Below are 69,815 nucleotides of genomic sequence, written 5' to 3'. Positions count from 1 at the left end.
GGTCACGTGAATTAGAAACTGCTCAGAGACAGACCAGATGGGGACATTCCCCAGTAGACTCTGAGAGCAGCTTGCCACCCCTCTATCAGTCCTGAGCTGCTAAGTCAGCTACACAGGTGGATAACCGTGGCACAAGTGGAGAGATCTGTTCAGGCATATGGAGCCCCTGTTGTATTTATAGCACCATATGACAACTGTGGGATGCCTAACCCTACATGGAGTCTCACTGTTTTTACCCACAGTCGGAACAATGGGTTTCCTAGACTGGCCCCAGCTTCACATATGCTGTCCAGTTGTCAGACTCCACGTTCACATTTGGGTTTCTGAGATAGTAGGGCCCACTGATGCCTGGACAAGACTCTGTTGCCTGTAGGGCCAAGGATCTGGTATTGCATGTACCTTGTAGACCCTGGTGCCCCCTACAAACCCAAGCTCAGCAGAATTGTTAGCAATGGATGAATATGTCATTCCTGAATCACTTTTGGAATTGGGTTGGCAAGTATTTGCAGTCTAAGAAATAAGTTGAGACATTGCCTTGAATCTCTCTCTCCTCCGGTTCTGAGTTTCTGCACACAAGCATCACTGCCCACTGACACCCTACTCACATGCAGCCCAGATCAGGCACCATACCTTTTGCCTGCCTCTAGAACAGGGGTCTGTAAGCTATTTCTGTACAGGGTCAGAGTGAATATTTTAGACATTGTGGTCCATAGGTCTATATGGTCTCTTGCAGCTGCTCAACTCTGCCTTATAATGTGAAAATAGCCAGAAACAATATGTAAATTAATGGGCTTGGCTGTGTTCCTATATGAACACTGAAATTTGAATTTCATATAATTTCTACTTGTCATGAAATATTATTATTCTTTAAGTTTGTTTTGAACCATTAAAAAATGTAAAAACTATTCTTAGCTGATGGGCTATTCAAAATAGCCAGAGGGCCAGATCCCTCCAGTCATAGTTTGCTAATTCCCTATTCTAGAATGTCCTGTCCTGGGGCCCGGACTCCCAGAGTCACTGAGGCGGTCACGTCCTGTAGAAATGTGGGTGATAATAAAGTAACCAACCCTTCTGGTTTGCCCAGAACTGAGGGGTTTCCCAGGATGTGGGATTTTGGGTGCTAAAACCAGGACAGTTGGTCACCCTAGGTAGTAATCAATCACCCAAAGAGATGGTAGCAGGAAGCAGTTGGCCAGGGTTCCAGAATGGCCCCTTAGAGCCTGCCCCATGCACTGCCTTGTCCTGTGGTTTGTGGTGGGGCCTTGACCCACCCTGCTTGGCCTTCAGCAGTGAGACGCCCCCTCCTCCAAGCAAGAAGACTTCTGTGGTCTGGGCGCTCTCAAAAGGCAGGAAGTTGAATCATCAGCTCTGGTAACGTCTCCGTCATCCTGTGGGTCCAGGCCCAGGGGGACTGACTCCACACTTTGTTTGCTGCTTTTTCTGAAAACAAAGCTCCAAAGGGAGGATTCTATTGAGGTTTCTGAAGGAAAGAAAGCTTACATCAGGTAGGGAGGAGAGCTGGGTGGCAGGTCCATTGGGGCTCTCACTCAACTTTGGCCTGAGCTTGCTGTGTGACCTTCAGTTATTTTCTCACCCTTTCTGTTTCTGGGCTTTGGCTTCTACCACAGAAATGCTGATTCTTGAAATCCCCTTGAATTAGGAGTGTGGTGACCAAAGAGACAGCATCCTAGTTTTCTGGAAGAGTTATTCTAGCTTTATGACCAGGGATGCAGGATACTCAAACACACATCCTTGTCTTCCACTCACCTGGAAGCAGGACCTGACCAGCTTACCCTGGTTCAGATTGTGAGACTTTAGGAATGTGACAAGACTGGACTTAGGGGGCTGAAAGAGAGGGGCAAAGTAGCCCACCAGGCTCCTCTGTCCATGGACTTTCCCAGGAAGAATAATGGAGCATGTTGCCATTTCCTACTCCAGGGGATCTTCCTGACCCAGGGATTGAACCCACCATCTCTTGCATTAGCAGATAGATTCTTCACCCCTGTGCCACCTGGGGAGCCCTACAGGTAATGACAATGGTACTCTCTACTAACTGCTCTTTATTAATGCCAGCCCCTGGGTGATCTCATTTGATCCTCACAATGACCCTTCAAGATAAGGACTATCATTATTTCCATTTTATTTATTTATTATTCTTTCTGGCCGTACCACATGGCTTATGGGATCTTAGTTCCTTGACCAAGGATTGAACCCAGGCCTCTGGCAGTAGAGGTTCAGAGTCCTAACTACTGGGCCACCAGGGAAGTCCTCGTTATTTCCATTTTATAAGTGAATTAAATAAGCTACAAAGAGGTCAAGTACCTTGCCCATGTTCAAACAGCTACCAAATGGTGGAGTAGGCATTAACCACTTTGTTAGACTGAAGCTTTGAGGTTCAGGGGCTGTGTGCTGAACTCAGGAAGCCCACAGATGGCAGTGGGGAGGGATGAGCTTCCCAGAGGAGTCTAGGGTAGGGTGGGGGGCATAAGTGTTCTTCCTCCCTAATATTGCTCAAAGACCTGCAGAGAACGCTTAGAAGTCTGGGGTGTGCCGGGCTATAGGATCATGCTCCTGGAGGAGGGAGATGATACCCCACAGATTCTCCAGATGGTCTCCACGGGCCTGTAAGGAAACCCTGGAGGCAGGGTTTGCTGCAGAATGGGAGCAAAGAACAAAGATAGCTGCCCTTGCTCCAAAGGTACCCCCAGATGGTCTGTATACTCCTCCTGGCCTTATGCCTGAGGTACCATACTCAGGGCTCAGACCATGGGCTACAGGGCCCAGGCCATGCCTTGCTTGGTTTCCTTCTTTCTCTGCAAGAAAAGAGACAGTGGGAAATGGGCAGGTCTAACCAGGCTTAGAGAGGACCAAGCCCCAGATGGGCCAGTAGGGCCACTGACAGGATGTGCTTCCTGGAGTGGAGGCAGCCCCACCATAGGTGTCCTCAGTTACCCATCAGGTAGACAGTCCTGGGGAAAGACACAACCCAGCTGTCCTGGCCACTAACTGGACCCCCAACATGGGCTTAAGCTAGGCCTAGAGATTCCTTCTCTGATCAGCAATCAGGTTCCAGGCCAGCCTCAGCTAAACCCCTGAGCATACCTTACCCTTTTTGGGGCACCATGAAATTCTCTACAAAGCCCTTTATCTAAAAAGGATTTATTGATGCCCACTGTCCTCAGATGGTAAAGAATCCACCTGCAATGTACAAAACCTGGGTTAGATACCTGGGTTGGGAAGATCCCCTGGAAGAGGGCATGGCAACCCACTCCAGCATTCTTGCCTGGAGAAGTCCATGAACAGAGGAGCCTGGTGGGCTACAGTCCACAGGGTTGCAAAGAGTAGGACACAACTGTGCAACTAACACACACACACACACACACACATACACACTGTGTGAGCAGTGACTGGATTAGTAAGAGTGGGGATTTTAGAAGCTTCATTAGCTTAAGGACCTACTGGGGGCCAGGCCTGGACCGATGTCTTGGGGTGGAGGGAGGGGGTGTGGAATCTGGGTGCAGGGGCTGAGGCTACCCTCCTGACACTTGGACCTCTGCTCCCCGCTGCCTCTCCTGCCGCCTAGGCCTCAGCAGCCAAACTCTCCCTGCAGACATTTGACTTCTATTACCTGGCTATTTTAGGCAGCCCTGCTGAGCTAGACTTGATTATGGCAAAACTGAAATAGTTTCTTATTAGATGTGGCTGGCTTATCCTTCCAAGAGAATCTTTTTAGGACCCCTGGGATCTTGTGGTAAGAATGGCCCTCATCCTACCCTCCAGTCCTTCTGGCATGAACGGAATAGCAGCCCAGTCTCATCCATGGCCTCTGCACAGAATCTGAGTTTCATGGGCACATGTGGGGCTGAGGGCCAGGGGCAGCAACAGTACTTCTAGCCAGATCTTGGCTCTGCCCTCTTCCCTGCCCCCAGCTCCTCCCCCACAGAAGAAAGGGCAGAACAGGATTGGCCGGCTGAGGACACTGGGACTGTGCCTGAGGAGAGACAGTTCTGGCCCTCTCCAGCTTCCTGCGAGTGTCAGCCTGGGTGTGGAGCCTGGGAGGCCCTAGTCCTTCCCCGTCCAAAGGTCACTAACAGCCCAGGGGCTGCATGTGGAGGGGGCTGTTCTTCAGCCAGGGAGGTGCAGGACAAAGGAGGGCGGGCTGCAGAGACGAAAGAGGCTGAGCTTAGTGCACATCTCAGGTCCTGAGTGCATCTCTGCCTGGGCCGGCAGGGCCACAGGGCTTCCCTCTGGGTTTCCCCCACCCCCCAGCCTGGACAAAGCTCTGCAGAATAGCCCGTCTTCAGCTCTTCCTGCTCCTGGGTGGCAAGTCTCCTGTAGGACTTGAGTGGGATAACACCAGGCTGCCAGGCTCCAGAGGCCAAGTCATGCCCAGCTACTCCTATCAGACAGTCGCTACCCTGCAAGGCATCTGTCCCCATCAGGGATAAGTGCTGTCAGACTTGCCAGTTCGGGAATTTCTTACCCAGGGCAATCCATGAAGGAAATGGGGATTGGGTGAGAGAGCCCTTTGGAAGCGCCTAAACTTGCCTCAGGTAGCCAGGGCTCCATTGTTACCTTGGTCACTGGTGGGGCCAAGTGGGCTCCATGGGGATCCAAGTGGTGAGAGTGGGGGCCAACCTCAGGACTCCAAGGGAGCTCCTGGAAGGTGCAGTGTGTCCAGAGTAAGGGAGACCATGGCAACTGGGGCTGTCGGAGTGGAGTGTTTCTGCTCAGAGGAGCGGGGAGCCCTGTCTCTGGACAGTGAGGGATGGTGAGGAGAGAGCTTGGAAATGGCTGAGGGGCTGCTCTCCAGGCCTTCACCTGGGCACTGTGTTGTAGACTAAACAGCACACTGTTAGACCGTGCGACTCTCAGAGATCAGAGGAAGGCGCCGGCACTTCCAGGTCAGAGCCTGAGAGCACTTCCTGAAGACGTGGGTGTGCCAATACAGAAAGAAAAACTACTCAGACTGGGGGGCTGTGGGAGCAAGAGTCTGGAGGTGGGAACATATCAGACAGGTGTTAGGACCCATGAGAAGCCCAGGGAAATGTGTACAAAGGTTATGGGTGAGGAAATGGCAAACAGTGGAACACTCTGGCCCTGAGCTCCATGCCCTTCCAAGACTTTGCCCACTGTTAGGGGGTGAATTGTGTCCCCACAAAAAGATATACTGAAGCTGTAACCCACCCCGCTACCTGTTAACATGACCTTATTTGGAAATAAGGTCTCTGCAGAAATAGTTAAGATGACGTCATTAGGGTGGGCCCTAATCCAACACAATGTGGATGCTTGTAAGAAGAGGGAAATTCGGACAGAGACACAGGCAGACATGAAGAACACCTTGTGGAGACACACAGACACAGAAGGAAGACAGACTCGTGAAGATGAAGGCAGAGATGGCAGTTGTGCAGCCACAAACCAAGGAACAGAGAGCAGGAAGGAGGGAGCCCAGCCCTGCCAACACCTTGATTTCAAACTTCTAGCCTCCAGAACTGTGAGAGAACAGATTTCTGTTGTTTTAAGCCACAAGGTTTGTGGCACTTGGTTATGGCAGTCCCGGGAGACTAATGCACCAGGCTGATCCTGCTGCCTGGGTCACCTTTCCTTCCTGTCTAGACCCTTCCAGCTAGCCTGCTCACTGCCTTTGAGTGCTACCACCTGCTGCATGCTGCACAGTCTAATGTGACTTCCCCGAGTCACCTGATGCCGAGCCCTCGTCCAATAGACCTATAAAGTTTGATAGCCAGCCTACCTCCCAGACTAGACTGTTAGCTCCTTCAGGGCAGGGCTGGCAGCATGGGGCTTGGTACACAGTGGGTGCTCAGTCAGTGTGAGATAAATGGAGGGGTCATTGAGACTGGCACTTGCCATCTGTTCCTCCACAGCCTAGCCCAGCTCAGGTGGGCACAGAGCTGCCCAGAGAGGTTACAGCATCATCCGTGCAGACCGCTTTCAGCTCCTCCACTTTCCAGTTCCCTCCTGGTCCCACGTAAGTCTGAAGAACTTGGGGAAATTCCTAACCTTCTCTTTCAATCGGGCCACTGGCCCTAGGAGTTTGCCACAACGTAAAACTGCTCAGGTCCCTCCAACAAGGGGACTGTGTCTGTGGCTCGATGACTCATGCACACTGATCCATCCCGCAGCCTTGGGCGGGACCCAGGGCTGGGCATCATGCCAGCCGGCGCAGGCTAGGAGCTTGGACGTCCCGTTGCCCCAGCCCAGTCCCAGGAACGGAGTGTTCTCAAGGCTTCAGGACAAAAATTTGGAAGCAGGGAATCAACTCTCATTTGAACTGAGACCTGAGTGACAAAAAGGAGCCCAAAGAGGAAACAGTGAGTTCAAAGGCCCTGAGGTAGGAATGAGCTTGGCATGATGAGAGACTGAGCAGAAGGCAGTGGAGGCTGAAGCCTGGTGAAAGAGAGGTCAGTGAGAGGACATGTGATTAGATTGGGCCCACGTGGATAATCCAGGATAATCCCTCCATCTCAGGTTCTTAATTTAATCATATCTTCAAAGTCTCTATTGCTATATAAGTAACATGTTGCAGGTTCTGGGGAACACGACATAGCCATCTTTAGGGGGCATTATCCTACCTGACAGTTGTCTCTCTCAGCCTCCTGTCTTTTTCACTCTTTCACTTCACTTCTGTTTACCTTTCTACCTCCCTATGTGGATCTGGCCATGGATCTCTTGACCTGTCACCTAGCCACAATTTATCTCTCTTCCTACCCCCTAACCAGTATCAACAAGTTATTTATCAATCTATCATTCCTCCATGGCTTTAATCTTTCAATCTAATAATTTCATCACCCCTCAGCCATCAATCTAATAAACTAACTTTTAAACTCAATCTATCATTCAGTGCCCTCTGTCCGTTATGAATTATCAATCATCTAGCTCCATATTTGCATGTGTCACATATGTGGACATTCTTTCTCAATGCCTGCAAATAAATTCAATTAGTATTCGCTGAGTGCTTGTCATCTGCCCAATTTTACGTTGTATACCAGTGAGATAAAGGGCTGATGACAACCCTGTAGTTACATATGGATCTCTTTATCATCATCATCATCATCACTATCAATGCCATCATTGCCCAGTCCATGTACACTGTTCAGATCTGTTATCCACGTAGAGACCATTTTTATTTATTTATTTTTGGCTATGCTGGGTCTTTGTTGCTGCACGTGGGCTTTCTCTAGTTGTGACGAGGGAGGCTACTCTTTCCTGTGGTGCACGGGCTTCTCCTTGCAGTGGCTCCTCTTGTTTCAGAGCACAGGCTCTAGACTGTGGGCTCAGTAGTTGTGGCAAGAGGGTTTAGCTGCCCTGTGGCATCTGGGAGTTTTCCTGGCCAGGGATCGAATCCATGTCCCCAGCATTGTCAGGTGTATTCTTAACCACTGGATCACCACACAAGTCCCAGGGACCATTTTTATATGAACTTTCCAGATAAATCCAAGGTGCTCTAGTCTGACTTTTGCTCACTAGCCATCCTATGTTTGCATAAATAATGCAGACTCATTTTAACTTGATCTTAGATAAAGTGTGGGTAGAAAAGTATATCTGCTGGGCAAGCATCTTATGCATCAAATAACAAATCCTAAAATTATACGGAAATTGTTTTTAGGTTGTCTGTGCAAATAGCACAAAAGATGGGAACTCCAGAGATGTGGCATCAGGCATATGTGGGCACATGCAGACACAATGACACGACACACATATACACATCCATGTGGGTACACACAAACGTATACATGCACACACAAGCACATGTGTACCCTCTCTCTTCCCTCTCCCCGTGCACAGTGGCTCCTTCCTTCCCCCCAGACACACACAGGGCCAAAGCAGGCGCTTCTGCGCTGACTCATGTCCTGCCTCACCTTGTTTCCGGTCTAGGAATCTTACCTCCCTACCTGGGTTTTGAGGTCTTCTGGGGCAAGAATGGTGCCTGCTCTTCCTTGGGCCTACCCTTCAGTAGGTACTACTTAAGAGCTACCTACCCTTAAGAGCTGCTTGCCTCTCCTTGAACTCTGAAAGCAGTTGGGGGTCAGCGAGATAAGGAACTAGATGCCCAGTGGCAGAAGCTCTCCAGGGGAGTCCCTATTGCCAAACACAGTTTCCCCTGTACCCTAGGAAACTGCCTTTCCTGCCCTAGCTGGATGTCAGGGTGATGCAAGATTTCCTTCTTCCACAGAACTATCCTAGAGAAGCTGTGTTAGGTGGATAAGCAGCCTGGATGTGGCCTAGCTAGAGAGCAGTTCGACAAGAATACCCTTGTTTCTAAGCATCTCTGTTGCGCAGGCATCCAGCACCAATTCCTGTCCAAGCCTCTCCCCAGGGCCCTGGCAGGGGATCCAGCACATTTGGAAGCAACTTGCCACCTGTTAGAGCTGCAGGTCCTAGATGTCCAGCAGCTATAGTGCCCAAGGTCACCCCAGGCTCAGAAGTCTCTTTGTCTGCAGTCCTAAAGGCGGGATAGCTTATTCACTTGTGCCTGCAGGAGGCTCCCAAGGCAGCCACCTTGCACCCTGGAACGCTTCCTGGCAATGGGAGGCTGGTCAACACCATTCATGAATCCTTGACTGTGGTGTGGCATCTCAGAGCCAGTTGACCGTACTGCTTCTGACTCCACACTGAGCCTTGGTCCTATTTACATATTTGACACACACTCCCATGCAAATCCAGTGTATGTCCCTTCACATCTGTGGTATCCTCAGGGCTGGGACCTCGTGTAATACATCCTTATAGCCTGAAGCCAGGCCAGACCAACTGTAGGGACTATATACAGAACAGGTCTGCCCCTGCACACACCCGCGTCCCACAGGCCTAGAGCCCAAGCCCTGGCCTCAAGCACCGTCTCCTTCTCTCACCCAAGCTAGAACCCTCACTCAGTGGGTTTCATTAACTGTGTAGGGCCCAGCAGGTATTGAATTTACCCCTAAGGAGCCAGGTTGGACCAGGTCCCCTCAAGCCAGATGTGTTGGAAAGAAAACGTACTCTACCTGTCAGAGGAGGGGGTTCCTCCCAGAGGCCATGCTGCTCAGAAACATCTCTCTTCCCACCCTGGTTCCCAGGCACAGCCTGACTCATGCCCTAGTCTCAGCCGGCCAAAGGCCAAGTGGGGCTTCTCTGTGCCCTTCCTGGAGTTCAGCCTCCATGGGGGGGGAGCGTTCTGGAATAGACTTAGAATCCCAGGCTGGCCAGCTGGAGAAGTCCAAACAGGCTCCAGGCCACCCAGGAGTTAGCACGGGGGCTAGACCAGAGAGCAGACGTCTTGTCCCTGCCTGCCAGGACCATGCTCTAACCTTGGTTGGGCTGGGAGAATCCATCCTTCCACCCCACTGATGCTTCTGCTCTTGGAGAATTCTGAGCGCCTGTGGGGCAACCAGCATTGCCCAAATGCAAAGGGCTCCTTAAGACTCCCCTGACAACCACAGAGTTACCTCTTCCTCTCCAGCTCCACAGCCCTACCCCAGCCCCTGACCCCCTCCCCAACCTTACTCCTTTCACTCCAACATAGGCAACTGGTCATCACCATTCACTACATTTATTTCTATGAAGCTATCTATATCTGTGTATCTGTGTTCAGTTTAAAATGTAGACTTCTGTATGTATTTTTTTTTTTAAGTAAATGAGATCATACTGTACATGTTACCCTAAAACTTTCTTTTCACTTAACACTTTTCTTGGGGCTCTTTCTACATCAGACGCACAAAACCACACAATGTTTTTTCGTTTGCTGTCTTCTTTTTTGCTCTTGGTTTATTTAGTGAGTTCTCTAGTGACAAACATTCAAGCTATTTCAAGTTTTTCAGTGTTACAAACATTGCTGTAATGATGCTCTTAAACAGATCCTCCTGTGCCCACATCAGAGGGTCTCTCTGAGGGAGATTCTTGGAAATTAACTTCACATTCTTGTCTTTTCCTTCCAATATGAGGCAACCATAGGGCCTCACCTTTCATCCTCAAGAAGCATACTAGTATATTTTCCTGTACAAAGGGAGGTCTATAGTCCAGGTAGACACCACCCATCTCTGTAGAATATCCTCCATCCTCCCATCTCATGTGAATTTCCATCTATATGTAGGTCCATCTCCAGGCCCTTTTAAAGAAACTCTCTTGACCAACTCACAGGCTCTATGATAGCTTGTTTTTACTTTGACCTTCCCATCTATGCTTAAGGAGTTATTTTTCTAAATGGGACTAAATCCCTAGGAGACTGAATCTTGGCCTGGAACTCACTGCCCTAAGATGAAGTCTTGTTTGTATGGGTGCTTGTAAAATGCATGTTATTTCTAATAAAACCAAGTTACCTTCAGTGTGGCTATGAACTCATCAGTAAATGCATGGGAAGGGTCTTTGTAGGACTGTCACACTGACTGGGGGTGGAAGGTTGGATGGGACTTTGATTTATGAGAAACCCTGAAAAAAACAGACAGTTTTTCTCACACTATTCAACTTGGTTGGGACCCAGTGCCTTTGGTTCTTGGATTGGGCCAGGCCCCTCAGCTCTGAGTGGGTTGTCTCACACTTTGACTCTGGTCAAGCTGGCCCCTGACTTGGCTGGAGTTACTGCCTGCTGCCAGTTTCTGGGGAGGTGTTTCGAGGCCCCAGGGATCTCATTTGCCCTCTGCCATCTGTGGCCACTGGACTGGAGCTGGAGTCTGAGAAGGGACAGGTGGCCTGGCTGGCACCTCATCTAGCCATCTCCTGGGGCTGGTCAGTACCATCTTGAAACCAGCTGGCGAGGGCTCCAGAGGGGTCCCTCTCCCCGGCATGTATTTGTGGCACCACAGAAAAAGCCAAGGCTGGGTCCTGCCAGGTCAGTGTCTTCAGCCACGGACACAGCCTTAGGCAGCTTTTCTCTCTATTCCAAACCCCAACTGCAGCCCCTGCTTAGAGCCTGGGAGGCAGAAGCTCCTGAATTTGTCCTCCCTTGAATGCCAAACTGTGCGCTCTGCACAGGGCTTGACGCAGGGTAGGCAGCCAGGGAATATTTATTGAATGGTCAACAGAATGAATGCTCACCCTCCTTTAGGGGCAGCCACCTAATGCCACTGTGTGTGGGAGGGTGAGAACTGGATTCCAGACACAGAGGAGACAGAAGAAAGTGTGAACAAACCTCACTTCCGTCTGTGTAATCGTCCCAGATTTCATATTTCCCTTCAGGATTCCCAGGAATTCTTCAGGAACTCTAATGTTAGGTTAAGTGTGATCCACTGTTCCTAAGCCTCCATACCTGTGCTACTTCAGGCATGATCTGTGAACCAGCAGCATCAGCATCATCTGGGAACTTGTTAGAAATGCAGAATATCAGGCCCCACCCCAGACCTAATGAGTCAGAATCTGCTCTTGAACAAGATCCCAGGTGCTTTACGTGCGCGCACTTTAAGTACTGCCTTCAGCAGCCAGTGATTTCTCACCTGGCACAGAGGTTGGCTGCTGGAGAGCTACATCTGGGCTTCTGCCTACCTTGATGACTCAGACAAATTATCAAGTCAGATATCTTTTTCTCTGCAGTCTGTGAATACTGTCTAGAACATAGTAGGCACTCAATAAAAATTCAGTAAGTAAATATTGAATGATTATCATGCTATTTTCTCAATTTAGGGTGCCTACAGTATGCTGGACCTCTGCTTCTGGACATAAATTGCAAGTTATTAGAAAGATTTTTTGTCCCCAATAAGAGCTTCAGGAAGAATGGCTGTTATTGAATAAACAATTAGTGAATGCCAGACCAAAGCTTGGTACCATGCGGAAAGTTCTCAGTGTTTTTAAAAGTGTGGTTCAAGGCCAAGGGCCTGAAGCATGACCTGCTGCTTGTTAAAAATGCAGACCCCCAGACCCTGCCCCAGACCTGCCATTGAGAACCTTTGGGGATGAGGCCCTTAAATCTACATTTTTAACAAGCATCCCAGGCACTCTAAAGTTTGGGAATGATCACATCCTTAATTTTAGAGGAGGAAATTAAGGAAACAGACTTGTGCAGATTCACAGAGCTGGTGTATCCATGGGACTCAAACCCATGACTGCCTGAATCTGGAATCCACAATTTTAACCATATTGTCTGTTATACTGGAAAAGCGAATGCCCAGGCTGGCTGTGTGTATTTAGCCACCTATATCATTTTGTGTGTATTTCATGTATTCACAAAAATTTGCTAGACTGTGAACTCTTAGGAAATCTTGGAAGGCGGTGAATGTGTTTTATTTCTCTCAGTGTCTGTAGCGTCCATTATCATGCATGTCATCTGGAATATTCTCAACAAAAGTAGTTTCAATTGAATTTCTACACATGCATAATTATCCATTTCTACAATCATGTATATACAGATTACCTCTCATTTTCAGGTAGTATCTTGAAATCAGCTGTAACGACTATAAATGTTCCCACTCTTCACTCGTTCAAACTTGTGCTCGTGCCACTCCATTGACATGGCTTTTGTCAAGATCACCGGTGGCCTCCATGTGGCTGAACCTGATGATCACTTGTCAGTCCTTATCTTACCTGACCCCTGGGCAGCTTTGGACGTTGGGCTTTCCTCTGTCCTAAAATTCTCTTCACTTGGCTTCCAGGACATGCCTTCTATCTCTGAATGCTATTGCTCCTTTTTTCACCTTTTTTTCCAATTCTTTTTTTATTTTTAGTGTGAAAAAATACACATAACATAAATTTTACTATCTTAACCTTTTTTAAGTGTACAGTTCAGTGATATTAAGTACATTCACATTGTTGTGCAACCATCACCACCATCCATCTTCAGAACTCTTTCATTTTGTAAAATTGAAACTCTATATCTGTTAAATAATAACTCCCCATTTTCCCTTTTCCCCAGCCCCTGGCAGCCACCATTCTACTTTTTGTCTCTATGAATTTCACCACTCTAGGTATCTCATGCAAGTGGAATCATGCAACATTTATCTTTTTGTAACTGGCTTATTTCAGTAGCATAGGAACCTCAAGGTTCATCCATGTGGTATTGCATATTGCAGAATTTCTTTCCTTTTTAAATTTGAAAAATATTCCATTTTATACACACACACATACACACACATACCACATTTTGCTTATCCATTCATCCATCAATGGATACTGGGTTTCTTCCACATTTTAGCTACTTTGAATAATGCTGCTGTGAACATAAGTATACAAATACCTGTTCAAGATCTTGCTTTCAATTCTTTGAGTACACACCAAAAATGGAATTGCTGGATCATATGGTAATTCTGTCTTCAATTTTTTGAGAAATGGCTGTACTGTTTTCCACAATGGTTGTACTATTTTACATCCCTATCAACAATGCACAAGTATTCCAATTTCTCCACATCCTTGTCAACACTTGTTTTGTTTTTTTTTTTAATAGTAGCTATCCTAATGGATGTGAGGCAGTACCTCAGTGTAGCATTTCCCTAATGATGAGTGATGTTAAGAATCTTTTCATGTGCTTATTGGTCATTTGTATTTCTTCTTTGGAGAAATATCGGATTACTTTCTTCTTAACAACACCTTGCTTCTTCATCTTCCAGACCTCTTAACCTTGCAGTGCTCAAGGATGCCATCCTTGGACCTCTTCTCTTTCTATACCTACCTTCTTGGTGATTCAGACATCACTTGTTGTTGTTGTTCAGTTACTAAGTTGTGTCTGACTCTTTGTGACCCCATGGACTGCAGCACACCAGGCCTCCCTGTCCCTCACCATCTCACGAAGTTTGCCCAAGTTCATGTCCATTGCATTGGTGATGCCATCCAGCCATCTCATCCTCAGATGCCCTCTTCTCCTTCTGCCCTCAATCTTTCCCAACATCAGGGACTTTACCATTGAGTTGGTTGTTCCCATCAAATGACCAAATTACTGGAGCTTCAGCTCCAACATCAGTCCTTCCAACGAATATTCAGGGTTGATTTCTCTTAAGATTGACTGGTTTCATCTTGCTCTTCAAGGGATTTTCAGGAGTCCTCTCCAGCACCACAGTTCACAGGCATCAATTCTTTGGCGTTCTGCCTTCCTTACAGTCCAGCTCTCACAACTCTACGTGACCACCGGGAAGACCATAGACTTGACTATACAGACCTTTGTCGGCAGAGTAATGTCTCTGCTTTTCAAAACACTGTCTAGATTTGTCATAGTTTTCCTGCCAAGAAGCAATTGTCTTCTGATTTCATGGCTGCGGTCACCATCCGCAGTGATTTTAGAGGCCGAGAAGAGGAAATCTGTCACTACTTCCACCTTTTCCTTTTCTATTGGCCATGAAGTAATGGCAAACATCACTGTAGCTTTAAATACTATCTACCTGGTGATGACTCTCAAGTGATATCTTCCCCAGACCTCGCCCCTGGGCTGAGGTTGCATTTCAAGCTGCTTACAGGATAGTTGCACTTAGATATCTAATATGCACCTCAAGCTTGGCATGTCTTATGCTGAGATCCTTATACTTCCTCCAAACCTACTCTTTTCACAATTTCCCCTATCTAGGTTAATGGCGACTCCCTCTTTGCATTGGTTCAAGGCAAAACTCTTGTTGTCTTTGACTTCTCGTTTTCTCACACCCCATCAAAAAATCCTGTCAGAGCTCTCTTCAAACTATATACAGAATTTAACCACTTCCACTGCTATAACACTCTAGTCCAAGTTAAAACATCATCTCCCACCTGTTTTATTATGGTGAACTTCTAACTGATCTTCCTGCTTCAACCTTTCCCCTTCAGTTTGTCCTTCATCTGACAGAAGGGTGACCTGTGCAATCGAGTGTCAGAATATACCCTTTTTCTTCTCATAACCCTCCATATTATTCCTAGCAAAAGCCAAATTCCTAACAATGCCATAAATAATCTCTTCCTTGTATGTGTACATATTAAGCACCTTCCTACCTGAAGGTTTTTGCACTTGTTTGTCTCTGTGTAGAGAAAGTGGTCCTTAATCTTTATTTCATGTCATGGACCCCTTTGGCAGCCTATGATGCCTGTAGACTCTGAATATCTTTAAATCCATAAAATAAGCTTCATAAATTATAAAAACTAATATACTGAAATGTTGTTGTTGTTGTTTATTTGCTAGGTCATGTCTGACTTTCTTAAACCTATGAACTATAGCCCGCCAGGCTTCTCTGTCCATGGGATTCTCCGGGCAAGAATACTGAAATGGGTAGCCATTTCCTTCTCTGAGGGATCTTCCCAACCCAGGGATTGAACCTGCATCTCCTGCAGTGGCAGGGTTCCGTGGGCTCAGTGGAAAAGAATCTGCCTACCAATGCAGGAAATGCAGGTTCGATCCCTGAGTCAGGAAGATCCCCCAGAGAAGGGAATGGCTACCCACTCTGGTATTTTTCCCTGGGAAATTCCATGGATAGAGGAGCCTGGTAGGCTACAGTCTATGGAATCTAACCGCCCCCCCCCAAGAAAAGACCCTCAAAACATTTTTTAAATGTGTAATATAGTAATATATATGTTTCATATGAATCCATTAAATGTCAAGAGCTAACAGCATAATTTTGAAGTAGTGATGAGTGTTATGATATTTTAAGGTAATAGCAACAACTATAATATGATATGAAAGTATCTGTGATTTCTATAGGCAACAATATCATAGGTGCTGTGATTTTCTGTCTGCTTTCATAATCAAAGAACATGCTAAATTTTAACTAGTGAAAATTAAAATATAATTTTTGTTTCCCATCTAAGGTCAAGACTCCCTGAATTCTATACTCAGACCTCTGGAGGGAGGTGTCTATGACTTCACATTAAGAATTCCCAGCTTAAAATCAAAAATCTCTCTTGGTAAATGTCACATTGTACTTGAAAATATGTGGGCTATTTTCAAATATCTTTTGATATTGATTTTTAACATAATTCCACAGTGACAAGAGAATAGACTCTGTGTGATTTCAATACCTGTAGACCATGAAATTTTTGTACCTTACTTTATGTCCCTGGATATGTTCCAGTGTGTCCTGGTTTATAGTCTATGGGAACTTGAATTGAATTTGTAGCCTGCTGTCATGTGAAAATTGCATAAATCTTAAATATGTTGAATTGGTTCATAGTGCTTTTCGGATCAACTATATCCTTCTACTTTTCTGTCTATTCATTCTATTAATTTTTGAGAGTTTGATATTGAAACTCCAACTAAATATCTTAATTTATCTACTTAAAAAAGAATTGTAATATACAGTGGAACTATATGTAACTTTGTTGTATTTTCCAAGTCTCCTGTAAATGTGTTATTGTACTTTCATAATTTAAAAAATAAAAAAGAAAGAAGGAAAAAAAAAAGAATCCCTAGCTCAGAATGCTCTTCCTCCATAAACCCTCACAACTCATTCCCTCATCTCCTTTTACTCAAAAGCCACCTTCTCAGCAAGCTTTTCTCTAAGGACTCTATTTAAATTGCATCTTCACATTCCCTATCCCCCTTTCTACTTAATTCTTCTCCACAGCACCTACTAACCTTCAAATATAGGTTTTTTTCAACTTTAAAAAAATTATGTATTTCCTTTAACTAGAAAGTCAGAATAGGCTTTTTTTTTTTTTAATTGGAGGATAATTTCTTTGCAATATTATGTTGGTTCTTGGTTGCTTGGGGGTTCCTCCTGTCTGCCTGGTTGTCAGAGGTCCCCCACCAGCAGTGTGGTGAGTATCCTGTGTGTGAGGAGACACTGACTCTGTCTTCCCTCTCTACCATCTTGGCTCCGCCTCTAGAGAATAGGCATTTTTTTCTATCGTGTTTGTGCTGTGTTCTCAGCACCTAGAATGATGCTTAACATACAGAAGGCACGCACTAAATATTTGTTGAAAATAATTAATGATTATATCTCCAAGGACACCAAGTTTCTCTTTTTTTCTGTAAAAAGTTAATGAATGATTTGTGAAAGTTTTAACAAGGATTGAGGAGTTATAATTAGCTTCAATGCTATCATTCTATTTACATTTCCAAGGTTAACCTTAAACAGTAGCACAGAACTGTGCAAAGTCAAGGATTCTAATGGAGCACCCCATCCTAAACAAGAAGTACCTTCCAAGGACTATTTAGGTGACTTGGATCTCACCCAAAGTCAGGGAAACTACCCCAGAGAAAAAGCGCTGCTCATACAATTATTTCTTGCCAATATAGCAATCAGGCTCCCATCCCCAAGCAAACCAGTAATGCTAATACTTTTTATTTTTGGCAGTGTGGTAAAATGGAAAGCACATAGGTCCTGGGCTCTGCTGGACTAGGTGCCAGTTCTGCTACCACTTGCTAGCTGTTTGACTGTTGGTAAGTTACTAAATCTTTTGAATAGGTAACATGCGTTTTCCTGAGGATGAAGTAGGATGACTAACAGTCCACAGCCCAGAGCAGGTGCCCTATAAATGGTCACTCACTCCCTCTTCTTCCTCTAGGTCATTTAATAACTGCTTGCCCTGGGATCAGGATGGCTAAGAGGAGGAGCCTGTCCATGTCCTCTCCTACATGCGAACCCTCTACAACTAGCTCTAACAAGAGCAGTTCCCTTCAACTGTGCCACTGTAGCTTGGTGTCTTCACTCTCACCTCAGATATGCAGCTACCATCTGGACCTTGACCATGAAGTCCACAATCATTCAGTTTTTTCTCCTGGCCTTCCCTTTGGCCCATGGTGGGAGATCCTTTTATATGTCCCTCAGTTTCTCAGTGCTAACAGCTTTCAGGGAGTGTATTCGCACCCTACCAAAATGTAGGCACCAGGGAAAGTGCTAATGCGCACCGTATACACTAAGTCAGGCCCTGCTATACACTTACAGTCCATATATATGTATACATGGCCTCAGGAAGCCTCCAACCACCCCATTCTACAGAAGAGGAAAAAGAGACCCAGAGATGAATTCACCTGCACATATGAAGCAGCCTTGGAACTGCAGAGACAGGATTAGAGCCTCCGTATTTAACCATTTTGTTACATGCTCAGAGTCTGGGACACCTGTTTCTGGGCAGTGAGCTTGAGGTTCGGAAAACCTACCAACTGACTACTGAAGGCTGGAGCAGATCTAATTGGGAGGTGATACCCAGCCCCTCAATCTTGCTGGCAAGCCTCCTTAGACTTTGTGAATGAAGGCCAAGGAAGAGAAATGTTGCAGTGACTCCCTCGGAGCTCCTATTTCTTTCCTGTGGCAAAAAGTGCTTATTTCAGCATCCATCATCTCCCTCTTTGTTGTGTAGACAATCCGCCCTGTCGGAGGATTTGTGCTGTTATTATGAGTTTGTTTATTATTGGATTTATTTCTCCTATAAGCAAATGTGTTCACAACATTCCATCAGGGAATCTTCTTAATTGTCACATAAATGTCATCTTATGTAAATTGAATATTTATCTTTCCACAGAAGGGGTGGAGGGGAAAAAAAGGATAAACAACCTTCAGTGTTGGAGAGGGGAGGCGGTTCCTGTTTCAGTTCACAACTCACCCACGTGCCTTCAAAGTCAAAGGTGAGGTTGAAGAAATTATTGGATCATCTTTGAGGGACAGCCAAAAAGGAGGGGTTAGAAAAAGTTGGCAATGATGCTTTGAGGATATTGGGCCTGGCTCCCAGGTCTCCCCCTCCCCCAAACCCCGCCTGAGTCCAGACCACCCCCTCCCTAGCTGGGAGCATCTGAGAAGGCTGCAGTTTGCCCCCAACTTCTCCCTATCCAGAAGGCCAGCCAGGCTCCTTCCTCGAGAGAAGGTGAGTGCGGCGGGCGCAGCGGGCTGGGTGGGTGTGGCTCGCGGCTCCGGGAACCGACCCAAGGCCCCGCCAGCGCCCGAGAGCCGCCCGACAGCCCGCCTGCCTGGCGAGCGCAAGCTCTTCTTCCAGAAACTGCGAGGATCCCAGCGCACTGTTTGTGCACCACAAGGTCAAGTCGGGAAGTGGAGCCGGAGGAGGAGGGGCGAGGAGGCGAAGGGTGGGGAGAGGGGCGCCCCGCTTCCTCGCCAAGTGCCAATCCTTGGAAGTTGCCCCTCGGTTTTTAACCCTTTAAGGGGAGTGGGAAGGAGCAAGGGGGAAGTGGATACCCTCGGGCAAACTCCTACTGGGACCAGGACGTGCAGCCACCCACCCACTCACACATCACTGCGTTCCCTACCCCCCGGAAATGCGGGGCTGAGCCGGGCGCCAAGAGGCACTCGGGCGGGGGGAGGGGGCGACGAACCCGAGAGGGACCCTCTCTACGGACCGCCCCTCCTTCTTGAGGTCGCCCACAATTTCAAGTTTCCCCAGCCCGGCATGTTAGTTTCCATCTGCTCTGGGTGGGGGAGGAGAGCCGCGCCCCCTCCCCCAGACTCGCGCGCGCCCCTCCCCTCCGCTCCTGCCAGCACTTTCTGCTCACTTCTGGCGCTGCAAAACGCCACGCGATTTATTCGTTTCGCATTTTTAAACCAGCGATTTAACCAGCAGGGCCTAGAGCGAGGGTCTTCCAGCGCTGGAACCCCGGGAGGCGGGGTGCTCTGTGCAAACCTCGTTCCCTCCGCGAGTGTCGCCTTCAGGCTGTTATTTGCAAAGAAACGTCTTTTTGACGCAGGGAGAAATGGCAAATTTTAAGTACGTCATTAATATGGCGCCAAAAGATTTTTTTAAGTATAAGCTTGCATTTTTTTTTTTTAAAGGTTGCGGGGGGCGCCGCCCCGGTGTGGGGCGCGAAGGGGGCGGGGTGTGAGCAGAAAGTGTGAGTGAGAGTGGAGGGGCGGGGTATGTGTGTGAGTGTGTGAAGTGTGAGCAGACCTGATGGGACTTGCACGGGCGCAGCCGCCGCTTGGGCCCGGCCCTGGGGACAGGGCGGGCTGGGGGCGCCCCAGAGCCCGTGGGGAGTACAGGCCCGAGGTGCAGGCAAGAGAGCGGCCCAGCAGGGTACCCTCCACCCGGAGGCCTGCAACGCTACCTGAACCCGCTGCTGGAGCCAAACAACTGGGCGGGGGGGTGGGCGGGGGGGTCAGGAGTGGAGATCCGAGTGAATAAGAAAAAAGTGGCTACTCCCCCTCCCTCGCTCCTCCCGCCTGCCCCCACCCCACCCCCACCCCAACACATTTTTTTTTTTTTCTAAAGAGATCACAAGGAAGTCTTGGTTTAAAAAGAAACAGAAACATACACAGGGGGGTTGGTGAATGGTGCCGACCGCGGCCATCGCAGTTGGAGGCTATTTGGGGGGGTGGGTGAGAGGCGTCCATGGAGTTACTTTGCGCCCACTCCTAGCGTCAAGGGCTTAGGTCCAGACCGCTGACCGTCCCCGGCCAGGGTGCGGTGCTGGGGACCCCACGGCCCCGGCCGCCTCCTTCGCCACGACCCCGGATGGATGCGCGCCCCCCGCCCGCCCGCGCCGGCCCCAGGAGCTCCGGGTTTCAGGAGCATCCTTCCCACGCCGGCCCCAGCCGCGGCGCGTAACCGTGGGTAGCGCCCCTCGGAAGGGCACAGCGGAACAAGGTAAGATCCAGCCCCCGGCGACTGGCCCTGCGCATCTCCACGGCGTTATTTTGTGTTTTTGCAACAGATCTGCCAGCGCTTCTCGCTCCCTCTCTCTCTCTTGCTCGCTCGCTCCCTCTCTCTCCTGCTGGCTGCCTGTTCTAGGAAGCCAGCGCGCGGGGGGGGGGGGGGGGGTGCCGATGCACAGCACAGGGGAGATTGCGCATGTTGGTCAGTCGTGTTTAAAGAGTACATTGCGGGTAGGCTGAGAGGGGCGCATGCAACAACAACTTTTGGAAGGGTGAGCTTGGCGACCTTCTTTATTAATGACTGCGGCAAAGCGCCCCTGGGCCGGGGAGGGGGCGCGGGCGGGCGGGGGCGCGCCTGGGCTGCAACTTGCCCCGCGGGCTCTGGCTGGGCGGAGGGGCTGCGGCGGGAGACCTGTGCGGAGAGGAGGTCGCGCGGCCGGGGACGTGGGTTCGGAGGACCCAGGGCTATCTGCCCTCCTGTCTCCCCGAGTTTCATTTTGTTGATACGCAGCACGTCCGGGCGCCGAACCGGGTCGAGCCGGTGCACATGACCCCGGGCTGGGCTCACGTGCAGCCGGTTCGGTCCCAGACACCTTCCGGGGGCCACCGCCTCCGCCCTGTCGCCCCCTCTCCCGGCTGGGTGCACGCGGGCTATGCACGCGGGGGCAGCATGCTCGGCTCCCGGGCGCGGAGGCTCTGCACAAATTAAGCAGTTTTTTGGAGGGGCGGGGGATACCCTTTCCAGGTGAGTATGGAGGGTGCACAGCTCCAGCGCGGGGGGCGCGGGCTGGTGTCGGGGGCAGCCCCCCCGTCCAGGGCTGCGCGGGAGTCCAGCGGGGGAGAAACGCTGCTGGGAGTGGAAATGTACCGGCGGCTGCCGGAGCGGCGGGTGCGCGCCCGCGGGGCGACGGCAGGGGGCGTGGCCCTTGTTTACCTTCTCCCAACTCTGCCGGTTCGCGTCCCGCTCTGGGGACGGTTCTGCAGTCCCCTGCCCTCCGCCTGCTCCCCGATCCCTGGGTGGTACTGGGAAGATGTAGGCAAGTGGCGCCCCGAGCTTGGGACTTACACACCTGACCCCCAAATGAGTGACATTGCAGCCCCCGCCCCCACCAAGCACCGCTGCAGTCCCTCTCCCGGATCCCCGGCCCCGCCCCGCCCCCGGCAGTGGCATCTTCCCGGCCTCACCTCCTTCCTCCCTCTCTCCCTCCCTCCTTCCCACCCACTCGCCTGCGCCTGCGGAGCGGCTTCTGCCCGCCTCCTCTCCGCCTGGGTGCAGACTTGTGGCTCCCTCCGGTCCCTTCCCGCTTATCCCTGGTCCCTGAGATACCCTGTGCTTCAGGCCAAAGAATTGAGAGGGGGTCAGCTTGGTGGTTCGTAGCTTTAATGTCAGAAAAGGAGGATGTCTGCGAGACAAGCAGAAAGGCTTCACTGTAGCTTCTAGAGGCCCAGGACACCCACCCTCCCCACACACACACTCTGTCCCCCACCAAACACAGCTGCCACCCCCAAGGGGCTCGACTACTCTCACCCGTTACACCTAAGCTCCTCCTTCCGCTCCCGGGTCCAGGCCACCTCCCGGCGCCACCCCCTGCCCGAACCGCTTCCAGCCAGGGCTGGAGCCCCCCGCAGCCACCTCCGGCTCCTCCTCCCGGCTCCCGCGGTCAGAATCACGCCGGCGCGCCTCCAGCCTGCTGTCCCGCGGACTACCTTTAGGGGCAGGCTGGAGGCGCGCGCCACCCCCCTCCCAATCCCCTTAGCCTTTGCTGCCGGCCGGGACGTTTTTCCTTAGCACCTTGTCTGCTGGTTTCATGCCCTGGGCTGGTCGGGGCGGGAGGGCCTGTGTTTCCCTTTGCTCAGTGCCAAGGGCAGGAAGCATACGGCGCCTCTGGTCTCTGCAAATTCCCAAACCTTGCCCTTGCGCTTAGCATTCTCTCTCGTTGTCCCCACCCCCCCACTTTGGAATTCCAAGACACAAAGTTTTATACAGGGTCTTAAGTTTGCAGGGGTCATCAGGAGGCATCGCGTTTGCACTCCTAACCGAGGAGCTGAGAGGACACAACTGACTGCTACCTTGCCTTTGTTGCAAGGGGGAGGAACCCTAAGCTTTGAGGCCAGACAAGCTGTCAGGATGTCCCTTTAACGTTTATGTTTGCTAACTTAGTCTTGGGCCTGGGTGGTGGTAGGGCCGCCTGGCCCCTCCTCCCAGGGTGACATTAACTCCCTCCCTTCACTGGTAAAATTCCCAGTAGGACATTTGGCAGAAGAGCTGGGCAGGGAGCTGCCAACCGGGCCTGGCCCTGTTTCCTGGGTTCCCAGGGTGCTGGCTTCTCCCCTACCCTGACTTCCTTTCCCACCTTAGGGCCCCAAGTGAAGGCACCATCTCTCCTGTCCCATCTTCCTCAGGCGGGTTGGGACTCGCAGAACGATCTTAACAAGCAGAGAAGGAAAATAACAACAGAATAACTGTAAGAGGAAGGAATGAGTAATAAAGCCGACCCAGGCAGGGAGGAGGGCTTTCATGTTTAAGAGATGCTATTTGCTTTTTAGGTCACAGGCTGCGAAAACAGGCTTTGATCCGATCCGAAGTGGGCGAATAATTTATTGAGAAAGTTTGCATGGTAGGGGAAAAAAGGGATGTTTGTTTGATCTGGAGGCCTCTCAGTTGTCCCAAGTGCTGTTGGCTGTTGTCTAGAGTGGAAAAGCATTTGGTTCCACAGCAAATGCCTCACTGAGGGAAGTCCTCGCCCCAGGCAGCAAGACTTGCATGAGTGTTGGTTTTGAAACTGCTTAGCCAAGGGTCTCCCCAGCACTTTTGGAGTTGAAGTGTTTAAGGGTAGAGTTGTTTGGGCTCGGGATGCAGCAAATGTTTCCAGAACATTTCCCATCCAACGTGCTTTTCCTTTCCCTAAATGGCCTGGCTGAATGGCCAATAACACTGATCCAAGAGGCAGTCGGAAATCTCCACTTAGCTTTTGTTGACAGGTGAGGTGGAACTCTGATCCCTAGACCCCAAGGCCTTCCAGTATCTTGAGGTTAGGCTTTTGGCACTGATTTCCACATCCTTGAGGTTGAGGGCAGGGTATTAATCATTGTTCCAGTTATCAGGGAGGTACTTATCTTATACCCAAGACCCAAGTCAGAGGCTTCCAGTCCAAATTCTTCACAGCTCATCCAGCAGTCTCTTTTTGGGACTCACAGTTTTCCCTTTGGGGTCTCTAAGGGGAGGCCAAGTTGAAGTTGTGAAGAGGGGAATATCCGTGCCTTGCCCTGTCCTCCATGTAAGAGCCTCACCATGTGTCTCAAAGTTGAGGAACCCAGGGAGATTCTCAGGAAACCCGTAAGAATCTGGAGTACCCCAACCATACTCCCGAGTTGCAGGTCTGTGCACTGTGGGCTGTACCCCTCCTCCCCCCACCCCCTAAGGTGGGGGGCAAGGTGTTCTCTCTAAGATCAGACAGCCTAGGTTTGAGTGCTGGCTTTGCAGTCACCATCTGTGGCAATTGCTCCATGCCTCAGTTTCTTCATCTGCAACTGGGGTTACTGACAGTACCTACCTCATGGTGGGTGTGTGGATTAAGTGATACATTGCATAAAGAAGACTAAGCACAAAGCCGGGCAGGGGATAAGCACCTGATTGGTATTAGCAATTCTTACTATTAATAACCTGGATAGGACCCAAACGCAGCTGACCTTTGACCTCTCCCCTTTAAGGTAGGCCAGAGAGCCAGCTCCATTCTCTGAAGAAGGAACCAGAAGGACCCTGCAGTTGCCAACGGGCAGTCATCCACGGAATGAGTGGGCTGAACTTTGCCCTCTTTTGGGTGGAGGGTAGGGTGTGAAGGTGCTGAAGGACAAAGTAGACAAAGCCCCTTTCTGTCTCCAAGGATCCCCTTGGCATGTCCTCAGAACTGGGTCTGGAGGGTGGGTGTGGAGAGTGTGTTTTAGGGGAGTTGGGTGCCCCTGGGACAGGCGAGCAGTGGTGGGTGTTGGAGGAGGGTTAGGATTCCCTGTGATTGGAGAAGCAAGTCTGAGGATCTGTGTGTACAAAATCACTGTTGTCACAGCAGTTACTGTCCCTGAGAAGGCATTAAAGTTAATGAGAGATAGGAAAGAGTGGGGCTCTGACCCCCATTTAAAACGGTTTAAGAGTATGCAGCTCTTGTTTTCTGAATGTCTGGCCTTCCCGACACAAGCAGGCTCTGAGGACAGGTTTTCCAGCCGAAATATCATTAAATTGTATTAGCATCTTATTACACACACGCCTTAGCGGTCTGCCTCAGACAGGGAGAGTTTTTGTTTCTCTTTGAAAGATTGTGTCTGGAATGGTAAATTGCCTGCTTGAAAGCCTTTTCCTCCCCTTTTTAAAGGAGGAAGACGAAATCCTGCTGTGTGTGGTGGCAGGCTGGGCAGGCCTGGTGGCCCCCAGAGAGGAGAGGCCGGAGGCCAGGTTGGGCTGTTTTAACTGCCCAGGGAGCTGCTGCAGTAGCAGGCCTGAAAGACCCACTGTTTCCAGGGTCAGCTGGAGGGGCGTTAATGGAGGCCCAGGGTGTTTATTTGAGTTTATTTGCGGAGAGGTCTTTAAAGGGGGCTGGCATTGGGCATTGGTGTTTCAAGTCCAGACCTGAGGTCCCCACTAAGACCAGTGGCTAGTGCTGCCAAGAAAACATCTGCCACCAAATTGCTGCCCTATTACTGAGTTGACATTGATCATTAGCCAGGAGCCCAACCAAATAAAGCCTCTTGGAAAACGTGTGAGGTTAAGACGGGGAAGGCGGGCTGTGCAAACAGGTCGAAATCTGGGGCTGGGGTGTTTGCTCCCATAGGCTGTGAGCAGGCTGCTTGGCTGTGTGGCCCCACACTTCTGGGGGGAGGGGACAAGAGCACACTCAGCACTGAGTGTGCACCAAACTCCTGTCATGTGCTAGGTACAACTCGAAGGGCTACTGGGCAAGGATCCAAACAGTTACACTTTTTCTTGTTGTGGAACATATACTCTGAAGGAAAAGGACATTCAGCAAGTAGCTCAACAAACACTCCTAAAGAAGCTGAGTAACTGGGTGGTGGGCTTTCTGTAGATAAGGCAGCTGGCATAGACCTCTGATGTTTAAGCCGAAACCTGAAGGAGGAAAAGTCAGAGATGCCTAGATTGTGTAGACCATTACAGGCATAGAGCACACCTGTGCACAGGTCTGGAGGCATGGACTGTCTGTTTCAGGAAATGAAAGGAGTCTGGTTTGACTGGGAAGTGGTGGGAAATGGGCTGGTGGTCAATATGCAGTAGGCAGGGACCAGATCGTATAAAGTCTTATGGTTAGAAGTTTGAGTTTTGCCCTTGATCGACAGGAAGCCTGTGAAAGATTTCAAATAGGACATATGACATGATCATTCTGGCTACTGTGTGGATCCTGGATTACGAGGGAGCAGTAGTGGAAGTTGGGAGATGAATGAGCAGTCCTGCGAGAGATGAGACTGGCCTGGACCAGCGTGGAAGCAGTAAAGATGGGGAAGGTGGCTGGATTCTCCGTGTGTTCTGGAGGGAGCACCCACTGCACTTGCCAAGGGTCAGCGGTGGGGTGGAGGAGCCACAGCAAGGCTGCTCACTCAGGGGACTCGAGGACATCCATACTCCCAGAGGAGAGCTGTGTGTGTCTCCATAGCTGGGGAAGGTGTAAGAGTGCAAGCAGACTGGTGGCAATGGCAGGAAAAGGGGACACTTCTTTCCCAGCGTCTCCTTTGTGGTACTTTCTGTCCCTAAAAATAAGTGCCTCATGACCCTGAATATTCTCAGGGCAGACCTTGCTTTGGGAGAGGTTAGGGGAGCCAGCAGAGAGGAAAAACGAGAGGCCAAGGTCAAGTCTTGGCACCCCCATCCCCCACCTGCACGTGTAGCCCTGGATTTCAGCTTTGGTAAGAATCCTCCGTGTCCTCTGTGCTGGGTTGGAGGGGGACATCATGGGGCAAAGCCTTGTCCTGCAGGGGAGGCCAGGCCTCATTTGAGTCTTCATTGGCCACTGAGAAGAGGCTTACCTGAGGCAGGGAGACCTTTCGAACAGACTTGGTTCAAAGAAAAGAAGCAAAGCAGTGGTTTCCCTCTGAAGCCTAGTTATTATTCCAATTAAGCTGCCGCAAAATCTGCTCTCATAATAACACGCTATCCAGGAGGACTCTGGGGTGTTTCACGGAGGAGCTGGCTGAGGGTGGGGTGCAGGTCTGCGTGCTGACAGGTCACACTGGTCCTGGGCAGTAGGAAGAGATCCTGGCAGTCAAGGGGTCCTGTTGTCAGGGACCTTCCTTACTGCACAGCTCACTGCCTTGCTGAGGAGGCCTTCAGGTGGCTGCTGGTAGAATTGTTCACCTGGCCCAAGTCTGCTGTGGTATTAATAACCAGCACCCATATGGAATGCCAGCCACTGTGCTAAGGGCTTTATGCTGCTCTCCTTCACTCACCAGCTGATTCTGGCCCACAGATGTGTTTAGTTTGGCCCTCTCTAAGTGTTTTAAATATCTAAATCAGTTGCCAGCATTTTAAGTTCAGGAGATTTATGTATAATTCCAGATCCAATTTGTGTCTTTGGGGAAGTATGTCTTTCCCAAGGTCCCTGGTCTAGTGAGGGGTGGAGATAGGATTTGAACTTGGCCTCCCTGAATCCAGTGCTGCTGCTTTTATGCTATGGGACAGCCTGGCTTGCAAGTGCCTATTTGCTGGAAATGAAGAAAAATGCAGTTCATGTAGAGGATTTCAGAAGAAAACAGATGGGTGCATGAAGAGCACTTCTCCCCCTGCTCCTACCCCACCTGTGACAGCTGGGTTGGCAAGATTCAGGCTGGAGTCAGAGTTGTGTTACAGTCACCTTTGTCACATGCAGACCCCAGAGGACAGCAAGGATGGGCACGGATCTGGGTAGTGAGTGTTATTGCCCCATTCACTCATTCAGTCTATGACCTGAGCCACTGGGCTACACAGAGGCAGAGTAGTCTCAAGGTCAAGAGGATGGTCTCCTGAGTCAGAGAAACCTCTTATAAGAACTGTGATCTTGGGCAAGTCACTTAACCTCTGAGCTTCATTGTCCCCACCTGCAAAAGGGAAGCAGCCATTATGCCTGCCAGCACCAAGGGCCAGTTCTGAGGCCTCATCGGGGTCCCTGTGTGCCAGGATGTGCCCCTCCCCAAGCAATGGGTACTTATCCGTTTCAACTCTGGTTCCTGCCTCCTTGGCATCCGTGCTCCTCTCCACCAGGCATGCCTCCAGACCTCCACACCCTCTGGAGAGCCCTTGGCCTCCACCTTTGCAGCTGGGCAGCAAGCAGCCCCAATGAACCTTTCATCCTGACCCTACTCTTGGGAGACATGGGGGTGGAGAAAAGCTCCTCGCTAAGGTCAAGTTTGAGGCCAGAGGGTCCTTCTGAGTAGCTCAGAGTTCTGGGTAATTGCAACCCGCTTTAGAGAGCCAGTGCTCCTAAGGCCTCTGCAAGGCCACAGTAAAATAAGGTGACCCCTCCCAGGGCTCCGTATGAGTAGACTTGGGGTGACAGCAGGTGGCAAATGGGATTCACAGTGGGGTTGGGCAGCCTGGTTGGTTGGCAGCTGGGCTTTCTCCCTACTGGCACTGGCTTCTTGTCCTTTGCTGTGTACAGTGAGGCAGCCCAGGGTCTAGGCTGACAAAAACATGGTGAAAAGCCCCGTGGGCTCCGAGCCCCGGGTCTGTTCTCTGAATTGGGACTCAGCCACTGACTAGCTGTGAGACCTAAGGCAGGTTAACAAGTCTCTCAGTGTGCTCCCCTCCAAGAGGGGACCAGAGCAGGCTCTGCCACCCAGGACTCTGCAGGATTAGAGGAAATAGTGGGTAGGAAAGCACTTCCAACAGGCAGGAGCTGACAAGGGCACAAAGGCGGCTCAGTGTGGGCTCGGGGATCAGACCACGTGGATTCAAATCCCGGTTCAGCCAAGTCACTAGCAGGACAAGGCACTGAGCCTCCTCAGTAAATGAAGCTAATAGCTCACAACTCCCCAGGTTGTTAGGAACACGAGATAGCTGAGTTGGCATGGGTAGGGGAAAGAGCTCAGTACGGGAGAGCCGCCCTTCTACCTTGAAGCTAAACACTGTAGTGGAGGGAAAGTGAGTTTGTATTTTTACCTGGAGAGGGACACTGAGGGGAGGGTGGGCAGCGCAGCCCCTTCACTCTGGCCCTGGCGTGGCTCAGGAACCCAGCGTGGAGCCTCCCTGCCCCCACCCCAGTTCCATGCCCCTCTGGCTGCCACTCTCAGGATATGCAGAGTGTAGGCTCAGTGCTTGTGGGCTGGCTTGTCCCTCAACTCCGCTCGCCTGGTCCTCCTGGAAGAGTCTGTCTGTTTCTGTGCCCTCCCTCCTCTGCCTCAAGCAGGGCACCACGTGCAACTTGCAGGTGAGAGGGGATTCCGTGGTGGGTGAGGGATCTGGGGCGAGGCAGGTCCAAGTCACTGTTCACTCTGGGGCTACTGACCCCCCTTGTCCTCCCTCATTGTCATCTTTGACTAGGCTCTCTGTTGTGTGAGGCTCTGGGCTCAGGAGATGAGCGATGCTGCCCCCTCCCCCAGCCCCAGGGCCCATGTAGGTGGGTGAGAGAAGGGGGAGGCTGCCCGAGGAGAAGGCTAGGGCATGGCCTTCTTCTCATTCTTCCTCTGCAGCGGGGCGAGTGTGGGGAGGTAGATTGACGGGCAGTTTTCTGAGAGGTTGAGGATTTCCCGAGCCGCCTGTGAGTATAATGGGGCCTACTTTCGTTGCAGATGGAAGAGAAGAGGCGAAAGTACTCCATCAGCAGCGACAACTCTGACACCACCGACAGTAAGGCCTTCCATGTGGGGCTCCTGCAGGGAAAGTGTGTGAATAATTATCAGGACCACAGGCCCAGACTGGGGGAGTGGGATGTTGCTCCAGAGTCTCCGTGTTGATGAACGCATAAAGCAGCCCGGGCTCCTCTGAGAGCCCCCACACCACCATGGCCTTCAGGGCCTTGCTGTCCTCCTCCGCTCTGCTCCCCTTTACCCTCTCGCTCTCAACCCCTGTGTTTTGCTCTGGTTGGAACAGATCAACTCCCCTCTGGGTCTTCCTTTGCCTGTGCTGGTCCGGGCTGCTGAGCATACCTCACTCCCTCTGGCCCTGCTGTTGAGTTGGGGCCCTGTGGAAGTGTCCTCACAACAGGCAAAAAAACCTGTCACTCTTCATTATAAATTGCCTAATCAGTGTTATTTCCTAATCAAGTGCCATTTCCTTATCAAAGTAAGCCCCTTGGTAAGACAGGTCATGACTTGCTGACTGCCATATCCAGCTAGATGGGGCACATAATAGGTGATCAGTAAATGTTTGCTGAAGAAATTAATGAAGGAGCCTGACCTTCATGGGATCTTGGCCGTAGAATCTCAGAGATAGACTTATGTGGGGGCTGGGTGTGTCAGCTGGATAGAGGGGGACACTCTTACACAGAAAATGGGGCCTTAGGGAGCCTCTTCTGAAATGTGGAGGCAAAAAAGTTTGTGTTGGGTGAGGGCTTGTCCCTGGTACCAGAAGGCAGCTCTTCTCAGATGCCCCACGAACCCAGGCCTGCATGAGCCAGTCGGAATAAAGGGTTCCATTCTGCCCTGTGTAGGCGAGATGCGCTGCCAGGAAGATTCCCACCTAGTGGTGCCCTCAGGTGAAAGCCTGGAGCCCTGCAGCTGTAGACTTAGCTTGTTCACATATATGGTGAGCAGCTGGGACTGGGGAGAGCCTCAAGGCCCCCTGAGAGTCCCTGGAGTTCTCTCTACCCCAGGAACCTGAGGGTTCAGGAACACATGCACTAGGATGAGACGCCAGTCCTCGCCTGTCTCTCCCTCCGGGTTTCCTTCACTGTCCTTTGGTCTGTTTGCTCAGACTCCAGCTTGGCTCTGGAGTCTGACCTGGCTGGCTCTTCCTCCCCGTGGCAGTAGATCGCAGCATCTGGCCGCCTGTGAGTGCAGTCACGCTCCCTGCGGCCTGTTTCAATGTCCTCTGCTTCTAACTTTATTTCAGGCCAAGGAACCCTTGAAGCCCCAGGCACCTGCAGGGGAGAGCACCTGGCAGCTGAGCCCTCTGTCTGCACTGGAGTTGGGCTGGGCTGTGGCATACTCCCTTCTCACCAGTCCCCCACTGCCCACCTAGGCTATGCTCCTTTGACCCATAGGAGTGGAGACCACTCTTAGTGTGGTCCCACAAGGGCCTTTAGAACCCGAGTGATAATGGGTAGTGTGTATCAAAGCAGTGCCATGTGCAGGGGACTGTACTAAGACTTTACAGGCATGGTATCATTTAATTCTCACAAAAGCTCTTTGGAGATAGTTACTCTCTGCCCCCATTTTATACAAAAGCAAGCTGAGGCTCAGACTGAGTCATTTGCCCATCCTGAGGAGCTAATAAGTGGCTGAGCCAGGGCTCAAGCTTAAGTCTATGTGTCTACTTTAGAGCAACCCTTTTGGGTCACACAGAAAGCTAATACTGAGTCCTTGTCCCACTGCCTTTCACCTCCCAAGTCTCTTCTGGTTGGTGAGTGGAGGAGGCGTCATGACCCCATTCATCATTGGAGAGGCCCCGAGCAGGGACAGTCCACCAGATGCTCACAGAGGTCTCCACCTCCTGAACATTCAAGCCAGAGCTTGCCTTACAGGTTTCCTTTCCTTGGACATGGTGGGTGGTGTTCCTGGCCTTCCAGGGGCCCCTCATGGGCTGTGCTTTCTCTGCAGGTCACGCTACGTCTGCATCAAGATGCTCCAAACTGCCCAGCAGCACCAAATCGGGCTGGCCCCGGCAGAACGAAAAGAAGCCCTCCGAGGTGGGTAATGACAAGTAACCTGGAGAAAGATGAAATAGAAGTGGAAGGGTGACAGGAACAGAGACCTGTGGAGAGGGAGGACTGTTTGGGGGAAGTGCAGGTGTATGGGGAGAGAGGATTCCTGGTAGAGGACGCAGTCATTGCAAAACAAGACCAGTGTGGCTGAGCGAAGTGATTGAGAGGAAAGGGTGGGAGTGTCAGTTCTCATAACCTTATAGGTTGTTGTAAAGATGTTCCTATTGATCTGAGTGAGGGGAGGAGCCTTTCAAGGATTCTAAGCAGGGTAATGACATAGTCTGATGTTTTAATGAAAGGTCCCAGTGACTGCTGTAAGGGGGAGGGAATGTGATGGGCAAGAGTGGGAGCAGGCAGGCTTCTTTAGCATTTGTCCAGGAGAGAAATTATGGTGGCCTTAGAGCTAGGTGATTGCAGTGGAGTAAGAAGCAGTAGGATATGGGACATTTTGGAGGCTGAACCAAGAGTGACAGGATTCACTGATGAAGGATGGCGTCTTCAGAGTCGTCCAGTGGTCATCCACTCTTTATTATGCCCATTTCAGATGCATCTGCACTTTATTCCTTCCCTGCTTTGACCCTGTCTTTTGGGACAGGTAAGAGACGTTTATGACATCTGGAGCCGTAGAAGTTTTGGAAGTGGGTAGACAAATGGACATGGGGTCCTGCCTTCTGTAGCCCCTGAAAATAACATCCTAGAACCTCATTGCTCCTTCTTAGGTCTTTAATGCATTATAGTGGGCACAGAAGAGACCTTTGGAACAGATGAGGCTGCAAGAGCCCTGAGTCCCCAGTAGGGTGGTTTTGAGTCTGACCTTTAAGAGAGACATTGTTCTGCAGCCCACAGGGCTTCCCCGGTGGCTCAGCGGTAAAGAATCTACCTGTAATGCAGGAGTGCAGGAGACACAGGTTCGATCTGGTGGTCAGGAAGATCCCCTGGAGGAGGGCGTGGCAACCCACTCCAGTATTCTTGCCTGGAGAAATCCATGGATAAAGGACCCTGGCGGGCTACAGCCCGTAGGGTCACAAAGAGTTGGACATGACTGAGCGACTTAGCACGCAGACATGGGCTGGACACTTTACTTTTTTTAACCCTCCTGTTATAGTAAGGAAACTGAGGTTATATATATAGTCAAGATGTGAAGTTCTTGGGGCCAACAGCACGAGTGTGAAGGCTCAGAGTTCTAGGGCAAAGCACTTGGCCCTGGCCCAGACTGAAGGAAGATATCTTTGTTCTGAGCCTGGCAACCTCTTTTCCCCTTCTCACAGCAGTGGTGATCCAGGAGCTGCTGTCCTTAGCCAGTCCCTAGGGGTATTTTCCACAGAACCTTGCATTTGAAAAAGGACTCCCCGTGGAGCTGGCCTACCCTGGGACTCATCTTTTATGGGGATTGGAGGTGGGGACACCATTTTGAGTTCTGAAGCCTCCTGTTCTGATCCCAACTGTCCTCCCTTGGCCCTACAGTGGAGGGGTAGAGACGGAAGGAGAAATCTCCAGGAATGCAGTAAGGACTGGAATAAAATCTGGGAGTGAGGTGGGCATGAGAGGATGTTGTTCTTGAGACTCTTAATAGGGTTCTCTCCCTGGGTTGGGAAGATCCCCTGGAGAGGGAAATGGCAACCCACTCTAGTATTCTTGCCTGGGGAATTCCATGGACAGGAGCCTGGGGGACTTCAGTGCATGGGGTCGCAAGGAGTCGGACACATCTGAGTGACTAACAGTAGCCCTGCTCACTGGGTGGACAGGCTGTGTTCTTGTGCACTGGGAAGTAGGAGGCAGAGTGTGATAGGGCCCTGGGAGTCCCTGGGACCACTCCTCTACCCACACCCTCATCTTGAGAGCTGCAAGGGCTCCCAGTTACTACTTGGGCTGGATTAGTAAAACCCTAGCCACCTTTTGTGTCTCCCTGGTCCTAAAAGGCTGGAGAAGGAAATGGCAACCCACTTCAGTGTTCTTGCCTGGAGAATCCCAGGGACGGGGGAGCCTGGTGGGCTGCCGTCTATGGGGTCACACAGAGTTGGACACGACTGAAGCGACTTAGCAGCAGCAGCAGGTCCTGAAAGGCAGTAGTCACCCTGCTGTTTTGAAGCTGAGCAACCCGCCTCTGAGAATCTCACCTCCTCACTGCGTTCGTGGGCTATTCAGATTGGAGAATGGAGGGGAAGTTCTGGGGAGCCCCTGGGGCTGGTTTAGTTCCTTCCCCTAGCTCTCACTTTAAGCAGCAGGAGGAGGAGGGGCCTCTGCTCTGGGCGGAGATCCTGGGGACCTGGCTGCTATCAATACCCAGGATAGGCGGCCGGCTAGGGGAAACAGGTGTCAAGCAGAGGCTGAGGGGAAAGTGTGATTTGCATGGCGCTGAGAATTCCCCTCCCTCTTGGATTTTCCTGTGCAGGGCCTTTGAACCTTTCTCCACCTAAAAATAGAATCGAACCATTGCATGGGTGCTGAATGGGGACTGGCTGTGCACAGCCCTGGGTTCAAGCCCAGAAGCCTCTGCAGGGGCAGGGGGGCCTCTGACGCCCTCAAGTCCTAGGCTCCTGGAGGGCTGAGGAAGTTTTCCCTGTCTTGAACTGTTGCCAAGGACAAGCTTTTCCTCCCACAGCAGGGGGAGAGCAGCCTGCGAGGTTTCCCTCGTCCCCTAAGCAAGGAGACTGAGCCATAAGCCGGCATAAATTCCAAGTTTTCGTGGGGCAGAGAGGAAACTATCGATGAAAGCTTCCAAATGACTTGGCTCGTGAGAAGGCGGAGATGAAAGCGAGGATTTGGCGGCAGATAATGCTCGTACTAAATCTCTTCACTGGCTGTCCCTTCTCTGTGAACGGGCTGGAGAGAAAGGCCTTCCTAATCTGCTGGTGCTGGGGGCTGAGGGCTTCCGACACCCTGGTGAAAGGGCTTCTGGAGTCCCTCCCGCTCGGTCCCAGAGTAAGAAGCCTGGGGGGTGGTTTTCAGGCTGTTCACACGGTCTGCTCCCAGTCTGGCTCAAGTTCCCAGCTTCAATACATGCAAGTTGATGTGTGTGGTGCAGGAGTCCCTTCCTGGTAGCTGCATGCAGAGCCACGGGACTGGAGGTCTCTTCATCTCCTCATCTTTGAAGATGGACAGTGATGAACGGGGATTTGAGCATCAGGAGTATTTAGCATGACAGCAGCACTGGCGCATAGAGAAGCCACCAGTTCTGTAAAAGGCAGGGAATGGGTTTAGACGAGACTGGCAGGGCTGCCCCTGAGATGATATGTGCACTCTGAGGGTGCAAATCAAGGGGCGCCCTCCACACCAGAGGGAGAGGCCCCAGGCTGGAACAGAATGCTCTGACCAGGAGTCAGGACCCTGGACAGGGCTGAGGCCTTGAGGCCCAGCTTCTCGTTCTGGCCCTTAACCAGTGCGTGGCTTCCTCAGCCTGACTGAGAGGGGACTGCAGGCCTCGGTACTTGGGGCTGAAAGAACAGGCCCTGGGCTTCCTGGGAGGCTGGTTTAGGAGTTTTGGTGGCAGCACACTTAGTCTGAAGTTGGCCCCAGGATCCGTTTGGCAGTGGAGGGAAAAGGTGGGGCTGACCCCAGGAACACAGGCTGCTGCCTTCCTCTGCTCTGCCTGCCAGTGGGATCCCAGCAAAGCTGAGCTCTGTCCCTTGGTGCTTAAGTTGGCCAGGCCTGTCCTGAAGGAGAGGACGGGATTATCATAGCCCGGGGCAGCCGCTCTAGGCCTTGGGTTTCTGGCCTGGCCTGTCTCACTAAATAGCATGAATGTAACTTTGTGGGTCATACCTCTGAGAGCCTGATGGAGATCACAGACCAGGGATTATTTTTTAAAATAACAATATCAGACCCTTATCCCATACCATTCTCAAGAATTCTGACTTGAATGCTTTGGAGTAGGGCCCTAGGCACCTGTACTTTTTCAGAGCCCTCCTGCTGGAAGCCAGGGTTAAGAACTACTGCCGTAGACCTTTTTCCATGATCTGCTAAATGGGAGTTTCCAGCTTGGTCCTCGCTGAAAGTTGAGGGAAGAAGGGAAGGCCTTCCAGCCTGGTTCAGTGACCTAAACAAATGCTGGCCATGTGGGTGGCATCACCCACAGCTCCTCCCTTCTCCCACAGCGACCATGGGACTGACAGGTTTCTGCTAAGCCCTCGGCCTGGCATGGGTGGGAAGGGTAGTTTGAGAAGAGACCTGGAAGCCAGGTGGTTTGGAGACTGCTGTTTTGAAGCCATGTCTTCCTCAGGCCTGGGGCAGAGAGGCAGATGGAGGAGCAGGCTGAGAAGTGAGGATTTCCCCGGACAGGCTCTCTTGAGGTAGAAAGCTGTGTTTTCAGGAAGTCAGAGTCCCCAGAAGTCAGCCAACAGGCAGGGAGATAGGTCTTTAGGACCTTAATGATAGTGATTAAACTCAGCAAACACTCGAGAGCACCTCAGAGGCCCAGCCTAGGGCCAGGGACACAGAGAGCGCAGGCCCTGTCCCTGGGGAGCTTGTCTTCTGACTGTTAGCAGGAAGCAGGTGCTGCACAGGAAGGTGTCCGTTACGAGGGATGTAGCCAGCTTGCCACTGAGGAACTGTGAGACTTCGGGCAAGTACAGTCTCTGTGAGCCTCAGGGTGGTTGTCTGTAGAGTGCTGTTCTGCAGTTTCTGTTCTGTAGGTGTGACGGTCCTGTCCTGGGGCCCGTGGAGCCTGGGGGTGTGGGGAGAACCCAGACGTGAGTGAAGGTGGAGCTCGCATGCCTGGGATGGAAGCCTGGATGGTCTCAGAATGGGGTGGGCAGGAGTTGGGCTCCTTTTTAGGCCCTGGTGACAAACTGTACGTACCTTGAGTTGAGAGAATGGGGGGCTTCTCTGTGGGTTCCACAGGGGCCCTTCACCAGTGCTCAGCCTCTCACCCCTAGAGCGGGGCCTGGGAGAAAGAGGTGACCCTGTGAACAGCCTCTGCCAGCAGTGGAGGTCTTCCAGATACAGTGTCTGTGAAAGTTCCTATGTAAGGATGGCCCTCCCTAGGAAAGGCAACGAGTGGAGGGTGAAAATGCTCCATTTCTGCTTGACCCATTGCTTTTGAAAATGGGCCCCTTCCCCCCTAGGTGCACGCAAGGGTGGCCAGATGGTGTTGGGGTTCAAAACCATGGGATAAATAAGGTGCTTTCCTGGAGGAGCAGAGGTATTATCCAAATGTTTGAAATGACATAATGTTGTATATTAAAACAGTGATGGCATATGTTGTAGTGAAAGGCAGAGTGCTCCCAAACTTGAGCGTAAAACAGGAGACTCTCCAGAAAAGGGTTTTTTTGCTTGACCCTGTGGTTTTGAGCCATGTTTCTAGCCAACAGCTCTTTTGCTACCTTGGGAGGCAGGCGGGCGGTGAGGGGAGCCCTTCCACTGGGCCTCCCACTGCTCTGGGGTGGGGGGCAGAATCCACTTCTCATACATTTGGAAACACTGCTGCTCCCGCCAGCTGGAAAGGCCTCCCGGCCTCTGGGACTTGTCTTGCAAAAGAAATGTGTGTAATAAATTCTCTTTAAGAGCAGGAAGTGCTGTTATCCTTGTGAAAGAGAAAGAGATGTTGAGTGTGTGTGTGTGTGTAAGTGTCTGACCAAATTAGCCTAGTGGTAGCTTGACTGGGACTGGGAAGCTATTTCCAGAGCCCTTCTCTGGTGTTTTATGCTTAATTTTAAGTATCTAAGTATGCTCTTGGCTGAGATACTCTTTATCAATTTCCAGTCCAAGAAAGAGATTTTTTTTTTTTAAGAGAAGAAATAGCAGACTGGTTTGCAGGCTGGATTGCATTGGTTAAAGCACAGGGCAGACCTCAGACAAGTGGTTTAACCTCTCTGAGTCTTGGTCCCCACATCTGTAAAGTGGGAGGATTAGGTGAGATTGTATATATAAAGTGTTTAGCATAGCACCTAGCATGCTGCAGCAGGGCAATTACTTTTCACTGTTAGCTGTCCTTTCTAATGAGATGAGGTGCTCAGAAAAACACGGTGATTTCAAATGAGGCATTTGGTAGTAATTTTACTTGACTCTTGCAAGACAGACTGTCAAACATCCTTTGGGAGATTAGAGAGAGTGGCCACTCCTAGCTTTGCACTAGGCCTTCTGATGTGGATAGAAGGCAAGGAGAGGCTGTCCTGGCCAAAGCTATTTTCACTGGCTTTGGGACAGCAACCAAGACCAGTTCCTGAGTTCTGCCTGGAAGAATCCTTTGGGCCAGCCCTCTGCCTTCACTGTCCCTGCTAGGCAGGAGAGGAAGTTTCAGAGTTTAGTTATATAGGATTTAGAGAAATCCTGGGGTTCATTCATTCATTCACTCACTCACTAGTCTCACAAACATTTCTTGAATACCTGCTGTGTACCAGGCACATGATGCCACAAATAGGCACAGTGATAAGCAGGACACGTAGTCTCTGCCTCTCTCAGCTTGATTATTAGAGGAGATGGACATTAAACAAATAATTACACAGATAATTGTGCTCAGTAATTACGATAAGTGCTGGGGCTTTTCCTTAAGTAACGGAACTTCCCCTTGGTGCCTCTCTAGGTCTGAAATACACTGTGATATATAATACTTCACTCTTGAGAAAAGGAAGCAGAAACCAAGGTCCCAGGATGAAATGTTCAAATAATATTCATAAATCTCATGATCATGTACAGGAATGCTGAGGATAGCAGAGTGAAAGTTGCCTGTTGTCATCATCTTCATCTGCTTTTGGAGATCATGTCAGTCTTGAGACATGACACGCTTTCTGGCATAGCTCATTTTTGGTTCTCCGTGGGGAAATAGGCTCAGAAAGCGAGATAGACTTTTCAGTGCTTGTGGTCTCACTCTTGGGAAGAGGAACTAGAAGGCAAGCCCCATGCAGTTTCCCCACGTCTGGGCAGAGCAGGGTCTCCAGCTCTCTTCAGAGCTGTGTTGGCACCTCTGGCACTCACATTGGTTACTAGGTTAGAGTTTTAGACCTTTAAACATTCTTCATACTGTTTGAAGAAGCTACAATTAACGTCTCCCAAGTAGCTCAGCAGAACTTGGTTGCTAGGCAGCAGACCTTGAAAGACAATTTGTCAACTTCTGCCAAAAGAGAAAAATAGTAAACATTCACATTCTTAGAAAATTGCTTGTTTTCCAGCTTCCAACTTCCTTGCCATGGCAAGGCCTCCAGTTCATCAGTGTCTGTTTTATTATTTATTTAGTTTTCGTGAATAATTCAGAGGCGTTTTAGGAGAATAACTGAGCCTTTTTTTGGAAGCCCAACCTTTGGCTATTCAAGACAGAAAGGTGTTTGGGTTGCCCTGTTTGTGGACAGGTTTTATATGAGTATTCAGGGGTTCCTTTGGAAGGGACAGAGTCCCCAGCTGAATCCTTGGGCAGCTACCCAGAAAGATGGTGGCAGATCCACGGGAGGCTCTTCAATCATTCAGCCTTAGTTAGCACCTAGCATGTGTCAGGCCCTGCATGCACTGTTGCAGCCTGTAGCCTGGCCAGACCTCACTGAGCTTACCTTCTAGTGGGGAAGACCTGGCAGGAAACCAAGGGATACCAGTAGAGGGGCTGTGGGAGTCCAGAGGAAGCCCAGAACCCAGCCTGACATCAGGGAATCTTTCCTAGAGCAGTTATGGGCTGGAGTAACACCCTAAGGGTGAAACAGGCCACCCCCACTTTGGCAGGGAGAAGTGTCCCAGTGGGGTCCTCCCCTGTGCCAAGTGTGAGACGTGCTTGGAAGGGAGACTGACTACTAATGCAGTCGTGGCTCGTCCTGAGGGCAGTGAGATGGCAGTGGAAAGCCACTGGAGAACTTGGAACTTGCAGAGGTCACCATCTGATTTGCATATTCCAGCCTTTGGGGAAACCCCTTGATTTGGCTTTGGGTTAATTCAAGGGCATTGGCAGTGAGCAGGTGGCCAAGAGGGGCGAGATTGCAGAGGAGTGCTGGATGGCTCCAGAGTTGTCTGTCTGGGTTCCTTTGCCACTTCTAACATGTAGGACCTTGTGTAGGTTATTAAGCTGACCTGAGTCCCAGGTTTCTCTAATGTAGACTAGGGATGATAACAGCATCCACCTCACAGAGTTGGAATAGGGGCCAACAGTTAATTCAAGGACAGCCATTAGATTGGTGCTGGGCACACTGTGTTCTTTTAAGTGTTGGCTGGTACCTGTAAGATGGTGCTGCCTTTCCTCTGCTTCCATCAGTCCTCTGCCCAAGGGCCCAGTGGCATCCAGTCACACCACATGAAGCTTGCAACTCTCTTGGGACCAGACTCTCTTCCTCTCCTGAATCTCCTTAGCTGAGTTGCGCATGGGATCCTTTCCTGCTCTCGAGTTCCCAGCACCAAGCCTTTTCCTAGGACAGAGCCACCTCTTCCCCGCTGGTGTGGCTTGGCACTCTGTCTGCACCTGCAGACCAGGGCTGCCTCTTGCTCCATTCGCTCCACGTACTTGGGTTGTTTCAGCTCTGGATGTATCCATGAGGTGTCTCTCCAGTTCATGGGGGTTCAAAAAGCACTGCCAAGGAGCCAGCTGGGGTCATCAGACTTATCAGGTAACTCCCCAGAGGGGCCCTTTTATTCACTCATTCATTTAATCATTCTCTCAGTTACTATTTATCGAGCATCTACTATGTGCCAGTCACTCTGCCAAGCCCTGAGAATGTTGCAGATAACAGGACAGGTGTGGCAGGAGAGATGACAAGAAGCAAGGAACATGCACACACCAGTTAATTTTCAGAAGTATACATACTCGGAAATGAGACAGGACCACGGGCTGGAAAGTGGCTCTGTTGGGTGGTTGGCCACCCTGAGTTGGAGTGATCAGGGTGATCCCACGAGGCAGCATTTGAACTATAGCTCAGGAAAAGGGAACAGCAAGAGATTTCAGACTCACCAGTGCCTTTTTGGAGGGGCACACAGTGACACTGGGCTCTGGAAGGGGCAAGATGACAGGCTTTCCCTGGAGGATGGTTCCTAATGGCATTCAGAGCAACAGGGCATTAGATGTACCACGTAGGGCTTGCCAGGGTTGGGAGAACTTTGAGACAGTCACCAGATTGCTGTGGGTTCAGTTTACCCCTGCCGGGTCCTGAACAGGGGGCCCCAGAGGGAAATAACCTGGCCCCAGCCAGCAGAGGGAGGGAGGGTGCTGAAGGACAGCACAGAAGCACCCACTACCTGAGTTTATGTTCTTATATCAGTTGTCTTGCTACTTGCTAATAAGATATGCAAATTATCAGGGCTGTGAAATCTTTGCCACATTTCATCTTCTGTGTAATTAGCATTTAATCGTAATCTCATTTTAATTTTTTCACACTGACACCCTAATTAAATGTTAGGGTATTAGTCTTAACAATTAAATTATATTGGCAAATAGAGTCTTCAAGAAACTTGACCTTTTGCAAGCAAGGGCCCTCTCTGGCTAGAAGCAGACGTTAATTAGATTTCTGCAAGACGCTGCCTTGAGCCCCCTTGGCGCCCCCTTTCAGTTGTCTCCGAGATTCAAGTGAGACAGAGAGCCAGCAGGTGGGGCCTCCTGCAGGCAGAGGTTACCAGTGAATGGCCACCACCCCTGGAAGGCTGGTCTTCCAGGGAGGGGAGTGGGCTTGGAGTCGGGTCTGAAACCTGGAGGACTCCCTATAGTGGTTTCTCTTCTCTCTGTGACATGAACTCTCCTTTAACTTGTGATGTTCACGGGGAAAGTTGGTACCAAAACAAGTCACATAGTGTCTAGAGCTGCCACCAAGTCCTCCAGCAGCCCTTGGTGGGGCCCAGGTGAGGCCGAGCAGCTGGGGCAGACAAGGCACTGCCAGTGCTCCTGGGGCTGGGCGTGGGGATTGCTTTGGGGTGGGGGACCACAGATAGAACGCTGGGAAAAGAAGTTTCCCTGAGTGAGCAGGTGCTCACAAGGAAACCAAAGCATGAGGGTGTGTCCACTCATGGCCTGGCCCCAGGGGGTTTGGAAGGGCTTGGTTGAGAAGGAATTCAACACGCTTCTCCTTCCCCGTCATATAGAGCATGGCACAGCAGAGCGCCCACTGAATAGGACATATGGTACCGTTGTTCTTCAGAGACCGTGGAGACCCTGAGCCATGGGAGGCTATTCTCTAGGCTGTCCCAAAGCCTGGCCTCTCCCTCAGCTATTTGCCTGAGGCCCTGGCATGTAGTTGCCTGGATTCTTTTTACACTTGTGACTGTGGTTACAACAACAAACATAATTTTGAATCTTCAACAGAAATTCCCTAAACAGACACTTCATGGCAGTATTGCATTCACACAAGCCTTTCTGCCAACTGATTTTTTTCCTCAGTATTTTTGCCTTTCCCACATGTCTTTCCTCTTCCCTCTAAGGTCCACTTCTATCCATCACTCAGACTCTGTCCTTGAGCAGATCTGAGCATGTAAATTCAATTCAACATTTATTGGAGATCTTCTGTGTGCAAAGCACTCTGCTGGGTTCAGGGAAGACGGGTTATTGTACTTAACTGCTTTTGTGTCGCATTCTCATTTTTGAGTGAGTGGGCTTTTAGCATTTGCCTTTTCCTGCCCTGGGCTGTGAAGCAGATCACCTGAAGACGACCTGAAACCATTCTTTCCCCACCTTGTCTCCCCACAGGTTTTCCGGACAGACTTGATCACAGCCATGAAGATCCCAGACTCGTACCAGCTCAGCCCGGATGACTACTACGTCTTGGCAGACCCATGGCGGCAAGAATGGGAGAAGGGTGTGCAGGTGCCCGCGGGGGCAGAGGCCATTCCCGAGCCAGTGGTGAGGTGAGCCGTGGCACCTAGGCCAGGGCCCACAGGGAGGGGAGGCAAGGACCAGGAGAAGGGCGTGCAGGTGCCCGCGGGGGCAGAGGCCATTCCCGAGCCTGTGGTGAGGTGAGCCGTGGTGTCCAGGCCAGGGCCCATAGGGAGGGGAGGCATGGGGCCCAGGCCAGGGGCCAGAGGAAGGGGAGCCATGGCGCCCAGGCAAGGGGCCATAGGGAGGGGAGGCGAGGACTAGGCAAGGGGTTCCTTTCTAGTCTGTGTCTATTCTGTTTCTTTTGTTCTTGAAAAAACATTGCAGTGTTCCAGAAATACTGCAGTTTTACCTCTGAGGCCAAGGTTTTGAGCTTGAGTTCAGCTCTGGAGCCAGACAGCCTGGGTTCAAATTGCCTCCAAGTTCAGTGGGACCTTGGGCAGGGAATGTAATCTGCCTGGGCATCAGTTTCCTTGTCTATAAGATGGGGATGATAACAACAGCACCTGCCCTATGCAGTGGTCAAGATGATGTAGAGAAATGATGCGTGGAAGGCCCTGGACCCAGGACCTGGCCCACATGAACACTCGGTGAAAACTGGCCGTGGATTAGCTTGATGTCGTTCCAAACTGGGTCCCGCCAGAAGATCTTCTCGGGGATATCTCCAGACCTCTAACAAGTCCTTAAAATAGGGACAAACTGTGCTCTTGGCTTCTTAAAACCTTTTTGAGGAGTTATTGGGAGCAAGAAATCCAGTGCTTGGTTCACACCAGATGTCCACAAAACAGTTGCTATGATCAGATTCTGAGGAGGGCCCGCTGCCTCCTAGAAATCAGGATTGGATCAAGGCTGAGTCCTTTCTGGGCTCAGGAGGCTTGTGGTCTTGTAGGTCAGAGAGACTCCTGTGTTCTTGTCAGGAGGTGGCCTTGTGGCCGTGGGCCTTGCTTCCAGTGACAGAATTCAGCCAAGTGCTTCTTCCTGCACCCCGGGAAACCCTCCAAGTCATGTCTTGGGCCATAGGGACCTGCTGTCCTGGCCCTCCGTCCCCCCCCCCTGCACATCAGCCTGCCAGGGCTGGGCAGACTTATGTTAACTGACAGTCCATTCCCAACCTTGGCAGCCCTGGGGCTCTCGCTTAGGTCCATTTTGCCAGGGCCTGGGGCAAAGATTTCAGCTGTCACCTCCCTTGACATTGGCACTGATGCTTCCCTGGCAGCCACACCTATGATGGGCTCACAGACACCCAGTGCCTGCCTGGTGCCAGGCCGGTGCTGGGCATGTGATTACAGAGGCAAAGCACATACTAAGCCCCACTTGGTGCCCAGTGAGGATTGGGTATTGGGCAGTGTTTATCGTCCTGGGCTCGCAAGGCCTGTTATCTTTGGCCCTCTGAGAATCAGGGAAGCTCCAGGCCTCTCTGGACGAGAGCATATGTGGAGTTTGGAGAAACGCTTTATTCTACACGTCCGCTGCCCAGGGCCAAAAACGTGGGTCAGGCTCCCAGCCAGCTTCACCCTGTCTACTCTATAGACCAAAGAACTGTAACCGACCTCTTTGAACCTGTTTCCTTCTCCATAAAATGGGTCTAATAACAGTATGTGCCTGATAGTGTAGTGGTGAGGATTAGTTGAGAATTCACATGCCAAGGGCCCAGGGTAACAAGGCAGAGGGGTAGGCCACCAGCTGGGTGGAGAGGGGCGAGTCCTGATTAGGCTTGGCCCAGCGGTTTGTCCTCTGTCCTCGATGTCAATGTCAGGTGGTTCTGGAAGCATCTGCTGGCCTGGGTGATTAATTGCAGATGCCACACAAGTAGGTTGGCTTCAGTTGGTGTCTTATCTGTTGAGATCACGACGGAAGCATGTGTTCACACAGCTCTGGCCCTACTAGGTACATTCCCCGCATACACACAGGTCTAGGCTGACCAGAGCCAGGCACGCCTGGCCTATCCTGCTCTTTGGAGAGGATAAGACTGGAAGGGGAGGGATGCTCCCATGGAGATACCTCTGGGCCCCGTCTTTCCCTGTCTCCTTGCAGCCTGGCACCTCCACCTGCCGGGCCACCTTTACCTTCACAGCTCTCACCTGGAAGCCGGCACAGCAGGCGCCGTGGTCAGAACTGTTCCAGGAGCTCTGTTCCTGAGAACTTGCTGTGCTGAGCCTCAAATTCATCTTCTCATCTAATTATCATATCAGCCCTCTAAAAGGCACACTGCTGTCCCCATTTTATAGAGGAGGAAGTTGGGAAATTCTGGGGAATTCCCTGCATGACCGCCAGGGCCTTGTGGGCTGGGCCAGGAAGTCACAAGCCACAGGAACAGGCCCTGGGCTGCCTCTGTGTGGCCCAGAGAGAGTCTCGTGCCCCAGTCACCCTGGCTTGCTGACTCTGCCCTCCCCCACTGCCTCCCTGGCCCCCTCCATCCCTCTCTTCTTGCCCAGTCCTCCCTGGCCCTTGAGCAGGTCTACCCACCTCATGGTCCTAAACATCTCTGGATAATGAGAACCCCTCACTGTCACATCATGAACTGAAGGAGGGCCTGCACTGTTCTTCGGGGGTGGCCGAAAGACACAGCCCAGGGCAAAACCAGCCTCTGTTTTCTATCTGGTCTTCTGGAGTGAGAGACTCCCGCCCCTCCGCCCTCAGATCCCAGCCCAGCCACCCATCTCCTCCCCGCTGACCTCGGTTCTACTGGCTGCAGCCAAGACTGAGGCCTTGACTGAGGGTGACGTCAAACCACCCGTGGTAGGGGCGCCTCCTCCATAGTCGGAGCCAGAAGAGGCCAGACAGGTGACGATGAGCACCCCGGGAAGCACAGGAAATGCCTTTTATGTTGATAGCCCTTTAACCCCAGCTTCCCGGAGAAAGGAATGTGATCTTGGCCCCAAGAGGTCTGGCCAGGTACATCCTGAGCACATAGTGTGGGTAGTTAGGCCATTAGGCGGTGGGCGCTCGGGCTATCCCAGACCCAGCTGAGCATATGCTGGGGACACAAACAAAGCAGGGTCGTGACAAAATGACAATGTTTTTGAAAGAATGTGTTAATTTAAATAAGAGCCTCCCAAGGCAAGGCAGAACTTTGTAGGACTGAGAGTCCTGCAAAGCAAATACTATTGCTTCTATTTGAAATGGTCTGGGATTGGGGGTGGGCGTCACGTCATTCTTGTTGCCTAGGACTTTCCTTGATCTGGGCATCTTGTGTGGCAGAAGGTGACTCTAAGCCCCTTCCCTTGTATCCTGGCCTCCCTCAGTCTCCTCTGGGCCTCCCTCCTGCCTGGAGGCCATTCTGCGCCCCCCGCCCTGCATCCTACCTGCCCCCCTTGCCGACACCCGGGGCTCTTACTGAAGCCCCAGAACCCTCCCCGTAGCTGTGCCATATCTGTGCGCCCCTGGCCCTGCCTTCCCTTTCCAGTCTGCGCTGAGTCACAGCCCCTGGCAGCCCTGCCTTCGACCCCAGGAGGCCTCTTGGGCAAGTAAGGGGCCTCTCAGCCCTGGCAGGGCCGGCCAGATGGAGGCCAGGCTCCACAGCAATAACCATGGCAACTGGTAGGGGGTGGGAAGAGCTGGCATTCTGAACTGGCATTAGGAACTGAGGGGCAGCACACAGCTGAGCCAAGAGAGGAAGCCATGCCCTCCCAAGGCAGAAAACCCTCATATTCCATTTCAGAAGGAGCAAAGTGATATCCAGAGGTCTTAAAATACACACTCACACGAATATAGCGCTTACTACGTGCCACTCACAGTTCTAAGAGCTCCACACGTGTTCATCCATTTAATTCTTATGCCAACTGTGGAAGCTAGGTGCTGTTACCATTAGTCCATTTTCTGGGGCGCAGAGGAGCTAAATGGCTTACCCAGTCACACATTAAGTGGCGGAGCTGGGCTTGGAGGCCTCGCCCTGTAGCCAGGACCCTTGCAAACTGCCTCCGAGTCAGAGCCATGGCCTGAGAGAGGGCTGACCTGAAGTGTGACCCTGGGACTGTAGCAGGTGCGTCCTCTTCACCCCAGAGGAGCCCTGGCCTCAGGTCCCCTGAGGCTACTGGTGGAGGAGGGGCTGGGGCTTCTGGGGGCCTTTCCCCAGCTTTGAAAGAGTGTATGGAAGGACCTGGGGGCCAGCCGGCCCTATCCAACTTGTGCCAAAGTGACTGGCACTGGGCATTGCCCAGGACGGCAAAGGGAATGGCCTCCTACAGCCTCTGCAGGGTGGGCAGGTGGGAGGAGGGACTGGAAGGAGGCAGGCCCTGCTTGGCAGCAAAGTCTCACACCTCACTTTCCTGCTAGCCCCTCAGTCAGGCTGGCCAACTCCCTGGGGGTGGCCCTCAGAGCCAGCAAGAGTAGCAGGCTGAGGGCACCCTCTCCTCATATCTTCTCTTGAATTCCTAGGATTCTTCCACCGTTGGAAGGCCCCCCTACCCAGGTGTCCCCTAGTGGCTCTGAACTTGGTGAGGGCTCCCAGCCTGATTGGCCAGGGGGCAGCCGCTATGACTTGGACGAGATTGATGCCTACTGGCTGGAACTCATCAACTCAGAGCTCAAGGAGATGGGTAGGTGACCTGCCAGGTGAGAATGGGACGGGGCCAGGCCACACAGGGTCTTCTTCTAAACCACTGCTGGGCTTTGGCGCTGCACAGGTGTGGGGGAAAGTCCCTGCTTTGTTACTGATGACTGTGCTTCAGTTTCTGTAGTTGTCAGATGGAGGCAGTAACAGCATGTCATTTACAGGGTTTGGGGGAGTGTTATATGACTGAGCGTGCACCCACACACTTAGTAAGCCTGACTGTTACATGAGGAGTGAGTGAGCACTTAGAAGTCTAGCGTGACACGTGGGGCTGGGGTCAGCTGGTATGGGCCTCCTGGCTGAAGGCCCACCATGTCCCAGGAAAGGCCAGCTCTGCTGGATTCAGCCACCTTCTCAGGTGCCCCCCATACACACAGCTCAGGCAGTGGGTTCCCCATGGCGGCAGCTGCATCCCAGAGACAGACACCCTCATAGCATCTGTGTGTACACAAGCATGTATGTGTGGTCACCAGCAGGGTCTGAAGTCACAACACCACACCAGGCGTCCGGGGCCTTTGCATGGTCGAACCCAGTCGGTTTTCAGACGACGGAACTAGGGCCGGAGACAGTAAACACAGCGTGCAGGTAGAAACACTCCTGTCCACCTGCTCCGAGAGGCTGGGCTTCTGACCCCCTGCCCTGCTACCCTCGCAGAGAAGCCAGAGCTGGACGAACTGACGCTCGAGCGTGTGCTGGAGGAGCTGGAGACGCTGTGCCACCAGAACATGGCGCGGGCCATCGAGACGCAGGAGGGGCTGGGCATCGAGTACGATGAGGATGTCGTCTGTGACGTGTGCCGCTCTCCCGAGGGCGAAGATGGCAACGAGATGGTCTTCTGCGACAAATGCAACGTCTGCGTGCACCAGGTGGGCAACCCCCGCGGCCACTGCTGTGTGATGCTGGCAGGCCCCTGCCTGACCGCTCACCCTGGCTGTGGGGGTGTAGCAGCGCTGTGGGCACAGGCCTAAGGAGGGCAAGTGGGGAGAAGGAAAGGGTGTGAGTGCCCATGGTGCCAGGGTTTAGCCCCCTCGGCCAGATTTGAGTAATGCCTATTGGATGGTCTTCCTGTCCTTTGCCGCCAGCCTCCCTCAGACTCTGCCCACGGACCGTCCTACCCCGTCCTCCTCTGCTCCTCCACTCACAACGAGGCAGCACAGTGTAGGGATGGGGAGCACAGCCTGGAGCCAGGCCGCCTGGTTTCAAATTATGGCTCTGCCCTTCGCAAGCTGTGTGATTTGGGGTCGGTTTCTTGACCTCTCTGAGCTGCTGTTTCCTCAAGTATAAATAAAAGTAAGTCGTTGTGAGGATTAAGTGCCTTACTCTGAGTCATTTGGTTAGAACCGTACAGTGAGGGCTGTTCATATTTGTTAACATTATTAGTATTATGAGCCAGGTGCGGCCTGACTAGGCTCCCCTGTTGATATTGAGCCCCACGGCTGTAGGTCTGGGGCATCTCTGGGCCTAGTTCATGGAAGATGTGGAAGACCTGACTAGAACTCCGTGGACCCACTCTAGCCCTGACTTTGAGGCCGTTCCTCACCCACTTTTGCTGGAATAGTGCCCAGGGAGCTCAGAGTGGCTTCTCCTGGGTGGCAGGTGGGTAGGTGATACACCACTTTCCCCATTCACCCTGTTCACATCCCTTACACCCAGCAGCTCTTAGGTCCATAATCCCTAGGCATGACCAGAAGGATCCCTGATCACAGACACCTGTGAAGAAAGACAAAAGCTCTGGGCCTTGTCTGAAGGCAGCATACGTACCCAGATTTGTATTCTGTTTAAGGGAGTTCATGGATGCCCCTGAAATCCATCCCGGATTAGGAACCTCTGCTGAAGTGACTGTCCTCCCAGCAGAGGGCAGAGCTGAGCCCTTTCACAGAGGACTGTGAAACGGTGAAATTTCAGTGCACAGTGCCTGCACAGAGCTTCACTGGAGCCCTTGCATTTCAGTCCCTCAGGAGGTCTTTGGTGGGGCTGAGTAGCAGCGTCACTCTAGCTCCCAGTATGGGCTGGGGCTCGGACTGTTTGCAGCTGAATGCACACTGCAGACGCACCTTGGCCATTGCCTCTGACCTGTGTCCTCTCTGCTCTCTCCCCAGGCATGCTATGGGATCCTCAAGGTGCCCACGGGCAGCTGGCTGTGCCGGACATGTGCTTTGGGTGTCCAGCCGAAGTGCCTGCTTTGCCCGAAGCGAGGAGGAGCCTTGAAGCCCACTAGAAGTGGGACCAAGTGGGTGCACGTCAGCTGTGCCCTGTGGATTCCTGAGGTGGGCAGAGGTGGGGGTGGGGTGGTCCTGGGGCCCAGCATGGGGAAGTGGGTCTGAACAGAACTCAGAACCCAGATGGCAGAGCACTGGGAAAAGAAGGTGATGGGCTACATGAAATGGCAGATCCCAGATGTTCAGCTTGGGAAGAACGCAGGCAGCAGCCCACAGGGAACTTTACCCTTGGACCTAGGCAGAACTCGGTGGTGGTTTCCATGGGAAAATGGGACTTTGAGCCACTAGGGGATCCAGGTGGTAGGTGTGCAAGCTGGACAGAAGTCAGGGGAGAGCAGGTTATAGGTTTACCTGGATCTAGACAGTGGCCCCAAGCAAAGTAAAGCACTTGTTTAAAAGTGAGCCAAATGACCCAAAAGGAAATCAGGTGGGGAGCCTGGTTAAAACTGGGTAGTAGGACTGTGGCTGGGATGGAGGGGAGGGGCTGTGGGTGGGCTGGGCCCACAGTGAGTTAGCAGAGGCCTTGGGCTCCCATCTTATTTGATGTGTGAAATGCTGACATTCGCTGACGTTTCAGCCCTTCCCCTGCTGTGTGCCCTGAGCCAGAATGAGGCCCCACTCCAATGCTGCCTGTGCCCGGAAGCAAGCCAGGTGGCCCGGTCAGCAGGTGGCCCCTCCCTCTCCTGGGCTTGCAGTCTGAAAGTCCTTGCTGCGTCCCACCTCGCAGGTTTCTGTGATCTTGGTGGTTATGTCAGCAGCAGTCGCTTGCTCCCACATCCGCATCTTGAAGGCTGGGACGACCTCTGAGTATACCCTGGGCGAGGCACAGCAGAGACACAGAGAAGCAACCAGGACCTACTTCTGGGACTCTCTGGTTCAGGATCTCTGGACAGGGACCCTCTTCCTATCCTCAGGCATGGGCTCTGCCTCGGGCTGAGGGGTGGGCTGTGCCCAGGAGATGCGAGTGGTTATAGGCCTGTCCCCCTGGGAGGGGCTGAACAAGGGCACATCCCCCTTGGCCAGGAAAGCCCTGGAAGTCCCCAAGAAGAGATTCTGCTGTGGGGACCTATAGTTGCCACCCAGAAACACAAGCAAAATGAGTAGCAGTTCTAATAACTCTGAAGATGCTGTTAACAAAGGCTTGAGGTGCAAAAGAAAAGGGGACCTTGCACACATACTCACCTGCACATGGAAACATCTCTGTCTTGAGACCCACACAGTCACAGGCACTCATATACTCAGTCAGCCTCACACACTGATGTATGCTCTCCCAGTCATTGTTTAAGCCTAGCCACCGGAGAGCACACACCAACGCTTGCTCAGTGGTCCACTTGGGACACAAGATAGGACTTGGGCCTCTCCCACTGCCCTGTCTGCCCACCGCCTGGTTCCAGCAGACAGTCCTCTCTTTGCGTAAGCCCTGGAGGCCGGCTAAGGATGAGAGGCCTGACGCAGCTCCCTGTGTCCTGCCCAGGTCAGCATCGGCTGCCCCGAGAAGATGGAGCCCATCACCAAGATCTCGCATATCCCAGCCAGCCGCTGGGCCCTGTCCTGCAGCCTCTGCAAGGAGTGCACGGGCACCTGCATCCAGGTACACGTCCCCTCCACCGCGCTGCTGCCTGGGAACCCACTCGGGGCTGCTACAGCTATGTCAGGGGACACGTCCGGGACACCCTCTACAGCAGGCCGCTGCCACCACCCTCCGCCTGCCCAACACAGCCACTGTTGAGCCTGCGATGGGACCACAGTCAGCGCCCCATCTGCTGGACCTTCCTCCATCCATAGTATCACTGGGCATGGGGTAAAGGCCTGGGGAGCCAGGCTCACCACCCCATTATAGTGCCAAGGACTCTGGCTTTCCTAACAGCGAGTGTCTCTGGGCTTCATAAAGACGTTGACTTTGCTTCCAGTGTCAGCTGGACATGTGAGAGGAATAGGAATTAAACTTTACTTTGAGCTAAACTGACTAGCTCTCCCTACACGGGGCAGGGCTGTGCTAGTTTGTTAGCAGTAACCGCTCCCAAGTTCTAGGATGCCTCAGTATGACCCAGACGACTTGTGAGAACACAGACTGCTGTTCCTACCCCCAGAGGTTCTGAATCTGTAGATTGGAGGTGAGGCTGAGAATTTGCCTATTTCTAGCAAGTTCTTGTGTGATACTGATGCTCCTGGTCTATAGGCTGGGAGTTGGAAAGGTCAACCTTTCTTTCTCTCATGTCTCCGGGAACAGTGGTCACTGCAAATACTGGACGTGCCTCCAGCGTTTGTAAGATTCTCAGAATGGCTTGTGAGTGCGGCATAAAGGGCCCCACTAATATTTTGGTGGGTTGTCACTGAAGCACTTGGCAGCTGCCCACAGCCATCATCCCAGGCAACTAAGGCCGTGAGTTGGCCACACTTGCCTGGACAAGAGAGGAAGGCAGGGGTCCAACTTCAGCCCTGCTTCCCAGAGGACAAAGGAGGGGCACAGCTCCCCATCTTAGAAAATGTTGTAGGAGCAGAGGAGGCAGGGACCCATCAACAGCCTCTCTCTCTTGACGTCTCAGATTCCAAAGTCATTTGTCCACACAGAAATGCAGCTCATCCTGAGAGAGGCTGTCAGTCACCTAACTGTTGCCATTTCCCTAGGGCTTATGATGCTGTACCCCATTTCTTTTTCAGCTCCCCCAGAGCTCCCCTGCCCTCTTCCATGGCTCCCTACCCCCGACACCCCGCAGGATGTTGGCAGCCGTTTTGTTTAGGGTCTCACCAGCATGCTGCCTTCCCAGTGTCACCCTGAGGGATGCTCCCCCATCCTTCTTCCCTCCCACCTGGGCTCCCTTCATACCTCATGCAGCTCTTTGTCTCCCTCCAGTGTTCCATGCCTTCCTGCGTCACGGCATTCCATGTCACATGCGCCTTTGACCACAGCCTGGAAATGAGGACTATCTTAGCAGACAACGATGAGGTCAAGTTCAAGTCGTTCTGCCAGGAGCACAGTGATGGGGGCCCACGGGGTGAAGCTCCGTCCGAGCCTGTGGAGCCCAGCCCGGCTAGCGAGGACCTGGAAAAGGTGACTCTTCGGAAGCAGCGGCTGCAACAGCTGGAGGAAGACTTCTATGAGCTGGTAGAGCCAGCCGAGGTGGCCGAGCGCCTTGACCTGGCTGAGGCGCTGGTCGACTTCATCTACCAGTACTGGAAGCTGAAGAGGAAAGCCAACTCCAACCAGCCGCTGCTGACGCCCAAGACGGACGAGGTGGACAACCTGGCCCAGCAGGAGCAGGACGTCCTCTACCGCCGCCTGAAGCTCTTCACGCACCTGCGGCAGGACCTGGAGAGAGTGAGTGCCCCTGCTGCTCCCCGCCCACCCACCTGCCTGGCAGGTGTCCCAGCAGGCCTTTCCGCCCCTCCCTCGCTTCCCCGGAGCAGCCGTGGCTCTCCAGGTTTCAAACAGTGAGCTCTGGCCAAGGCGCTGAGGGCCTCCGGATCTTGGACAGGTTGGGGTAACTGAGAGTTTGCAGAACAGGGGAGGATCCGGCTCTGGGCTCTCTAAGTCCCTCTTGTCCCAACCCTTTTGCAGGTCTGATCAAGGGTGAGGGCCCTGCCACGACTGTGAGGCTGGGAGACTCCAGAGCTGGGGGAAGATCTAGGCATCTGACCCCCAGCTGTCTCTGTGGGCCCGGCCTGGTCCCAACACAGGAGCTTTGCTTAGAGTCAGGCTGGGGAGGCATGGGACATCACAAGAGAGTTAAATCAGTATAATCCGCATGTGCTGCCACAGCAGGGAAGACAGCTGTGAGTGCAGCTCCTGGGGTTCTGGACTGAGGAAGCCATGTGAGCGGAGGCCCGGGGCGTGAGACTGGGCTAGAAACCAGCAACAGCCTGCATGGAGTGAAGTGTGGGGCTGGGTGCGTGGACCACGGTGTTTCTGGAAGTTGCAGAAAGATTTTAAGCAGGGACTGTCCTGCTGCGGCTGCAGATTCCAAACACTCACCCTGGAGGTGGCATCACGGGGCCCAGATGGAGTGAGTGGGTCGACCGGAACCCCTCAGCTGTGTGCCAGGTGGCAGGCGATCTCGCCTTGGTCCAGGCACACAGCTTTGGGGGCTGAGTGAGACAAGGCTGGTGTGCAGACTTCATGGTTTTAGGCCGGGCTGTGGAGATCCGGGGCCAGTGAGAGTTGCTTTCCTAGAGCACAGAGGCCCCCCAAAAGCCTCTAATCCCTCCTCCTCCTCCCAGAGAACAGGTGAGAGGGTCCTGCCTTCTGTGTTGTGTGCCCTTAGACTTGGCTTTTTTGACACCCCTCCCCAACTCCTCCAGCTAAAAGCCCCTCCAGATAGAGTCCCACCCCCGAGTTGGAGGCAACCTGAGCATAAAGCAGGGTGTTTCAGGTCCCTGATCGAGTCCTCCGAACCCCAGGTGCTGTTCTGGCCTCTCCTCTCCGGGACATTCATTTCTAGGGTTCTGGAGCATGAGGGGTCATGTCAGGGTGTCCTCCACGGACACACACACAACACGTATGCCTAGCATCTCCAAGGCCACACTAGGAAGCAGTAGGGGTGGAAGCGTTCTGGGGGCTTTGTGTGACTTAAGGCAGCTACTTTGCTTAGGTGTGTCTCAGTTGGCAAGGCTGTACAGTGGTTAGAGCTACTCAGCATCTGCTGAGTACTGGGGTAAGGGGCAATGAGGTGGAGGCTCTGAAACTGGACCTAGCTTCTCTACCTTCCTTCACCCCCATATGCATCTGCCCTGAGGCCTGGTCAAGCAGAAATGGCCCTGTTGGCCTGGGAGGGAGGAAGCTTACTGCCTGGAGGCCAGCCTGCAACCAGAAGGTGGGGGGCGGGGAGATCATCACGTGTCCACAAGTGTCACCCGGGACAAAGAGCAAGGCCACCTGCATTTCAGTCACCACTCCCTGGGCAGCCCAGCATCCCTTCCCATGTGGAAGGGCCCTCAGGGACAGATCCTTCTGAGACCAGAGCTGCTTCCACACTTGTCCTCAGGCCACCCCCACGGTCTGCAGTCCACACACCCTGCTTTTAGCCCTCCTGTTTCCAAACGACACATCATGTCTGACCTCCCTGATCTCTGCTGCTCAGCATGTGTCTGACCCTGGCTGGGCTGCGTGGGGAGGTGAGGGGACAGGCTCACCTATTGAACCATCATCCTGGAGAAGGAGCTGAGAAGTTTGTGGTGCCATCCCTGATGAGCAGTGGGGCTCAGAGGTTGAGAGAGCCTTGGAGGAACGTGTGTTTTCTAGAGTTGAACTGAATTTGGACCTGAAGAGGGGAGGGGCTCGTCAGAGAGTTGTTGGCTTATTCTCTGCTCTGTACTCTTCCTGGGCAAAAGTACTCCCTCCTCAGTCCCCCAGCCTCTCGACCCCATTGTCAGCTGGTGCAGGTGAGGCCAGGGGCTGAGGGTGTCACTGGTTAAGATGCCGAGGCAGCTGTGGGATCCCCACCTCACAGACATCTCTGGTTGGGGCACAGAGCCCTCCCAGGTCAGGTGTGAATCAGTCCACTCTGCCCCCAGGAGGAGGAGGCAGGGCCAGCCTTGCAGTCTGTTTAGCTTCTGAGGGCTCAGGAGGGCCCCTGCTTTTCCAGCAGCCTCCAAGCCAGGCTGAAGGGGAGCAGCTGAGTACACAGCCCCGGCAAGCTGAGAGGAAGTTAGGCAGCCATGTGCTCTGTTGACCCCCCACTCCGGTCCAGCCTCAGAACCTTTCACGCCACGCATTGGTGACTTGAGTGAGTGAAGCAGGCTGAGAACTGTGCCACGGGGGAGGCTTTCTGCAAAGACCCATAACTGTCGGCCTGTCCAGCAGGCTCCGTCTCTGACCATGGCCTGGTGCCAACAGTCAAGAGTGTCCAGCCTGTCACTGGGCACCAGGCCAGCTTGGGCTGGATCCATCGGGGATTCAGGGGAGGAGTTGAGACTGAGGCTGTGGGTAGCCTGGCTTTGCATCCAGTTCGAGCAGGCCCAGCTCTGTGCCTTCTGAGTTTCACTTTCTACTTGTCCAGGTTTCAGTTTCCTTGTCTGTGAAATGGGAATGAGAGTCTCGCTGACCTTTAATCATCATGAGATATGAATCAAGTCTCGCATGACCTTGAATGTCCCAAATGGGACATTTGGCAGGGACAGGGCTTAGCACACCACCCTCCCTTGTCAGTGGTGATTGGTGTTGCTGTTCTGACCCTTAGCTGACGGGCTGCTCGGAGGGTGGGCTCCAGGGACTGAAAGGGCGGGCCCAGGGCTATGGCCCAGGAATCCTGGGTCCTCCTCGACTGATTTGCTTCCCAAGGCTAGGCGAGACTTTTGCTGAGAGAAGCAGGAGCCGGGGTCATGGTGCCACCAGCATGAAATCCCATTTTATGCTTAGCCTAGAAGATGTGCTTTCCTCAGATTTCAGCCTTTGGCCTCGGCGCTGGCAGGCAACACAGGAAGGCCTGGCTACCGCAGCCTCTCAGAATTGTTCACAGCTGACAGAAAAAAAAAAATTGCAGCACTGATGAGCAGCGATCAAACTGACAAACACTGGCTGGTGTCCCCTAGCAACCGGGCTGGCAGAGTGGGCTACCCAGGGCCTCACTTACTGCCTGTGGCTCCGGATCTGATTACCAAGAGTTTATTAAAGGTTTTACCTGGCCTGAGAAGAGTCGAGAGGGCAGGAGTGGCTCTCAGACACTGGCCCCAGAGGACAGACATGTAGGAACTTCCCCCCCAGCTTCCGTGTCCATAGCTCTCCCCAGGAGACTTGGCCCTGCCTCCCCCACACTCCGCCTGTTTCCTTGTCAATTGTCACACACCATTACTATCTTCAGTGCCTGGGTTGTGTCTCTTGGACCTCCTACTAAAGCCGAGTGGGCAGCTGTAGCCTCCAGCCTCTAGCTTCTCAACCCCACGGCTCCCAACTCTGGGACTCTTCCACCCCATTGCCCCCTTTACCCACTCAGGCCCTGTCAGCCACTCCCGCTGCTTCTGATCAGCAGCCCCAGACCTCTAAGTCCCCTGTTCTGTCTGCTCAGCTTCTCCTTCACTGTCCCCTGCTTTCCTCACTCTTACCCTGTGGCATTAGCTCACTGCCAGTTGCTTGTCCCTGTGCAAAGGCCACATGCTGGGCAGAGCATTACCCAGTAGGAGCCACTCTGCCAACCAGCAGAGATCTTATAGCAGTGAGTGGGCGAGCACCCCAAGGTGCCTGCCAGCCAGCCTTGATGAAGGCATTAGCCAGCAGCATTCTGGGCTCTCCTACCACCACCGGTTCCCAGCCTTGCCCCCACTCCCTCAGGACTCCCTTCTCTTAGCAGACCTCATCTTCTGTTCCTCAGACCAGAACCTTTGCCTGCTAGTGCCCTCTGGACCCATTCTCTGCCCTTTGCTCTCATGTCCTCCCCTTGCTGCCCTGCACCGGGATCTCTTTCCAGCCCACACCCACAGCACAGGAGTATCTATTTTTTCTTCATCCCCTCTCTGTCTCCAGGATTGCACCATTGTTTGAATCCATTTTACCTTGTCCCATCTTCAAAAGCAAGTCCTCCCTCCCCCACATCCCTCTAATCATCGGTTTCTCTGTCCTCGTCCCTATCTTTCCTTTTCTGTCATCCCTCACAGTTCTTACTTCTTTGCTTCTCACTCTTGGAGCTTCCTTGAAGCAATTTACTTCCAATATATTGTATTTTTAATACCTCATTTATATCTACCATAGTGGCAGGCCAGACCCCTGCCACTACCAGATTCCAGAACCTTCCACCAGGGCTGCCAGCAGCCTCCAATCTCTCCCACTTCTCCACCCTTATCCTTCAGCCTTGTCAGCAGTGGTCGCCACAGTTAAACATGCCCTTGGTCTTGAGATACTTTTCCTGTGGATGCTCTGACCAGATTCCCCATTCCTGATAATTCAGTCCTACTGCTCCCTCTCTGAGTGTTCCTTGGTCCCTGCGATCATTCACTGCACTAGGCTTTTCGTCTCATTGTGCCTCTGATCCACAGCTTTACTCCCCATCAAGAGGCTGACTCCATCCCACACCTGCCTCCCAAGCTCCAGCATCTCATGCCCAGTATGCTCTGCTCCTCCTATAACCTCCCTAGGCTCCGTGAATGCCCCTACCCTGGTCCATTCTAGCTTAAGGTAGCTGGCTAAGAGTCCTCCCTGCCCCCTGCCCTCCTTAGCCCATGTCCAGTCTCTCTCTGCCAAACTTGCTATTGTCAAAACAGCTTTATCAAGGGAATTCCCTGGTGGTCCAGCGGTTAGGATTCTGCACTTCCACTGCAGAGGGCACGGATTTGATCCCTGGTTGGGAAACTAAGATTACATGGCGTGGCCAAGAGAAAAAAACTTTATCAAAACATAAAACCTGCTTTTATTACTGATCCCTGCTCTAGTTTTGGAGGAGTTTTCTACTTGACTGATTTTTATGCTCTTTGATGTTTGTTTTATCATTTTCTTTAAAAATTGGGGTATAGTTGCTTTATACTACTGTGTCAGTTTCTGCAGTACAGCAGAGTGAATCAGCCATGCATATACGTGTATCCCCTCTTTTTTGGATTTCCTTCCCACTTAGGTCATAACAGCGCACCAAGCAGAGTTCTCTGTGCTGTGCAGTGGTGTCTCACTGTCTTCTTCATGCCTAGCAGTGTATATGTGTCAGTCCCGGTCTCCCAGTCCATTGCACTCTCCCAGCTTTCCCCTTTGGCGTCCATACGTTTGCTCTCTACGTCTGTGTCTCTATTTCTCCTTTGCACACAAGACCATCTCTACCATTTTTCTAGATTCCACATAAATGCTTTAATATACCATATTTGTTTTTCTGATTTACTGCACTCTGTGTGACAGTCTCTCGGCCCATCCACGTCTTTGCAAATGACACAATTTTGTTCCTTTTTATGGTTGAGTGTTATTCCGTTGCGTATATGCACCACAGCTTCTTTATCCATTCTTCTGTTGATGGACATTTAGGTTGTTTCCATGTCCTGGCTACTGTGAATAGTGCTACAGTGAATATTGGGGTCCATGTATCTTCTGAATTATGGTTTTCTCTGGGTATGCCCGGGAGTGGGATTGCTGGATCATGTGGTAGTCCCATTTTTAGTTTTCTAAGAAACCTCCCTACTTTTCTCCATAGTGGCTACACCAATTTACATTCCCACCAACAATGTGAGAGGGTTCCCTTTTCTCCACACCCTCTCCAGCATTTATTGTTTGTAGATTTTTTGATGATGGCCATTCTGACTGGTGTGAAGTAATACCTCACTGTAGTTTTGATTTGTATTTCTCTAATAATTAGTGATGATGAGTATCTTTTCATGTGTTTGTTGGCCATCTGTATGTCTTCTTTGGAGAAATGGCTATTTAGTTCTTCCGCCCACTTTTTTATTGGATTGTTTGTTTTTGGTTTGTATTTATAATCAGAAAAAAACAATGTAAGGAGTCCAATAGCCTGGGTTGGCTTCTAGGATGGTTGCAATACTTTTCCCTAAAAGCCATCATGGAAAAGGAATTTCACAGCATTCAGTTACATGTAGCTGTGTTACCAGAGTCTTAGGAAAAATTAGAGGAGTTGATGATTCCATAGTGAACTGGGAGTAAGGTGTAACAATGTGTTTGGATTCTCACAGAATCTTCTATAGCAGAAATCTCCAGATATTATTGATTGGGTAGTGTATGTACCCTTATCATGAAAAAAATTGAGCATTTACCTCCAATATATTGTATTTTTAATATCTCATTCATATCTACTGTGCTGTTTTGTAAAGCATACATAATCAGAATTTCTAATAGAACCAAAAAACCCCCCACTAGAATATTATCTTCCTATATATGCTGAGATGTCAAACTCAGTAGCCCATGCAGCTCACTTTGGAGCTTGGCAATAGTTCTCAGGTTCTGTGGTGCTATGTAAAATATATATTTGAGGGCCCCACCCCCAGAGAATTTGATACTCCCCCAAGCCTGGGAATCTGTGCTTTTAACCAGCCACCCCAGGGATCTGGGGGGTAATCTTGACCAGGAATTCATTTTGGCCTGCCTTGAGAAACCTTGTTCTAATGTTTCTAAAAGTCAAAAAAAGAAAGAAAACTGCATCTGTACTTAAATAGGAAGTAGACCTGATCTGTTTTTAGGCTAGATATATTGACTAGTGTGTTTTCAGGCCCCCAAAGTAGCCATGCATCCATCCAGCTGCCTTTATCCCCACTGTCCCTATGCGTGCTCAGCCACATGACTGCTGGGAAGGAAGGAGACCAGGATATGAGGAGAATGAGATTGGGTTGCTTAGATGTGATGGACAGGGAAGCCTCCTGGAGGTGACCCTGGAGCCAAGACCTGAAGGATGAGGTCCTGCCTGTCTTCCCCTTTCTCCAGGGAGCCTTTTCACCACCCCCAAGTCTGGATCAGGGTTGCCTGGTCCTGTCAGGACTTGTTCAGAGCGGTACTTCTCTGCCCTGCTGAGCAGCAAGCCTTAAGAAGGGGACTCTGCTGGCACCTCTCGCAGCTGAGCCCAGGGACCAGCACAAGCCTGTGCCTAGGGATGTGTAGGAGGAGGTTAGCTGGAGGGAGGTCCTAGGGAATCCAGGATTTGTGAAGAAGTCAGATGGTGCCAGTGTGCTGGAGCAAGGGCTCACAGGCTGAGCCAGGTGGCTGCCCCCTGGGGAGGTGCTGACCACAGGACAGCCTGGTATTCACACTCTAGGCTGCGGTGCAGAGTGGTGCTGAGAACCCACCCAGAGCCTGTCCTGTAGAGGCCTGCTAGCCTGGCGCAGGTGTTCCGGGGTCTCTTTCACAGCTAGGCTCAGGGAACAGAGGAGGCGGCCTATGCCAGCCGGGAGGTCTCATCATGGCTACTGCAGGGTGGGAGAAGTCATGGTCACGACAAGAGGCAAGGGCCCTGGAACCCTCAGGTCATGCCCAGGCAGCTTAATGCTATGAAGACCGAACTCAGCCTTGAACATGGAACCTAGCAGGAGGTAGAACCTGGTGGGACCCAGGATTCCAGTGGCCAGCTGTCCCTTTTGCTGGAGATCGTGACCCGATCTGAAGACCGTGTCAGAGCAAGGTGGTGTCCTGAAGGCGGGAGGAGGCCTGGACTTGGTCCCAGAGAGATGATGTACACTGAGAACAGCCAGTGAGGGATGGCACACGGGGTCCAGGTGCCAGGTGGACAGGAAGCAACGTTCTTCAGGTGCTTCCAAGCCAGCTGCAGGGTGGGTCCTGTCCCATGGGCTAAGCAAGATGGTGTCCCAGGCCCCAGGAGGCTCTTCCTAGCTGGCCTAAGGTAGTCCGAGAGGCCCTGCCCTTCCCCCAGAGGAGTCTGTCCCTGGCAGAGCGAACATGGCCGAGTGCACATGAGACCTTGAGCAGAGCAGCTGGGACCTGGCTCAGGGCCAGTGCAACACGTGGACAAGGGTCAGCTGCAGACTGGACGCCAGTGCATCAGGGACCGCCTCTCTACTCAGAGCTCTTCTGCTGGAGCTCTCTCATGTGCTGGTCATTTGTGTCTCAGGATAGGAGGTGAGTTTTGCCCAGGTGCTGGTGGCTGAAGAGTTTCGTTGATGTGTAAGAAGCCTTGGATGGAGGCTGAAGGATGGACTTAGTGACCTTGTCAGGCCATGACAGGCCTTGGGGGATTTACATACAGGGGAGAGCAGTCATGTTGGAAGGGCCTTGAGCGATGGCATGACTCAGCCAGGAGGTGCAGGCCCGGGGAAGGAAGGCAGAGCTGCCAGCCTGACCATTGCGGACACACTCCCTGCCCACACTGGCTCCACTGCGGGTCCTGGGGCCAAGCCTGTGCCCGGCCCTGTGTTTGAGATCAGAGAATTGCAGCTCAGGACTGAGAATGCATTCGGGGCCTGGGTACTGATTCCCAGATGTCCTGGGCAGGTTAGGCAGAGTGGCCCCCCAGAGTTGGGAGGTTGAGGTGGTTGCCCATGAGTAAGGTGGAAAATCTCTCTTGTGTTTCCTCAGGTTAGAAATCTGTGCTACATGGTGACAAGGCGCGAGAGAACGAAACATGCCATCTGCAAGCTCCAGGAGCAGATATTCCACCTGCAGATGAAACTTATCGAACAGGATCTGTGTCGAGGTAGGCGCTTCCCCTGCCTGCCGCTGGCCACCTCTCGTGATCACACCCTCGAGGGGGCTAGGTTCCAGGGAGCTGTGTGTCTTCAGAGCCTGGTGGGGCATGTGTACGGGATCAGCGGCCACTGACCCTACCCCTATGCTCTGTACCCAGTTAGTGGGCCAAGGCAGGGGCCTCCCATGGTCCTGGGTGTGTGTTGGCAGGCAAGGAGCAAAGATGTGATGTGGGCATCAGGCCTACCCTCAGGGAGCTTTCTGGTTACGGGACTCTGAGGCAGTACAGGCCCATTGTGGTTCAGGAGGGAGCTGCACGTGTACAGGTGCAAACCAGAAGCCTCAGCGGCTCTGTGCTGGTTCCAGGGCAGGAGGGGAACAAGCTGGCAAGCTTCCCTGAACCCCTGTGTGCCTGTGTGTTGATTGTGAAGAAGGCAACTGCCCCAGGGGTGGAAGAGGACCTGTGTGTTCCTTCTCTCTGACCCTATCTGACAGGATTGAGGCCCTGTGCCAGTAGGTTATTTTTCCTCTTTCTTAGGCTTTTACCATCACATGCCTTTAACAGATCTGGAAATCAAAGGTTAAAGAAGCTCTGAGAGTGGTCTGTCTTGTTAGGTGTGGATGTTGCCAGACAACAGGGCCCTTTGTGGAGTGTTAACATGTTAAAGAGGGCAGTGCTTAGTGCAGAAGATGGTGCTCTGATGTTGAATTCCATGCAGTAAAAATAGGTGGATGGAGAGATTTTTAAGCCAGAAGCTGCCACTTCAGATAGAGCCTGTGAGTTGGGCTAGGCTTGGAGCAGAGAGAAGAGAGTGGCTGGGCCACCACCAGAGTCAACAACTGAGGACCTTCTACTGCCCCATCCCTGCCCCGGAAACCAGCATTGCCTGATACAGATGCTGCATCACGGCCATTTAGAGGTCAGGGCTCACTGTGCACCCCCCAGGACTAGGGCAGCTTAGACAGGAGGCCCCCAGGCCTTCCCAGGCTCCCTCTTGTTTTTCGGTTCCTTCAGCAAGCACTGACTGAGGTTGACAGAATACTGGGCTTTGTGGTGGGCACAGGGTGCCCTGCCGTGGACTGAACGGATGGGCTTCCTGTCCTCACAGAGTTCACTTCTGGAGAGACAAAAGAAGGTGGTGTCCGGAGGCCTGCCATGGGTGCCAGTGCAGGGCACAGGTATCAGGGATGGCTTCCTGGTGGTGGTGATACTGGAACATCTCAGGCTTCCTGGGACTCACACGGGCCATACATCCCACTGCAGGAAGGCAGTGGAGAGTGGCGAGGCATGCAGTGCCCTTAGGCACAGGATTCCAGAAACATAGTCAGGAGCTCGGAGGGTCCGCATTCTCGCATTGAGTCTGGAGACATTCGCAGCTCCTAGACTTGAGCAGCAGCAACAGGCCACCTTTTTTTGATCAGGGCAAGGCATTTGGAGAGAAGACTGGTTTGCCTCTGCCCGAAGCCAATGCCCTCAGTGTTATGACGCTTCACCCATAGGGTGGGACACGGGCCGCAAGTATATTCCTGAAGTCTGTCTGGCCAGGAGCCTAGAGAAGGCTTCCCAGTGGTGGTGATACTTAGGCTGTGAACAGAACCAGGGGAGGGACAAAGAAACCATATATTTGGGGACCTGGAAGTGAGCTTGTCTTGTTAGAGAAACTGGAAGGACCCTGGCATAGCTGCAGCCAGGCAGAAAGAAAATGTCTGAAGTGACGCTAAGGGCTTGCCAGGGTCAGCTGTGTAAGGTCTGTGCCCTTGGGAGGAGCTCAGGCCACAGCGAGTGCAGTGGGGGACTTGGGAAGCCTCCCTCCAAGTATCTAGGCACTGTCCCGTGTGATAGGTGAGAAGACTGAGGCCTGGCCTGAGGTAACACCTGGAATGAACAGCAGAGCTAGGCAGAGTCCGGGAGTTGGGCCCACACTCCTCAACCTTCTCTTAAACGCTTACTCAGGAAGCCCTCCAGCCTCTGGCTGAGAAGCTAGGAGAAGAGTCGGGGCAGCTCGCCACCACAGCATGTCCCTCCCCTGTTCTGCTTTGTTCTGTGACTCCGCAGACCCATGTGGTCCTGGACTAGAAGGGTATGAGGGCCAGGGGTGTACCCCGAGTCTCCCATCAACTGTCTAACCTCCAGAGCAGACCACGAGTGCAAGGCAGGGGGCCGACCCTGTGTCAGGAGGGGAAGCCGAGGCTGCTGACCCCACAGTGACCTACGCACCTTTACCTCTGTGGCCTTGGCCTGTGAGGCCCTGTCCTGTCCACTCACCTCCAGCCAGCCTTCCTGCCCACCAGGACTCTCCTGGGATTTGTAGTCCGTAGAGATCAAACTGCAGCTCAGGTCCTGTAGAGTGGTCTTCCCCCTCCTCGTGTCGCTGAGCCCCTCACCAAGCCCCTCAGGGACTCTTACCCCCTTTTCCCACATCAGCTGTTCCCTGACTCGCTGGAGCCACAGTTATCCCAGGTCTCACCTGGCTCTGGACGGGGGCTGCAGAGGTGCAGGGGAGGTGACCTAGAAGGTGAGACGCTAAGTGATGGGGCTCCCTGGGATTCCATGCAGGGGTCTTGGTTCTGTCTGGCCTGCTTGGGGTAACCATCTCCCTCCTGCTCTCTCTTTCCCTGATGCAGAGCGGTCTGGGAGGAAAACAAAGGGCAAGAAGAGCGACTCAAAGAGAAAAGGCCGCGAGGGCCCCAAGGGCAGCCCCGAGAAGAAAGAGAAAGTGAAGGCAGGGTCTGACTCAGTCCTGGGGCAGCTTGGTGAGTGGCCTGGTGCACATGGCCAGGCTTATACCATCACTGCACTTGCAGCTCCCCGCATGTCCAGGCACTCCCACCTTCCAGGTATACAGGAGACTGGGGGTGTTGGAGCCCTATCTGGCCTCCCAAGGGTTCCTCTCATAGACTAGAGGCTGGGCCTAGGAACTCAGGAGCCTCTAGACATCCTGGCCCTTCAAGGAAGCCTGTGTCATGTTGTGGGGTGAGGGCCTGCCATAATTCTCTGTCCCTGTACCCTCTGCCAGAATGTCCTCAAATAGGCCCTCCCTTCATCCCCTGCAAACTTCCTGGGAGCCACCAGAGACCTCCGCAGCAGTGGTCTTTGCCCAGTGCATCTCACTGTCATAGCTGTCTGTCACAGATCTCTTTACTGCTGCCCTGTTAAGCATGGTATTCCTAGAGGGGCTCTTGGCCTTGGGCTTTGTCTCCCAGGATGTCATATGCTTCCTCTAGAGCACTCCTCAGGGAAGGGGCGTGCTCTAGAGGAACACCTCACCACTAGCAAGGAAGCCCCACCTCATCTCTAGCAAGGAAGCCCCAGGTCCCCTCTAGCAAGGAAGCCCCCACCTCACCTCTAGCATGGAAGCCCCAGGTCATCTTTTATTTTCCTCAGTCTCAGGAAGGAGACAGCTTGGTATCTGATGGGAACATCAGCGGCCGCCTCCCAAGACCTCAGTAAAGGAAGGAGGGCCCGTAACGGAGCTGGCCCTGACAGACACCCTTATCCAAGCCCTTGCTTTGGAAGCTTTGGAAACCGACACTCATGAAAACCCAGCGCCCCCTGGTGACCAGAGGGCTCCTTCCTCCATCCCCCCATCCCTCATGGTCCCAGGGTGATGCCATGTGGGGTGGTGAGCAGGGCTGGGTGTGCTTCTGTGCAGTCAGCAAAGGCCCTCACCTGGGTTAATGCGCTACTGTAGCCACTTTGAAATTCTTAATAATTTTTGAATAAGGAGTCCACATTTTCAGTTTGTACTCTGCTCCTCAAACTATGAAGACAGTCCCCAGGAGCAGGACATCATCTGTCTGGGGAGAAGGGTGTTCAGGGGTTGCAGGCCCGATGGACAGAACAGGTTGACTCGGCCGGGTCTAGCGCAGAGGGAGAGAGGGAGGAAGGTCCGTGATGGCGTGCAGGGCAGTGGGGGAGAGGGCTTCCTGAAGGAGGGTGGGACACACGCCTGCTGGCGTCTCACCTGCCTCTTTCCTCCCCTTGGCCAGGCCTGTCTACCTCGTTCCCCATCGACGGCACCTTCTTCAACAGTTGGCTGGCGCAGTCAGTGCAGATCACCGCAGAGAACATGGCCATGAGTGAGTGGTCGCTCAACAATGGGCACCGCGAAGACCCCGCCCCGGGGTTGCTGTCCGAGGAGCTGCTGCAGGACGAGGAGACACTGCTGAGCTTCATGCGGGACCCCTCGCTGCGACCTGGCGACCCTGCCAGGAAGGCCCGCGGCCGCACCCGCCTGCCTGCTAAGAAGAAACCACCGCAGGATGGGCCTGGTTCACGGACGACCCCAGACAAACCCCCCAAGAAGCCCTGGGGCCAGGATACTGGCAGCAGCAAAGGGGGTCAGGGACCACCTGCCAGGAAGCCACCACGGCGAACACCTTCTCACCTGCCATCCAGCCCTACAGCTGGGGACTGTCCCATCCCAGCAGCTCCCGAGAGCCCCCCACCACTGGCCCCCGAGACCCCGGAGGAGGCAGCCCCGATGGCTGCCGACTCTAATGTCCAAGTGCCTGGCCCTACAGCGAGTCCCAAGCCCTCAGGCCGGCTCCGGCTGCCCCGTGAGAGCAAGGGAAACCGGAGATCGCCAGGTGCCAGGCCTGACGCGGGGACGGGACCGCCTTCTGCTGTGGCCGAGAGGCCAAAGGTCAGCCTACATTTTGACACTGAGACTGATGGCTACTTCTCTGATGGGGAGATGAGCGACTCAGATGTGGAGGCTGAGGACAGCGGGGTGCAGCGAGGTCCCCGGGAAGCAGGGGCTGAGGAGGTGGTCCGCATGGGGGTACTGGCCTCCTAAGTCACCCCTTCCCCTGTCCTGGCCCCCCGTGAGGCCTCAGCCCAGTGACAACTGCCATTTCCAATCTCCGCTGAGTGTCTCAGACCCCTGAGGCTGCCACTCTGATGTGGTTTTATTTTTAATATAAAGAGAGTTTCGAATTCCACACTATTGTCTTTCCTCTGTGCTGGCCTAGGACGTTAGGATTCCTTCCACGGCTCTGGCCACAAGGACCAGCCCTGGTCCTGTGCACCATCACGGCCGTGGCAGCATCCCTGCCTGGGCCACGCAGTACTGCTGGGCTCCTGGCTACATGTAGGCAAGGTGATGAAGAGCTCAGGACTCCCGCCCGCTGCCACTGGGTGACACAGACTGTCGTTTGGGCATTATATGGCAGATGGGCCTGCCCCGCCTTGCTCCCAAATCCCACTGGGGTCCATCTGGGGGGGTCCTGCTGCACTTCACTGATCCCCAAGGAAGTATGATAAGTGATACCCAGCCAGAGTCTACTCACTGTCACAAGCACAATGAGCTTATACAAGAAAGCACTGAGGGGGCGAAGAGGGCCTGCTGGTTCCAAGGGAACCATAGCTGTTCCTGGTCAACCCACATCATCGGAGGCCTGCCCGCCCACCCTGCGATCCTCCACTCCCCTGCTGCTCTGCCCCTGCCAGTGCCCAGCCCGGCGGCTCTGGGGAGGGCTTCCCAGAGTCCTTCCTGAGCTGTGCCGTTTTCTCAGGGGACTCCCAGCCAGCCAGCCGCCAGTGCCGGCGGAGGGCTGCGAGGGAGGGCCAGTGCCCGGTCAGGGGCGTGGGGCTCAGACTCGCCCACTACAGAGAATCGCTCTGGGACTCCAACTTCCTTCCTTCCTTCGGGGCCAGTCTCGGCCAGGGTCTGATCAATCCCAGACAGCTGACCAGACCAGACCATTTGCCTTTTCAAGTTTCCTGCTAAGTGATGAGCTTCTTCCTTGGTTTCCTTTTGGAAACTCCTCCTTCCAACAAGCAGTGGGATCCCGGGGCCCGGGACGGGTTAGTGATGGCCTGCCAGGGCTGTTTGAAGTCTTGCTGGATCTTCCTGGTTCCTCTTCCCCTCTGAGCCTTAACCCCCTTTCCCAGCTGTGCCCTTTTAGCCCTTCCCTCCCTACCGTCACCGTCCTGCCTTCTCCGCTTCACCCTCTAAGTCCCAGGTAGTAGCTCTGAAGAGTTTCAGTGGAGTGGCCCCAGGGTGATAGCTCAGGGAACAAATGAAAAACAAAAAGGAATTCAGTGAAAACATGTTTTCTTTTCTTTTATGACTTACTCCTGGGTCACTTCTGCCACTGGTAAAGCCAGAACTTCTCCAACAAGAACCTTGCAAAAGTCCAGTGAATCAGTCGAATCATTCTGTGGATGCCAAAGAATATTTTGACCATAATACAGCACAGCCAGGACCTGACAACTTGTCACTTGGACTTTTTTTAAAAATGGAATTCTTTAGCAACCAAGTATAGAAACATGTTCGTTGCACACACCCAAGGAGGTGAGCCCAAGCTCTCGGACAAGATGCTGTTCTGCTGCTGCTGGTGTTGGATTTTGGATCCTGGGCCCACTGTGAGCTCTCCTGAACCCTAAAACTCCGCAGGAGGAGACTGACGGTGAAACCAGCGTGGCAAAAGTCTCACCATGGGGATCCCCCTCACATAACACAAAGCGCAAATCAGCGGGATGGGGAGCAGGCTGAGCACCCATCCCCGACTCCAGACTTTCAAGGTACGACAGTGGCATGGTCATGGACACTCAGTTTCATGTGAATTTTATCAAAACAGGAAACAAAGATAATGACTAAGTTTAAAGGGCTGGACAGATGTGTCCAGTCGGAGCAGACTCAGAGTGGGCTTCAAGGACTCTGGGCGTTGGGATTGCATGAGCTACTGTGTAGAGTTCAGTCTGCCTGGCGCCTTGGTGGTAGTGGCCAGTGCAGTCAGCAGCAGCGTCCTAACCCCATTCTCTGTTTACTGCCTTTGAACAGATCTTCTTCCTTCCCCGTGCTTCGGGTCACCTCGGGTCACAACCTTGTCTGTGCTGGATTGCCTGGTCTGACCTCACAGGAAGCAAAGGGACCAGCTTTAAAGAACAACCAAACTCTGCCGGGAGGTGGGGTGCTCAGGTCCAGTAGACTCGGCACTAGCCTGCTTACCCTTCATCCATCCTGAGGCCGGGTCTGGGAGCTCTGGGGGCGAGGTAGGGCAGAGAACCAGGGCAGGAACGTGGTAGGTCTGGTCAGGGCCTGGACTGGGTGGGCCAGGCCAGGAGACCAGCACTCCTTCAGAGGGCCTCTACTCAAGTTGGCCTGTAGATTTCAACCCACTTCTCAATTGGCTCTTGCTTTGAACTCAATTATCCCTGGGGCCCCGTGTCCTGCACGGAGTCGGGGTGCCTCTAAAGCTGGCTGCCCAGGGTCTGCCAGGCCAGACCCAAGAGCTTTGTTTGCCAGGCAGCCGTCCACTACTAGGATGTCCGGCAGGCTACAAAGAAGACAAGGATACTGGTTCTCACTGCTGGCCTTTCTGCCATCAGCCACAGCCCCTTTACACTTTTTCCAGCTTCCCATCCACAGTGCAGACAGCTTTGCTGCCTTTGAGGTCAAGATGGGAAGCTGAGGAGAAGGCAGGAGGCCTTTTCCAGACTAGAGGCTGACGTATGTCTTTCATGTGACCATATCTGCCCACACTCAGTGGCCCTCCTCAGGGAGGGACAAGCTGCTCTGGAAGTTATCCTGGCGGTCTTTGCCACTCTCCTGGTCTCTGCTGCCCACCTCCTTCCCCCTTCTCACAGTGAGAAAGGATAATGTGCAAGGAAAGTATTTTTATGGATCGTAAATGTATTTTAGAACAAATACAGAGAAGAAAGGTTAGAAGGGTTTATTTTATTAAAAGAGCTCTGACTTGGTGACAGTGTGTGAACATTTGCAGTGTGAAGGTCTCAGGTTCCTTGGAGAAGACACCCAGGTTTCCAAACATGGGTGTTGAGCTGTGGATGTGTGAGTGTGTGCCAGGGCACGTCTTGTGTGTCCATGTGCATGTGTGTCTGTGTGTCATGTATGGGCACACAGTGGGACTTGCCAGGGCAGTTTCTAGAGAATCACATGCCCAGTTCTGACAGACATTGGCAGCAGCTGGACTTGGCATTCCTTGCTTACTGCCAGATGTGGCCAACCTCTGCCCATACCCCAAGCTTTGCAGAATGGTCTGGATGCCTATAACAAGGCCCTTGGGGAGGCCACTTCCCATGGCCCTGGCCCAGCTGGCCACATTGGCCAAAGAGCCAGGGCTGGAGTCCAGGACCTTTGGTTGTTCTTTAAGGCACTTCCTGCCACCTTGTCCCTCAGACGCACAACACTCTGCGCTCCACATCGGCTCGGGGTGGGGGGATGATATGAATGTCACAGGAGGAGACACCTTCTGTCTTTGTTTCAAAGAAAGTTGATGTGCCATTTGTTAATATACAAGAGAAATATTGAAAATATATTGAAAAGAGCAATTTTAAATTATTTTTGGCTTATGTTGCAATATTTATTTTCTTGTATTAGGAAAGATTCCTTTGTAGAAAAAAAATGTATTTTTCATTAACGCAAAAACCTATTTCTCCTTTTTGTACATTGTCCATGTTCGCTACCCTTAACGAGCAATAGAATGTATGGCTGCCTCGCGGTGGCCAGTGCCCGCGTCCCCTGCATGCTCCTATGATCCCGCTACCACATAGCTCCCAGTCCCATCCTGTCCTGCTCACTCATGGGGGTTTCCAGAGCCTAGCCCTCACTGGAGCCTGTGGCTTCAGGACCCCCTCTGCAATCCTCGTGTGTTGGCAAACGCAGTTAATAAAGCAATGTTTTCTGTGCTGGCTGGTCTGAGGCTCTGTTGCGCTGGGGAGTGGGAGAGGGTGGGCTCAGTGAAATAGTGAGTGGTCCCTGAGTGTCCCAAGGAATATAGTGAGTGCTCAGTATGCACTGGGGCTGGGCTTACTTCATTTGCTTCTCACAGTTGTCATCCCCTGGGGTTCAGAGTGGATGATGGAGCTTCCCAAAACCACACCTCTGGTAAGAGGTGAAGTTCGGCATCAGAGTCAGGACCACTCGAGCCACCTCCAGTGGGAAGGTTTGGGAGGAAACTCTGGTGGTGGTGGTTCAGTTCCTAAGTCGTGTTTGACTCTTTGCGACCCCATGGGATGGATTTGCATGCCATGCTCCTCTGTCCTTCCCTATCTCCTGGAGTTTGCTCAAACTCATGTCCAT

At 52.4% G+C, this 69,815-nt stretch overlaps 1 protein-coding gene across 10 annotated transcripts; it reads left to right on the top strand.

Annotated features, from left to right (window-relative positions):
* The first annotated feature begins 18,585 nt into the window (after positions 1-18,585).
* On the top strand, positions 18,586-69,421 carry JADE2 (jade family PHD finger 2). 10 transcript variants are annotated; one of them, XR_006269019.1, is made up of 14 exons: positions 20,478-20,680; positions 24,120-28,810; positions 29,172-29,229; positions 31,140-31,228; positions 41,823-41,980; positions 46,326-46,486; positions 47,155-47,366; positions 48,600-48,767; positions 50,194-50,310; positions 51,574-52,038; positions 60,658-60,775; positions 63,391-63,519; positions 64,756-67,294; positions 67,554-69,421. XR_006269019.1 is itself a non-coding variant. In XM_043465487.1 (14 exons), the coding sequence occupies exons 3-14, from the start codon at positions 28,649-28,651 to the stop codon at positions 65,562-65,564; spliced, it is 2,646 nt and encodes an 881-aa protein (XP_043321422.1). In that variant the 5' UTR covers positions 20,478-20,680; positions 24,120-24,203; positions 24,776-28,648; the 3' UTR covers positions 65,565-69,421. The 10 variants fall into 10 exon arrangements, 9 of the variants coding, with proteins under 9 accessions (XP_043321427.1, XP_043321426.1, XP_043321420.1 ...); XM_043465487.1 differs by having other exon boundaries at positions 24,120-24,203; positions 24,776-28,810; positions 64,756-69,421; XM_043465485.1 differs by lacking the exon at positions 20,478-20,680 and adding an exon at positions 18,863-20,400 and having other exon boundaries at positions 64,756-69,421.
* Positions 69,422-69,815: the final 394 nt, after the last annotated feature.

The sequence above is a fragment of the Cervus canadensis genome, chromosome 4 (genome assembly GCF_019320065.1).
Source record: "Cervus canadensis isolate Bull #8, Minnesota chromosome 4, ASM1932006v1, whole genome shotgun sequence".
Classification (NCBI taxonomy): domain Eukaryota; kingdom Metazoa; phylum Chordata; class Mammalia; order Artiodactyla; family Cervidae; genus Cervus; species Cervus canadensis.
Note: the sequence above shows the minus strand (reverse complement) of the source record. Positions and strands in the feature narration are given on the sequence as shown.

What these genes read in the sequence shown, in the direction of transcription:
- JADE2 (XM_043465485.1), top strand. Translation starts at nt 28,649, where the DNA reads ATGCCCCTCTGGCTGCCACTCTCAGGATATGCAGAGTGTAGGCTCAGT. An exon ending in ATTCCCGAGCCAGTGGTGAG is followed by an intron (nt 41,981 to 46,325) that starts GTGAGCCGTGGC and finishes TTGAATTCCTAG; the next exon opens with GATTCTTCCACCGTTGGAAG. An exon ending in GTGCCCTGTGGATTCCTGAG is followed by an intron (nt 48,768 to 50,193) that starts GTGGGCAGAGGT and finishes TGTCCTGCCCAG; the next exon opens with GTCAGCATCGGCTGCCCCGA.